This window comes from Enhydra lutris, unplaced genomic scaffold (assembly GCF_002288905.1).
Source record: "Enhydra lutris kenyoni isolate GAN:26980312 unplaced genomic scaffold, ASM228890v2 scaffoldscaffold14, whole genome shotgun sequence".
Taxonomy (NCBI): domain Eukaryota; kingdom Metazoa; phylum Chordata; class Mammalia; order Carnivora; family Mustelidae; genus Enhydra; species Enhydra lutris.
In genome coordinates this window covers 47,177,051-47,249,139 of record NW_019154098.1, presented here as the reverse complement: position 1 = coordinate 47,249,139, position 72,089 = coordinate 47,177,051, and the positions used below count along the sequence as shown (strand labels likewise).

Genomic DNA, 72,089 nt, shown 5'->3' with positions numbered 1-72,089 from the left:
GACATACAAATGGTATCAAACACATGAGAAAATGTTCGTCATCACTAACCATCAGGGAGATTCAAATCAAAACCACATTGAGATACCACCTTATACCAGTTAGAATGGCCAAAATTAGCAAGACAGGAAACAACGTGTATTGGAGAGGATGTGGAGAAAGGGGAACCCTCTTACACCGTTGGTGGAAATGCAAGTTGGTGCAGACACTTTGGAGAATAGTGTGGAGATTCCTTAAGAAATTAAAAATAGAGCTTCCCTATGATCCTGCAATTGTACTACTGGGTATTTTACCCAATGATACAGATATAGTGAAAAGAAGGGCCATCTGTACCCCAATGCTTATAGCAGCAATGGCCATGGCATCCAAACTGGAAAGAACCAAGATGCCCTTCAATGGATGAATGAATAAGGAAGATGTGGTCCATATACACTATGGAGTATTATGCCTCCATCAGAAAGGATGAATACGCAACTTTTGTATCAACATGGACAGGACTGGAAGAGATGATGCTGAGTGAAATAAGTCAAGCAGAGAGAGTCAATTATCATATGGTTTCACTTATTTGCAGAGCATAACAAATAACACAGAGGACATGGGGAGATGGAGAGGAGAAGGGAGTTGAGGGAAATTGAAGGGGGAGATAAACCATGAGAGACCATGGACTCTGAAAAACAACCTGAGGGTTTTGAAGGGGCATGGGGGTGGGAGGTTGGGGAAGCCAGGTGGTGGGTATCATGGAGGGCACGCATTGCATGGAGCACTGGGTGTGGTGCAAATCAATGAATTCTGTTACGCTGAAAAGAAATTGAAAAAAAAAACTATTGGGACTTCATCAAAATAAAAGTCTTCTGCACAGTGAAGGAAACCATCAACAAAACTAAAAGGTAACCTGTGCAGTGGGAGAAGATATTTGCAAATGACGTATCTGATAAAGTGTTATATACATAAAGAACTGATACAACTCAATACTACATAATTGAATAATCCAATAAAAAATGGGCAGAAGACATGAATAGACATTTTTCCAAAGAAGACATCCAGATGCCCAAAGACACATTAAAAGATGCTCAACATCACTGATCATCAGGGAAATGCAAATCAACAGTACAATAAGATATCACCTCACACCTGTCAGAATGACTATAATCAACATAGGAAATAATATATTTTGGTGAGGAGGTGGATAATGGAGAACCCTCTTACACTGTTGGTGCAGCCACACTGGAAAGCAGTCTGGGGATTCCTCAAAAAAAGTGAAAAAAAGAACTATCCATGAGCCAGCAATTGCACTATTGTGTATTTATTCAAAGAATATAAAAATACTGATTCAAAGGGACACATGCACCTAAATGTTTATAACAGCATTATAAACAATAGCCAAATTACAGAAGGCACCCAAATGTCTGTGGACTGATGAATGGGTAAAGATGTGGTACAATAGAATACTACTAAGCCATAGAAAAGAATGAAATCTTGCCATTTGCCATGACATGGATGGAGCTAGAGTATTATGCTAAGTGAAATAAGTCCGAGAAGGAAATACCATATGATTTCACTCACATGTGGAACTTAAGAAACAAAACAAACAAGCAAAGGGGGAAAAAAGGAGAGAGGGAGGCAAACTATGAAACAGACTCTTAACTATAGAGATCAAACTGATGGTTACCAGAGGGGAGGTGGATGTGGGGATGGTTAAAATAGGTGATGAAGTTAAGGAGTGTACTGGTGTTGAGCACCAGATATTGTATGGAATTGTAAAATCACTATATTGTACACCTGAAACTAATATTACACTGTATGTTAACTAACTAGAATTTAAATAACAAAAAATAATAAATGTGGCATATATATACCATGGAATACAATTCAGCAATAAAAAAGGAATGAAGTGTTGATTCATTCTTGAAAACACTAAGTGAAAAAAAAAACAACCACAAAAGGCCATGTATTGGGTAACTTTATTTATGTAATATATCCATATTAGGCAAATCCATAGGGACAAAAATAGATTAGTGGTTGACAAGGGCTAAGGGGAGATGTGAATGAGGGTGTCTGCTAAAATGTATTAGGTTTCTCTTTGGGATAATGAAAATTTCTGAAATTAAATAGTGGTAGTGGTTGTACAACTTTGTGAATATACTAAAAACTATTGATCTATGCACTGCTAAAAAGTGAATTTTATGAAATGTATCTTACCAGAGCTATTATTTAAAAATATTAAATGCTGTCCTTAAATTGGATTAAAAAAAACACATGGAGATGATAAAGCCTATGAGATTTATTTAAACTCATTGATCTTATAATTGAATGAGTTAATTTTCCCAAAGAGAGACTATAGGATAGTCTCAATCTGAAATACTAAAGAGACATATGTACTATAAATTGAAGTTTTTTAGCAATGCATCCAAGGACTAGAAATCAATGAGGTTTTAGTAGATGGAACTAAGTCAGGAAAATAACTCACCTTCACTTTTCAACCGTTCATTGAAATAGACCTTATGCACATATTTTCTCAAGTAGCTCAAAGTGGCAGTTTCTCATCTAACATGTCATATCTAATCTAATGTGTCCACATTTTTTATCTCACTCATCTTATTGCAGCATTTTTTAAGGACCCACTCTTGGATGTCAGTCCACAGTAATAGGTAAATGTACTTCAACTATATAAAATAAGAAATTATACTTCAAAGAGAAATATAAAATACAAAATAATATAATAAAGTAATATAAAATAATACAAAAATGACACAAACCAATCTGTAGCATATCATGCTTCCCCTTTCTTTCATATTTGATTAACATATTTCTGAGCTCAGCCACAACTGTATTTTTTATTAAAATTATTATATCTTCTATTATGGCATTTATTGCTAAATGAAGCTGGTTGTGGGGTTATGCATACAGCCAATTTATTCATTAAATCTATTGTGATAGAACTGAATGAAAGGTTTTATTATCATCTCATTAAATTCAAGATAGGATTTAGTGGAAATCAATATTGGAAAAATGCATAATTGCTAAATCTTCTTAAAATAATAGACTCATTCATTAAGACAGCCTTCTTCCAATAGTTAGGTCTTAAATCGTTGACATTGTCTAATTATTTAGCAAGGAGCAAATCATATCTAGCTCTGCTACTCTTTGGAAATTATATGATAGGATCCTAACTAACATAGGCTTGGACTTGAATTAATTTGGGTATGCATATGAAGTGTTTTAGCAATAAGTTGATTAGAGGAAAGATGGCTACACAAAGAGAAACACGATAGCAACATGCTGACGCTTGGCAAAAATTCTGGTAACTAGCAAGCTGTTTTAACAGGCTCAGAATGGGAAATGTACCAAAAGAGTACTCACTGAAAGATAGCAAGCAATTTAAAATCTTTTGAATTAAAAGATAGTGCAATAGAGCTAAAACTATATACAGTACTGTATATGCATTATCTATGAAAAATGAGACTCTTCATTTGTGCTTTGCTAAGCAGGATTTGGGGGCAAAAAAATCTCTCTCAAATTACAAAATGCAGCAGGCAGAATTATTTTCAAGAGTTATACATTTTACAAACATAGTTTCTTTGGTTTTGAATTTCTCTGGTCTCAGATATTGAAATTTTAGAGGAAAATTTTATAGAAAGACTAAAATGGTGACTACAGATGAATTTCTATTTCTGCATTTGTTGATTTAATTAATCAGTTGTGACACTCCAATGAAATGGACAGCTATTTCTAGACCTGGTATTTCATTGAGTTTTAAACAATAGTCTATGCAGAAGTATCTCTCACTGTATCTCTTCATCCTAAGAAAATCAACGTAAAACTAATTGCTCATTTTAGTATTGACCTGATAAGTAGCTTTCTGCTATTGTCATTTGTGTAGATGGTAATTGAACACAATCATTCAAAATGAGTACATTCATGTACACACATATTACATTATGTATTTTTCCTATTTAGTGATACATATCTTTATATGTAGATAAACAGATATATTTGGCAATATATACATATGATATACATATAACTTGTTAGAAGAGAAAACTAAGATTTTGCATAAGAGAAAGGAATAAATAATTTGATTGTAATGTTTATTAAACTTCAGTTTAATACCTATAGTATTTCCATAGAGGAAAACAAAATTTATCTAGATAAGTTACTATAGGATTCACAAACACTTTGAATCTTATCTCTCCAGCAACATTAATCCTCACACTTAAATGCCATTTTACTTTTTAGAAACCCAGTGATTACTACTAATAAAGCTGCTACATGTTAGAGATGGGCTTGACAATAAAAAGTAAAATATAATCACTGTAGATGTTCTAAACAAGTGTGAGTTTCCTTATTATTTTGTTCTCTAAATTTATTATCTTTAATTTCTCTGATAATTTTAAAAAAAAGCCCACTCTTTACAGGGCATTGCACAAAATTACACCTAGGTAAAGACCATAAATTTAAAAAAAATAATGAAAACTAGCAATGAACATTTGAACAGATGCTCTGATACACATGTGAAAATGATGGTGCAAAAACAGATTTGTGACTCCTGAATTATTCTCTTCATGGATCAATTTTAAAAATAACTCTAATAGTATTAACAGAAAAAGTTGAAATAAAGAAATATAACTTAGTGGTTCCAAGAGAAGTAAAACAAAATTCTATAAAAATATGTTTAGAATGATACAATCATATAATTATTTAAAGCAATGTGTCTTATTCTCATATGATCTCTCTTATATGAGGACTTTTGAGGGGCAGGGAGGGAAAAAAAATGAAACAAGATGGGACCAGGGAGAGAGACAAACCATAAGAGATGCTTAATCTCAGGAAACAAACTGAGGCTTGCTGGGGGGGTTGGGAGGGGAGGAAGAGGTTGGATGTGTTATGGACATTGGCGAGGGTATGTACTATGGTGAGTGCTGTGAATTGTGTAAGTCTGATAATTCACAGACCTGTACCCCTGAAGCAAATAATACATTATATGTTAATTTAAAAAAAAAATAAAAATAAAATAAAGCAATGTGTCTTAATCTGTTCAGGCACTCGGGAGTAAAATCCAGAGTCTCACGTATATCTCAGTGATCTATTAGATAAACATTTGGAGTGTAGACTCCATATGTCACACCCGCAGAACCCCTGCTCCAGCCCACTGTTGTTGGAAGGTAGAAGGTACACACATGCACAGTGGTTAAAAAGTTCAAGCCTGGAGTCAAACCCAGGTTTGATTTTTATTTCACCACTTACTAGCTGTGTGACTCTGGGCACATTATTGTGCTAAACATCCCATGCCTTGGTTTAAATTCTATAACACAGGTAACACTATCTACTGAGTCACACAGGAAGAGTTTGATAAATATTTTGTTATTCTAAGTACTAAATATAATAATACATATATATTTATTCTCCACTAGAGAGAAAACGGTCAGTAAAACAAAACCAAGAGGGACAGGCCCATTTTTTGGTTTTAATTATGTAAAGTAGGGAAATATAAAGTGAAGTTGGCACAAAACTGTCATTAAGAACATGATTAGAACTCGATAAGAAAAAGCTAGAGGAGAGGAGAGAAGCAGTGAGGGGGCAAAGGTGATCAATGGATTATGGAATGACCCTCACTTAAGAGATTGGCGGAGTGTTCAAAAAACTACAGGTCTTAGAAATTCTTTTAAAATTGAAACATAAAATTGAACATAAAATGATTGTAAATATTTATAGAAAATCTAAATACTGTTGATAAATACTGATCATGTATTTCAACAAGAAGTTTCATGTGTATAATTAAAGTCATTAGAAGAGTACTCCCTTCTTCATCACCCTCAAACCAATCTAGTCCTATATCCTGTGTATCTTTTGAATCTGTCCCTTTCTCAACATTCTTTCTGTAATACCCTAATAGGATCTCATTAATTGTCATCTGCACTACAGAATTATTCTCTTTATTCATATCTCACCTACAGCCTTACCAACTTGGAGCCATCCTCCACAAATAAACCCTCATTTATAGAATAAACTTCTAAGTAAACAGAAGTGGTTCATCTTTTGGATACTTAGTATACTTGGTCCATAATTCCATTACTGCAATCTGGCGCAGCAAAGAAAATGCCAAAGAGATTGCTATGCCAAATGAAGTTTGCCATTTACCAGCTGCATGATTTTGGAATAAGGCCTCTGACTCTGGGAGGCTCTCTGTAGTCAACAAAATCTGAATAATACTACTGCCTTTCAGAGAAATGACTTAAGCAACCTATATAAAATACATAGCATAATGCGTATCTTTTTATTAAAGTCTCAAACAATCATGAGGTTTATCTCCTACAACCTTAGCCCCATTCTTTCCTAAGACAATCTTGACAATGACCAGAACCATATTTGAAAATCTTCATTAACTAGAGCATTGGTTCTGGACCGACTTTGCATTCCAGACTAGTGTCATTATAGCAATGTCTCCTGAATACCCATGAGTTCACTCACTATTCCTCAGCCTTCTCCAAACCCCAGAGGTAGCTGCCAAGTCTATGGTTCTTCCTTGCAAACACTTTATTGGCTCAAGCCTTTACAAGCTCTCTGTTACCCTCTCCAAGTTTACCCCACGCCACTGATAAGAACATTAACCTTAACCCCAGTCCCAAAAACATTGGCCGTGATCTGCTTCACACAGCACAAGATCCTTGGACCAAGGTACCAGACTAATATTCTAAGAACTGGCTCTGTGGGGATAAGAGTATCAGGCATGGAAACAGAGTCTAATTTGTAATAGTTACCCATTTCTATACTGTAAATACTCCCACCATGGTTAAAAGCTAAAAATCTAACCTCACCAAACATGCTATTGAAATGCACATCTTCAGTTTTCACAAGTCAGTACTGTCACTCAGCCTACTTACCCTTGACATGGCAAGCATGTAAACACTCACCCAAAACACATTCCAACCAGAGTTGACCTTTCATATCAACTCTCAGTTTTCCCTGAGCTTTAAATGTGCCTTTACGTGATTTCTTAGATTTGTGACATCTTGTTTAGGTATCCATTTTCTTTATTGAGGCCTTTTCTCTCACCTCTACTGCTTCCCAGACTGCTGTGTGCAGAAGTCTGGACTGAACTCTAGCCATACCTTCACTGATTATGGCTGAAGAAGGTAGGATATGCAGTGATTCTCACTCCAGAACAGATTTAAATGCTTACGGCATAATCCAAATTGTGGAAATTTCTCTTGACTAATTAACTGGCTTTTGTTAGAGAGGAATAAACCAATGTAAAATTAATCTTACTAATTATCCTTCCCATATTGCAGACATTATCCAGAATTATGTTTTTAGGCTGTTTTTTTTTTAATTTATGTTCTAATCTTTCAAGATGATATGCTCCATTAGAATGGAAAATTTCTCACAGAAAGTCATTGTTTAAAAAAATTCCAATCTAGGATAATTGCTTCACTCTTATTCTAATCATTTATTTATATTTTCAACAAACAATTAGAGTCCCAAGTGAAATATTAGGAAGTTTCCACATGAATAGTTGAAATTCCTCAGGATTTAAAATATATGGGTTTATAAGACAGTATTACTGATATTTTAATGAAAGTATATAAGGTAAGGAAGAAAGAACAAAGATTAACATCTATAAACCTCAATTTCCTCAACTATCATACACAGTTTTATCTGTCCTCCTATGTTCCTTACATAATTGTTTTGAAGCCCAAAGGAAAAGATCATCTATGGGAGTTCTCAGATGACCTTGAAGAACTATGTAAATGCACAGTATTCGTTTATACCTATTGTATAATATCATGCCTTTCATATAGTAGGGGCTCAATTAATGCTTGTGGAAGCTAATAGTAAAGAGAAATATACAAAGACTAAATTTTTGTTTTAAAATTCTTCTGAAATATCTGAGTGATTAAACATGTATAGTTGTTCTTTTTTTTTTTCTTTTGCCTGATAATAAATTTCCCCCTGAGGAAATTATAGCACCTGCAGAGAAAAAGGCTTATGCTGGTGGGGGAGATAGACTTTATGACAGGTAACTGCAAGTCGCCTGACAGTTCCAGGTGATCAGACATCTTCTCAAAACCTAGATTTACATAATGAAGGGACAGAAACCTGTGTTACTTCTAATTCAATAGTGGCTTTTTGCAATTCTATTCCAATTCAACTGTGGCACAAGACATATTTAATTATAATAGTACTGAGATGACTAATGCCAGTAGCACTAGATTTATAACAAACTGTCTCATTACTTATTAGCAGGGAAGACAACATAATGTTACTTCTTTATAAGTTTAGATTATGGATGTGATGAACTATGTAACAAAAAATTAAAATTATAACACAAATAGTGTACAAAAGGATTATAATTTGAGAATTTCAGGAAGTCAATTTGAGGATTGAAATTTGACATTTAAGGTCCCCAAAAATAATTTACAACATTTTTAGGCATATTTTTACCAGAAAGAGACATTTATGGGTTAACCACTTTATAATTTTCCACAGAGATAAGACATTGGTCTAACTACTTCCATCATTTCTTATCAAAAGTAAGTCTAGTACTTTTTGGCATAAGGACCTTCCATCAAGCATCCAAATATAATTCATTTTTTTCTTAAACTTTTTTTTAAAATTTGAGGGAGAGAGCACGCACACAGGGAGCATAAGCTAGAGAGGGAGAGAGAATCTCAAGCAGACTCTACATTGAGCACAGAGTCCCACGTGGGTCTTGTTTCCAGAACCCCAAGATCATGACCTGAGCTAAAACCAAGAGTCCTTTGCCACCAGGTGCCCCTCACTTTCTTTATGGCAGCATATCACTGTTCCTTTATTTCTCCCCACATATTCCTTTAGGCTCTTCTCTTACTATCTTAATCTCATTCCTGCCCGGGTGTTCTGCACCCTGGCCCACATTCTCCAAGACACTCATTCCCATTCTCCAAGACACTCATTCCCACTACCCTTCTCTTTCAGCATTTTTCCTTTCCTCTCCATCTACTGTCTTTCCTCTTGCAACATTCAACCACTCATAGTTCTTTTATATGTGAATTAAAGAACTACTGTCCTTTGTTCTCATCATTCTCTAGCATTTTAGGGGATTTGACTCCATTGGCTCTATTTGCTTCACCTCCTTCTGTGTCTTCTGTGAATGTGCCAAGCATCTGACCCTTATATGAACATACCATTCTGTTTCTTCATTTTATTTAGGTGGATACCTGCCAGATTTGAACCTTCAGTCCTGAGCTGTCATCTTTATTTCAGTCTTATATTGGCAAGATCTACTTAAGACTAAAGTATCTGATTAAAATAGCCCTCATTAAATCTGTTCCATTACTGCTCATTTCAAACCCAGTATTCCCATATTCATACATCCAGATGCCCCTGTAAAATCACACTTTGGATTTAGTTCCTTCTTGAAAAAAAAAACATTTTTAACAAGCCTCCATCAGGATGAGGAGGAGGATGGACTGAGATGAAATACACACCAGGAAAGAGTACAAGAAATGCACAGCATAGCACCATGGATTACCAGTTTCCTCCACTTCATTCCTCTAACCCAGAAAAGGATTAACTGTCCAGGATGCCAAATATTAAGGGGTATGACAAAGTCAGAGTTATTTTGGGTTTGACTTTTATAGTATCTAAAAAGTCTGAAGAAAAATGTGACATCCTGGAATGAGAGCTCAATCCCAGGTAAAGGGCTAGAGCATGTGGTTCCTAGCCATACTCTCCTTCACCCTCTGCTCAGCCTAACAATGTGGTTAAAGATCTAGGGCTTCACTCAAGTGAGCATACTACTCAGAGGATAAGATAGGCTCCCAGAACCTGGGCAAATCATTACATACTTGGGATTAGATTAGTAGGCAACAGTCTGATGTACTGATCAGCTCCAGGAATAAAGGGAAGCCTAAATCCATCTTCATCTTTCACTAGTTACTAAGCCCAGGATTTGTGGACAAAATCTACTAAGGCGGGGGGCGGGGGGGAACTCCTCTTTAATCTGCCTGTCCAGACTAACTTCTATGGGTATGATTACGTTCAAGCTTAGTCTGCAAATAACCAGAGGAAGGATCTCAGTTCATTCAATCTCCTATAAAATGCATAGATTCCTTACAAAGGAAGGAGTTCCTTACTTCATAAAGTGGTCAGCAGTTTATTTAACCCCTTCCAATAAGAGAACAGTATCTTCCAAGGCAAATCCTTTTTATTCTTGGCAATTTTTTTCTCCTTGATTTTTGACATGTTGCTGATTTAACTTAGGTTAAAAATATCTAATTTTGTATCACAGGCTTGCTTTAACACATTGTTCTCAACTCCAGATGCATGAGACTCTATACGGGCAAACACAGTATCTTCCTTCAAAGACCAGCTCCTTTCTGTATGTGTTTCTTTTGGTATTACTACCATTATGCCACTCTTCCAGGATGGAAAATTTGGATATACATAACTGAAATTGAGGGGGAATAAAAGAGAAGTTATTCAGACAGATCAAGCTCTTTTGCTAATATATATATTAGCAAAAGATACATATATATGTTTATTTATCAACTTTCTCTTTTAGGTTTGCAAATTTCTCTGCCATCTATTCTTACCCATTTTTACCTTTTTTACAATACTAACCAACATAGACCTTAAACTCTCACCAGGAGAGTGGCTTATTTCCCTAGAAAATGTTAGTATCTACTATAAGAATAATGTAGCATCATCAAAGAAAATCATGCCAGTGGCTCCATGGTTTGGGTTCTCTACAGAATTTCTCACCAGTTTCTAAGACTTGAAAGAGGCTATTCTTAATAAATGAAGAGGGAAATAAATATGCCGCCCAGATTCTCAACACATACAGTAGTAATATGGGCCATATCTGTGGCATGAAATTGAAGAAGTTTTACAGTTACATAATAACAAAGGACAACGCAATTTTTGGTTTTCCTGAACTGTCTAAAAACCATACACAGAGATCAGCATAGTGTTGATAGGATAAAACTTAATTATTTGATATTCAGTCTTAGCCTCATCAACAAAGCCAATTTTCAGGAAAAAAGTCAGAGTACTAGGGTGTCATTAAAATGTAAAATCTTCACCAATTATTGTTCAAGAAGTCAGATCACTTTATATTTACCTTTTAATGTAAATTCCAAATAACATTTCAATGAAGTAAAATATCTTTATTGTGTAAACTTGTAACATTCTATGAATTTTTAGTTTTTATATTTTTATACACACAGTGTATATGTTCTAAATGATACTTTGGGTTTCTTCTTTTTATCTTTTTAATGTGGGTCACAGTTTTCAGTTTGAAAGCCATTACTTTATCTCATTAAACGATTACAAAGACATTGCCATAGAGACAGTACTCCAGTTTTGCAGAGGAGGAAACTTAAGCTGAAATAAATTAACTCCCCCTCCTCAAGACTATAGAAATAGAAAAATTAGCATTCAAATTCAGGCAAATCCAAAGTCAATACTAAGTCTACTGTCCCATATGTCCCTGTATTCTACTCCTTTATCCTGGACTCAAATTTTAAATGATATGTGTATGTGTGAAGGTCAAATTATTCTTGACAGATATTATTGTTAATGAATTTATAACACCAGCTGAAATTCTGTCAATAAACCAAAACTACAACACCCAGTGTAAGAAAATCTGTGAATTTAAGAAACAAAACAAATGAACAAAGAAAAAAACAGAGCTAAAATGCCCAGATTCTCAGATCTTATCATGATAAGCACAAAGTAATGTATAGAATTGTTGAATCACTATTGTATTGAAACTAATATGACACTGTATATTATAATGGAATTAAAAAGTAAAAGTAAAAAAAATGGAGTCATAAAAAATGTGATATTATGGAACAAGTGAATTAAGAAGCTATTTCTCTTTAAGTCTATAAAGTTTATATATGATTCCATGGAGGTTCCCTGTGTCATGCCAATATAATTCAAATTAGAAAAAGTGGATTTTGGATACATCTATTTTACCATCAACAATATATGAACTACTACAAAACATTTTAATCTATATTTTTGTCCAAGCTAGAGTTCGTGAAACTGGGTTTAACATCAAGGGCAGAAAAAAGCATGAGACTAGGATAGAAGTAGCAGATTGAAAATTAACACATGGACATATACCCCTTAAAAATTAAAATATAAAGAAATTGATCTTTGGAGCTGTTATTGTATTTGAATTTTTTTGAGAAATGGTCTAGAAAATAAGATTCTTACTGAAAGTGAAAGGTGGTACATCTGGGAATAAAGTCACAGCTCCCTACAACTTTGGTTTCCAGTGCAGTAATTATGGGAAAACCACTTTCAGAGTAGAGAATAATAGAATGGTTATTTATATATGGAATTGTATTTCTGGTATACGCGAATGTAGAACTCTCCAAAGGGCAACTCAAACAGTAGAAAGAAATCTGAGATTTAAACAAACATATAACCTCTTGTCATGCAAATCCAGGTCAATGATGACAAAATAAGAAAAAAAAATGTCATTTAAACATATACTGTAAAGCAGCACAAATTGCTAAATGCAAAGACTGCTGTGATAACCCAAAACCAGCATGTGGTCATAAAATAGTTTACTTTTCAGTAACTAATAACTGTGGCAGACTAGTGTTAAGTCCTCCTTTTGAGGGGCACACAGCTTAATGACACATCCCAGTCTCTCTGGAGTTAGATGGTACTGTGCGATGGAGTACTGGCAAAGAGTATGGAATCAAGTTAGAGATGCAGGACCTGTCCCCTAAACCCTCCTGTGAGATAATCCTCGTTCTTTCTTTTGCTTACCTTGAAGCCAAAGGTAGAAATTGCTTTCCTGTTGACTTGCCCTCAACTGTGATCTACCTGAGAAACAGACCTTTGTTGTGTTAATAATCACTGGGATCTGGAGGTTACATGACTCAGCATACCTTAATACAAATACCAAATTTCAACACTAACAAAAAATGATATAGGGTCAATTAGGGGGCATCTAATATTAAAAACCAATTTCATACTACAATTATTCTACATAAACAGTATTCACATTGCTTTCACTTCCTTGAAGAATCTATAATGAAAACAAAGAGTAAGAGTGATTGTACTATCATTGTGTCACAGCAAAAACACAGAGCTGATCAAGTCGGGTCCAAAGCTTCTGCTTGTTTTTGCCTTTACTCTTCCATTGGGCTTCCTTCCACCATAGCCTCAGTCTTACCTGTAGGTCATCTTTCTTTTCTATACATCTCCCATAACTCTCTTACTCTAGAGAGTGTCCTTGGATACCCTTTAGAATTTGGTGGCTGAGATCACAAGGATGAACATCTCCAGTCGATATACATGGTTTTCACATTAGGAGATCATGTATTCACATTAGGAGATCAGAATGTTTCCAAAATGATGAACTCTTCTATTACGATGAATGAAGCGAAGAGTATCACTGTGTATCTTGTGGTTGATTCCAAATTAGACCATGAAAGCTAAAATCAACAAATAATGAACTGGCTGAGCATTTTTCCCCAAGCTATGTCAATGAGTGAACATTCCCTTTTGTAGTGGCTGAAACAAATATATATTTTTGCAAGGAATTTCAGGTGAGAACAAAAATGTTTTCCTTTCTTTCCTAAGAAGTACCAATAATGGTTCCTCTTTTGGCATAATTTCAGACAGTGTATAAATATTTCCCTTTCTTAGTTTAATTTGTGTCTTAGTCTGGTTATCAGTGGCACAGAGAACAAAATAAAAGCAGCCACAGAATTATCTATCCCTTCCTGTATTGGACATAAAATATCCTTTCTCCTCTACCAGTGCATGTGGGGAGTTGTGGGGGTGTGAACTGTGAAGCATACTAAGGGTGGGGAGGGAAACAATTGCTAGGAGGAAAAACAGGAAGAATATCTATCAGACAACTGCCATAAATTATATTTTGCTACTTCCAGACAACCTACAACAAGTAAACCCTTGGCAAAAAATGTAGACTTCCTGTGCCTAGGTTTTTTGATATTGTACACAGGAGCAATATTATTTTTCTCTTTGCCTTCCAGCTTTTCTATGGGGAACAATCAGTTTTCTGCAAGAGTACTCTGACATTATTTTTTGAAAAATCTCTCAAGAGCATTACTAAAACAGGGCACATAGATCAAGAAGAAAACACCTGGAAATTGCTGGATGCAGTAAGTCATTCATGATATTTTTATTGTATTTTTAAAGGAACAGGAAACCACGACAGCACAGAGTCTGGAGAAGTGGCCCAGCCGTTAAAGAGGTTAGAAGATATAAGAACCCTTGAAATCCTCTTAAGTAATCAGTGTCAGTGGTCTGTTTTCTAATTTTGTAGAAAAAAAGTTAAGATTCCTCTCAACATGTGCCTCATTGGAAGTCAAAATTCAATTCCTGTTAGCTCTAAAGACAAATGGTACAAGTATTTGAAATGTAAAGCAGTCCGTGCTAAGGTTAATATCTTAAGAATAAAGAGCAAGGATTAAGTCCCAGTATACACATGTCTGTCTTTTCACATACTCTGCTCCAGAATGAGGGCACAAACATGGCAGGCAGGAGAAAGTGCTAGGTGTGAACGGCCGCCCAGCCAGCCTACCTGATGGATAGTGAGTGCCAGGAACACCATGTCCAGAAGAATTTTGAGAACTTCTCTGTGCTCAGAGGTCAATGAGGAGAATTATTAATCCCCTCAGGACCAAAAAGTGAGTGGTAGCAGGTAAGCAATGCTCTGTACCTGACATCTCTGATCTACTGGAAAGTTAACAAATGGAAGGTTAACATGGCCATTTTGGTTGTGGTGAGGTGGTGTATAGTCTTGGGTGAAAATACCCCAGTGCTCTGGTTTTCCTTGTTACTCAAAGCCTGAAAGCTACCTCACAGATTAAACTTAGTGTGGGCAGATACCTTGCAGTTAAGAACAGGTCTGTCACAACTCTTTGAGCATGATATGGCCATACTGATCATTTCCCACCTCTCTAAGTTCCTGTAGCATCCTATATAAATAACCAATATCACACAATACATAGTTATTTGCATTTGCATCTATGTGAAAATTCATATAATGCATTTACTTATCTCTTTTAATTTACCATTTTTGTTACTATTATGATAGAGTAGTCATATATCATACAAACCAGAACATTTGGAAACAAAAGGAGCTAATATTATTAATTACATGGGACAATAAGAGATATAAGCCAGAACTTTCCTGGGAAGCTGGACCTACGGTCACCCTAGATATAGTCCAGGTTTACAAATTAAATAAATGGCTCCAATTAGGTAAATTGTTAAAAAAATCTGTAAATACTATGACTTAAAATAGAATAATATATGTAACACAAAAGATACTCATACAAATAAAAAATTAGAATCTTTAAGTATTGAAACATGGGAATTCCTGAGGTCCATGGTTTAACAAAGCAGTGAAAAATGATAAACAGAAAAACCAACCCATTATTATTTGTCAGCTGATCTACTTTATAATATTCTAACTGGATTCCTTGCTTTCTTCCTTGTTATTTTTTTTTTAATGGAACAACCAGAGAGATTATTAGTACTAATCAAACCTATTACTCTTCTGCTTACAAATCTTTCACTTACTTTCTCATTGCACTTAATATAAAATTCAACACCTTACCATGGTCTATAAGCATCAGCCAAACTACACACATCTCTTATATCATCCCCCACTGCCGTCCCATGTATCATTAGCATCCAACAATTTCCAAATTCAGGGCCTTCACCTGTGCTATCTACCTTAACTGGAATGCTCATTTCTGACCCTAGTATATCTTTCAGGTCTTACCTGAGACTTGAATTAAGCTATCAAGTATCCTAAAAGCTTGGCCTCTCTTGTTTAAAGTAGTGCCCTCTCCTAAGTTACTCTATTTGTTCTGTTCTTAAAATTCAATATTTTCTTTACTTCATTTGCTATTTCCAACAATTTGAGCATGTATTATGTGCCTAGAACTCTTAAAATAGATCAAATCTCTGCTTAATAGCATCATACGAGAGGCTCAATGTAGAAATTGCAATTGAACTGGCATCTGAGGAATGACAAAGAGTCAAGTAGGAATATTGAGGGAAGAAAATGCCAAACAGAAAAAGCAAGTGAAAAGGCTGTGAAGTGGAATGAAAAGACCAGTGCATCTATTTTACCATGAATAAAAGACAAATTTATAGGAAATGAGGCCAGATAGGAAATGGTCTATAGAATCTTGAATTCCATTGCAAATTATCTAGATTTAAGTCTAACTATAATGGAAGGTTATGAGAGGGTTAGAAATAGGTAACTGAAATAATCTAAGTTATGCTTTAAAAAGATTACCTTGTTTTTCTATTTGGAGTAGAAAATGGAGGTAAACAAAGCAGCAAAAAGATGAGGAGGTTTTACTACAGTCTAAGTTACCTAAGGTGACAACTGTATAAATGGAGAAAAAAAGTCTGTGTATTTTAGAGAGAACCAAATGGACATGCTGATAAATTGACTACACAGGGAACATTTTTATCTTGTTTATTACTATTGTCTCCTGAGTACCTAGCACAGTGCCTGGACAATACTGCAGGTATTAAAAGTAGAGAAGAGATGGAAACTACAGACTCATCATTCAGACTTCTCATGGCAAAAACAGATGACTCATCATTCAGACTTCTCATGGCAAAAACAGATGACTCACACTGTTGCACAGCAGCATATAAAACAAGTCCAAAACATTTGTCAAATATCATCCATGGAGAGAAACCAGAAGATATGACTGGCAAGTTTCCTCCATCACGTAACAGAGTTAGATGGCTATATAACATTGATGCCACAGAACATGAGAGAACAATAGCTCCTCAAAAGTAAAAGAATGGCTAACATGTCTAGGTGATGAGGTATTGGTATGTGCATAGTTCATGAGGGTGTGAAACACGTCTACTTTTGCCCTCCTTAAGGAACCACATACCAGGTGAGCAGTGGATACTTGATGAACCAATGAACAAAGAATACGAAATGGATGGATGTTTTCTTCCGGTTATTCACTGCAAATGCATGATTCTATACCGTATTTTTGTCAATTCCACACAACATGATAGACTAGAAAAGTAGAACTGGCTCAGTTCTGAGCAAGCATGCATTATGTAGGAGAAAAAAAAGTGTTGATATCTGAATAAGGGAGGTTGCTTCTGTAGGCCAATACACCCACTGATTTATTCACTGTGGTAACAGTTGCTTGTCAACAATGTCCCACATGAGCTGATTCAGTATTGACAGAAATCGTCAAAATGATCTGACCATGCTCACTGTGAATTTCTGTTTCTCTTTCAGCATGCTGAGCAGAGAAATGGCCAATAAGTGCATGACTCCTTTTTTTAAGATCAGACATGCTAGCTGTCAAGGGGAAAGGTAACTCATATGACTTTATGAAATGTGAAATGAGATAAAAACATTTCTTCAAACTCACATCTATGATTTCAAGTGTTTGCTCAAGTGGCATATCTCAGTGATATATTCAGAATCTTAAGTAGCTGGAATCTAATTTTTCAGGGCTAAAATACCACAAGGTTAAATGTTTTGAATAGAATACCAGGATTTTAAAACACGAGCACACCATAGGACAAGTGTCTGAACTGTCAAAAATTTGACTCTCTCATAAATAATTTCTTTCACTTGTTAAAGAAAGAAATCAATGAAGTATTGCTTTAGGGCATATTTTAAAAACATCCCATTAGAATAATAAAACCTGTAGAAATACATAACACCTTGATTGCCATCAAAGAATAGATTAGGAACGTATTCACAACTATATTCTCAGTCGCAAAAGTCAACTTTTCAGCTTTTGAGGGTAATATGCTTGTTGATTTTTATTTGATGAGCTGTTAAATGAAATTCCATGAGATAACCTTCAATGTTTGTTGGCTATTTTTTCCTATCTGCATACCATAGCTACTTAACAAAGTCTTCAAATAATCACTACCTGCCAATCCATAATTGTGAATGGGGATTTTCTAAGCTAGTGAAAACAAAATGTAGGAATAGAAATCAAATGTAAAACTGACCTATAATTCAAATTATTCATCACTGAGAGTGAAATAGACTCTTTGAAGATATATTACAAATAATCTGTCATCACTCACTAATAAAGCTAATTGTAATAATAATTTTATTATATTTCTTATTTTGAAAAATATAACACATCTATATGACCTATTAGGAAGAGACTAAATACCAGTTAAATCCTACAATTATGTGAAAGTATGCAAAAGTCATAGACGGAAAAAAGAGGAACTAGAACAAAAACTTGACTTCAAATTCCAGTTCTGCAATTTACCTGTGACTCTTGTCTTTTTCTGTTCCTTAGTTTTTTCATTCACAAATTATACCAATTATCCTCAAAGGCAAATATAAATATTGAAAATTATCTATGTGTAAATACTTAGCATAGTTTCCAGGCATAACAAATTTAGGAACAGGAAATTATTATCAGAGAATTTCACTTATACCTGTAGGGCAATAGTTGTCTCTTGTTCTAGTTTTCTTTGTATGATTCCCTTCCTTGGAGTTTTAGTGTTCAATGTATATTTGATAAATTGATGAATAAACATGTGGCAGAACTGCACCTACAAGCAGCAATGGTATTGTTCTTGTATTTCTCAAACTTTTTTTATATTCCAGTTGCACCCCAAGGGGAATGTGCCCTTTCTCCAGTCCATGTGAGAATAGAAAATTAAAGCTAAGGAAAAAGCCAATCTGTTCAGTAGAGGAATGGTCTTTTCTTACAAATATGCCTTCAGTGCCCATTAGCTGTTGATTATATTTACCTGCAAGAGACCAGGTAACAGGACCTAAAGAAATGGAAGAGAAGACAACTCATTCATTAATTCAACTGTATTTTTTGAATGCCTACTATGCACCAGGCACATCTTTTAGTCCTGGGGATAAAGCCATGAAGATGACAAATAAAAGTTACTGTCCTATGAAGCTTACAGTCCAAATGCAGGGAAGGAGGAAAAAATAAATGCTCTTTAGTTATTAGAGCAAAACAATCAAATGGAATATTGGTTTTTTTATCACAGTCATTAATACAAGTTGTAAAACTTTTCAAGGATAGGTTAAAATTCTGGGTTTACCAATTACTAACATATCTGAGCAGATAAAATCTTTGAGTACCAATATCTTCTTTTATAAAATACAGTTAATAGTATCTCATAGAGTAGTAAACAGATACTTTTATAAGAGGCTATAACCATAAGTCATACACATAGAAACTGTTAATATGTCAAAGATCTTAAGTTTATTAAGAGAACCAGTTAGATAGTGTATCAAAGAGGAATTCAAAAAGCAGACACACACATGAATATACAAATAGATGAAAAAGAGGTCTACCAAAATTGACTAAATGTGGTTGTATTGCATATCTATAGGCAAGATTAATTTGTATTAACACCACTTTCTTAAGACTTACAGAATTGACAAAGACAATGGAAGGTGTAGACACACCAAATGAATGAGTTTAGTTGATTAACCACTCACCTTATATTACCTGTTTTAAAGTCTCTATAATTTTTCCTGATAAAGCCATTTTGATAATTAAATTAGGTGATATATAAAAAACACTAAACACAATGCCTGGAAGACAGAAAATGCTAAAAATATGTGTTGCCTCTTAAATTACTATGACTTTTTTTTTTTAATTTGTTACTACTTTGAAAAAGTACTAGCTTGAAACATAAAATTGCAGGTAGTAGAGCATTTTCAACCTACAAAAATACCAGCATCATATAGTTGAAATTATATTATATTATATATGTATTATATATATATAATATATTATAATTATAGTCATTTAACAAGAAAACTATATACATATATATTATATATTATATTATAACAATTATAGTCATTTAACAACAAGAAAACTGGTTCTATTATCAAAAAAATTGAAAAACTATAAATCAATTATATTTATATTTGTGAAGAGAACATTTCTAGAACTGAGAAGTTTCAACCTCTGAACTTCTGATGACCTGCTTGCTGCTCTTGCAGGTTCCTGGGGGAGTCAAATATAGCTGACTTTGCTAAGTAGAGGCATACTATTTAATGCTCTAGGGCATTCTTTCCCAAAATGATAAACTACACAAGAGTTCCCAGGTTAAATCATTAGAGAATGCCAAGGTAACAAAGAGATTATTTTACGTTTGGGTGATTTAACCACAACAAAAAAGGATTTTCAACATTTATTCGACCATGACCTCAAGCATTTCCTCTACTGTTATTTGACCATGACCTCAAGCATTTCCTCTACTGTTCCAGGGAACATCATTTGGAAAAAGCAATACAAATTTTAGTTTCACACCTCCAGATGGTGTCTCATCCTAGATAACTAAACTAAGTGCAGTATTTTATTAGGAAACTTCTTACTGCCTAGATGGAATAAGATGTCAATAACCATGCTTTTCTACAGCCTTGAAAATGATAGGCTCTTCTATCAAAGTGTATCCAGAGTTGACTGACATCTATTTCCAAAATTGCCACTCTCCTAAAGCACATCTCTTCCTGGACCCTAACAAGGTTGCAACTCTCCTCTGTGATTTTATTTGTAGCCCTGTATAGTCTATGTTCTCTTTAGCAGCCAGGGTAATCCTTTTTAAAATTTATGTCAAATTATGTCACTTTTCCATTAAAAACTCCCCAGTGGTTCCCATTCAGCTTCAAATAGAACTCAGTATTCCCTTGGAACAGAAGGTCCTACATGGTCTGACTTTAATTCTATCTCTGACTTCAATCCCTACTCTTTCTAATCACATGGACCCTGCATGTTTGTGTCTTAGGGCCTTTGCTCTGTAGTTCTCTCTGACTGATAAACACAGGGTTCATTCTCACTCTAAAAAAAATCTTTACATACCATCTTTAGATAGCGTCCTAAATTAAATAGCTCCTATACTTTCTATCCCTTACCCTCCTTAGTTGTTCTTTACATTTGTCACTTGACATTTCAAGGTCTTCATTCTCCATCTCCCTCACCTAGAATGTATGGTTCGTGGCTACAAGAACTATTTGTTTTGGCCCATGCTATGTTCCCAGCTGGCATAAAACAGGAGCTCAAGAATTATTTTATAATGAATAAGTAGATTAATAAACAGATAAAACGAAAACAAGAATAAAAGAATACCAGAGATTAAAAATACAGGAGCCCAGGAAAAAAAAAAAAAAGAAAGAAATACTAATCATTTGTAAATTTTGTTGTTGTTGTTCTTGTTATTCATGTGCAACTAAAGGATTTGCCTCTTGTAGTTTCATCAGTAGAGACTTTGGCCTTAACTATGTCTGTTGGAATGTGTCAAGACAAGAAGAGCTCTGAAATTCCTAAAAGCAGAGTAACCAATACTCTTCTATGCTTACCAATTTTTTAAACATGATTTATGAATATGGATATATCTTATAAGGAAGTAGGAAAAATACAAATATTGATTTTAGGAGTGGAAGGAAGTGTGAAATTTCTGTTACAAGTAAAATTATATAGGATTTTAGGATAAAAATGATAAAAGTTTAAGTCTACTTATATGCATGAGTTAACTGCAGTGTCAGGTTGTTACAAATAACCAAGATCAAAAATGATAATTGACATTCTTTGTCTATACATATAACCACCAACCCTTCAAAAATTAGAATTGTGCCAAGATTTGTGTCTTTCACAGATAAGCATTGCCAAAGATTGTCATTAATTGATATTTTCTTGATACTGATAGCTGCGACCTTGGTTCATTGTAGCCTTGATGTTATGAATCTTGTAATCAGCAAGATTTTAAGCTTCTTAAATATAAGGGGAAATGGGACTGACCTATTTAGTGAATGTCTCTGTGTTGAGCAGTTTCTATAAATCTCTTCATTTAGAAAATTAATCCACATATCTTCAATTGGAAACCAATTTTAAAATTATTAAATTTATAGCCAATTTGACCAAAAATATGAAAGAGAGAACAAATCACCAGTAGCAGGAATGAATAAAAAATACTACAGACTATGACATAACCATAAACAAATGTCAAGAATTACAGCAATAAATTCAATAACTGGTGAAATTTGAAGTTCATAAGAAACAGACTCAAGATCCAATACAAAATATAAATAGTACACTTAAAAATCATTTTCATAATAAAAAATATCCCAACAAAGTAAATTTTAGGAACAGATACTTTTACTGCTACATTCAATCAGTTATTTCATAAAAAGAGAAAGATTGGATTTATAAAAGATGTCAATAGATCCCAATGCAAAGAGGACAGATGTTAAAATTATCTGACAAGGATTTTAAGGATCAGAGAAAACTTCCAGAAATAACCACAAAACAAGTTATAAAATGGCAATAAATATATATCAATAATTACTTTGAATGTACATGGACTAAATGCTATAATTAAAAGACATAGGGTGGCAGAATGGATTAAAAAATGGATTGGGTTAAAATGGACTAAAAAAAGACCCATCGATATGCTGCCTTCAAGAGGCTCATTTTAGACCTAAAGACACTTGCAGATTAAGTCAGGGGATGGAGAAACATTTAACATGCAAATGGATGTCTAAAGAAAGCCAGAGAAGCAATACTTATGTCAGGCAAAATAGACTTTAAAACACAGACTAACAAAAGACCAAGAAGGACACTATATAATCATGAAAAGGACAATCCAACAAGAAGATATTACAATTGTAAATATGCATCCAACATGGAAGCACACAAGTATATCAAACAATAACATAACATAAAAGAACTCATTGATAAAAATACAATAATAAGGGACTTTGACATCCCACTTATATCAATGGACAGATATTTAAACAGAAAGTCAACAAGGGAACAATGGCTTTGAATCACACACTGGATCAGACGAACTTAACAGATATATTCAGAACATTCCATCCTAAAACAGAATACACATTCTTTTGAAGGGCACCTGGGACATTCTCCAGAACAGATCACATCCTTGTCACAAATCAGGTATCAACTGGTACCAAAAGATTGGGATCATCCCCCGCATGTTTTCAGACCACAGTGCTTTGAAACTAGAACTCAATCATAAGAGGAAAGTTGGAAAGAACTCAATTATATGAAGGCTAAAGAGCATTCTACTAAAGAATGAATGTCTCAACCAGGAAATTAAAGAAGAACAAAGAAAGGACCCAAGTAAATCACAAACAAGAAGAGAAATAAGCAACACCACATAAATATAAACAATTATAAAAGAATATTATGAAAAACCATATGCCAACTAACTGGACAAGCTGGAAGAAATGGATAAATTCCTCAAAACCTAATAACTACCAAAACTGAAATAGGAAGAAACAGAAAACTTGAACAGACCAGTAACATACAAAGAAATTGAATCAGTCATCAAACCCCCAGCAAACAAAAGTCTAGGACCAGATGGCTTCACAGGCAAATTCTACCAAACATTTAAAGAAGAGTTAATATCTATTCTCAGACTATTTTAAAAATAGAAGAGGAAGGAAAACTTCCAAATTCATTTTATGAGGCAAGTATCACCCTGATACCAAAACCAGAAAAAGATACCACTTAAAAAAAAAAAAAAAAAAAGTTAATTTACTCTGATGAACATAGATGCAAATATTTATTATTTTTTTAACTAACATATAATGTATTGTTTGTTTCAGGGGCACAGGTCTAAGATTCATCAGTCTTACACAATTCACAGCACTCACCATAGCACATACCCTCCCCAGTGTCCATCACCCAGCCACCCTATCCCTACCCCCACCATCCCCCAGAAACCCTCAGTTTGTTTCCTAAGATTAAGTGTTTCTTATGGTTCATCTCCCTCTCTGGTTTCATCTTGTTTCATTTTCCCTCCCTTCCCCATATACTCCTCTGTCCTGTTTCTCAAATTCCTCATATCAGTAAGATTGTGTAATAATTGTCTTTCTCTGATTGATTTATTTTGGTTAGCATAATACCCTCTAGTTCCATCCATGTCATTGCAAATGGCAAGATTTTATTTTTTTGGATGGCTGCATAATATTCCATTGTAAATGTATACCATGTCTTCTTTATCCATTTATCTGTTGATGGACATCTAGGCTCTTTTCATAGTTTGGCCAATGTGGACATTCCTGCTATAAATATTCGGGTTCATGTGCCTCTTTGGATCACTACCTTTGTATCTTTGGGGTAAATACCCAGTAGTGCAATTGCTGGGCCCTATGATAGCTCTATTTTCAACTTTTTGAGGAACCTCCATATGTTTTCCAAGTGGCTGCACCAGCTTGCATTCCTACCAACAGACCAACAGTGTAAGAGGGTTTCCCTTTCCCCCACAGATGAAAAAGTTCTTAATAAAATATTAGCAAACTGAATCCAATAAAACATTTAAAAAACCAGTCACCATGGACAAATGGGATTTACTCTCTGGTTGCAAGGGTGGTCCAATATTCACAAATCAGTCAACATGATACATCACATTAATAAAAGAAAGTATAAGAACAATATGAACATTTCAATAGACACAGAAAAAGCATTTGACAAAGTATAACATCCACTCATGATAAAAACCCTGAACAAAGTGCATTTAGAGGGAACATACTTCAACATAATAAAGGCCATATTTGAAAAACTCACAGTTAATATCAACCTAAATGAAGGAAAATAGTTTTTCCTCTACAATCAGGAACAAGACAGGGATGTCCACTCTCACCATTTTTATTCAACATAATACTGGAAGTCCTACCCATAGCAATTAAACAAAACAAAATAAAAGGCATCCAAATCAGGGAGGAACAAATAAAACTTTCTCTATTTGCAGATGACATGATACTAATATAGAAAACCCAAAGGACTCCACCCAAAAACTGCTAGAATTGATTAACAAATCCAGTAAAGTCTCAGGAAGCAATTTCAACATACAGAAATCTGTTCCATTGATCTATGTGTTTATTTTTGTGCCAGTACCATAGTGTTTTGATTAGTACAACTTTGTAATATAACTTGAAGTCTGGAGGTATCACAATTCCAGACTTAAAGTTGCGTTACAAAGCTGAAAATAAAAACTTCCGCACAGTGAAGGAAACAACAAAACTAAAAGGCAACCTATGGAATGGGAGAAGATATTTGCAAATGACATACCTGATAAAGGGTTAGCATCCGAAATATATAAAGAAACAACTCAATACTACATAATCAAATAATCCAATTTAAAATGGGCAGAAGACATGAATAGACATTTTTCCAAAGAAGACATACAGATAGCCAGTGGACACACGAAAAGATGTTCAATATCAAAGATCATCAGGGAAATGCAAATAAAAACTACAATGAGATATCACCTCACACATGTCAGAATGGCTAAAATCAGCAACACAAGAAACAACAGGTGTTGGTAAGAATGTGGAGATAGGGGAATCCTCTTGCACTGTTGGTTGAAATGCAGTATCTGGAAAACAGTATGGAGGTTCCTCAAAAAGTTAAAAAATAGAGGTATCCTATAATCCAGCAATTACGCTAACTAGGTATTTACCCAAAGACTACAAAAACACTAATTCAAAGGGATACATGCACCCCAATATAATTTATAGCAGCTTTACCTACAATAGTGATATTATGGAAGCAGCCCAGTGTCCATCAATAAACAAATGGATAAAGAAGATGTGATATACAAGTAAAATGGAATATAACTCAGCCAGAACAAAGAATGAAATCTTGCCATTTTCAATGACATGGATGGATCTAGAAAGTATTATGCTAAGTGAAGTCAGAGAAAGACAAATACCATACGATTTTACTCATTTATAGAATTTAAGAAAGAAAACAAATGAGCGAATGGATTTAAAAGAGAGGTAAACCAAGAAACAGACTCTTGAGAACAAATTGATGGTTACTGGAAGGGAGGGAAGAGGAGGGGCATGGGGAGAGGGGTTAAAGAGGTGATGGGAATTAAGAAGGGTCCTTGTTGAATGGAAGTGTTGCATCACTATATTGTACACCTGAAACTACGATTATACTGTATGTTAACTAACTGGAATTTAAATAGAAACTTAAAAGAATATAGAGAGACTGAACTAGATGAAAATACAAAATTAATACACTTGAATGATATTTATAACATTGAATGCATAAGTAAGAGAAAAAGTCTCAAAGCAATAAACTAAGCTCCCACTTCAAGAATATTAAAAAAGGACAAAGTCTAAACAAAACCTCAAAACAATCAGAGGGAATGAAATAACAAAAATCAATGAAATTGGAAACAGAAAAACAATAAGAAAAATCAATGATGAGTTCACTCTTTGAAAAGATAAAATCGACAAATGTCTAGAGAGATTGACAAGGAGAATAAGAGAAATACCAATTAGCAATATAAAGAATGAAACAGTATCTCTACAGTCTCCATAGACTTCAGAAAGGTAGTAAAAGAAGCTATAACCAACAACAGTATACACATACACTTGACAACTTACATAAGATAGACCATTTCTTGGGGCAACTGGGTGGCACATTCAGTTAAGCAATGACTCTTTGTTTTGGTCAAGGTTGTGATCCCAGCACCCTGCATTAGTTCTGTGCTCATCAATCTTCTTGGGATTCTCTCTCTCCCTCTGCCCACTCCCCCCACATGCTCATGTCCGCTCTTTAAAATAGATACATCTTTTTCTTTTCTTTTTTTTTTTTTTTTTTAAGATAGACCAATTCTTTGACAAAAACAAACTACTACAAGTCACTCAATTTAAGCAGATAATGGGGCTCTTGGCTGGCTCACTCCATAGAGCATGCAACTCTTGATCTTGGGTTTGTAAGTTTGAGCCCCATGTTGGGTGTAGTGATTACTTTAAAAAAAAGTAAAATCTTAAAAAAACATTTAAGCAGATAATAACTATTAAGGAAACCAAATTCACAATTTAAGAACTTTTCTACCCCCCCTCAACCAAATTCACAGGCTTATTTTTTTTTCACTGGAGAATTATTCCAGTTGTTTAAGAATTATCACCAGTTCTATACAATCCCTTCTAGAAAATAGATGAGGAAACACTTCCCAATTCATCTGATGAAGGCTAATATCCGAAACTAAAATCAGAGAGAGTTCAAAAGAAGATATAGCTAGAGGACAATATCCTTCATGTATATATAAAAATCCTTAACAAAATACTATCAAATATTAGTCTGAAATATATAAAAATAATTCTACATCATATTAAATGGGAGTTATTCCAGGGATTCAATATTAAAAGGCAGTATAATATATCATATAAACATGTTAAAGGAGGAAAATTAAAGAGTAAATTCATCGTATTTGGCAACATGGGCCATTCCCAATTTCAGTACCCCTCCCAAGAAGACCAATTAGCAACTATTCATAGATAAGACACCATTGTGAAAATTCCACAATCTGAAGGTTGAGTTGAAACACCTCCTTGAATCAGAGAAATCAAGAACTGCAGTAGAAGGGGAAGAAGAGTGACTATCATCTGATTTGCATCACCTCTACCCAAGCTAGGACAGTGTCATACCAAGGGCTTCCCCTACAACCTATGATCTCTCCAGTGGAAAAAAGAGGGTCTAAGGTATACATTCAGCTCCCTAACATTTCAGGGCTCTTCTACTTGGGTTGTACCTCATGGGAATCAATGAAGGCATCCTGTGGGGTTTGACTCCTAGAGACCAGAAACTAATGGAGGAGAGGAATGAGATTACAGCAACCAGTGCTCAGAATTTGTCAGACTGCATTCTTGCTTATAGCAGAGCAGATATCACAGCCCATAGATCTGACCATCAGCAATGCTGAGCTGGTGACCTCATTTGCCCAGGGAGTCCAACTGGAAGTTTTGTCTGATAATGGGGTACCAGCTAAAAAGCCTTAGCAATTGTGAAGCCTAAGCTACAGCCCCACCCTGGCAAGATAGCAAATTTATAACCCTCCCTGACTCCTGAGTATAGCCTTTAGTTTTACCTGACCAGGAAACCTAGCCAGAGAATATGAGCAAACACAGAGCATCTTATAGCCACTCTTAGAAAGGGAACCAAGTCAGCAGTGCTGCCCAGCTATTAAGTTTAGCCATTACCCAAGCATTATACAATCATATAAAACTTATAGAAATTATATTACATAGAAATTATACAAAATTATGGAAATTCCATTATGTAAAAATTATGGAAATTATATAGAAATTATATATAAAATTATAGAAATAATATAATTATACAAAGTCATTATATAACAATAAAATCATCAATCTATCAAAAAGATAATAATTGTAAATATTTCTGCATCTAACATCAGAGTACCTAAAAATATTAAAGCATATACTAACAGAACTAAAATGAGAAATAAACATGAACACATTAATAGTTGGGACTATAATACCACACTCTCAACAATGAATAGAACATTCAAACAAAGAATCAATAAGGGAACAGAGAATTTGAAAACACCATAGACTAAATGACCCTAACAGACCTATAGAGGACATTATATCCAGCAACAACAGAATACACACTCTTCTCAAGTGCACATGAAATGTTTAATAGGATAGACCCTAGGTTAGTACACAATACTTAACCAATTAAAGAACATAGAAATAGGAAGTATTGTTTCTCAGAATGGCATACTAGAAATCAGAAACATGGAAACACCAAGAAAATACACAAATACATGAAAATTAAACAACACTCTCTCAAACAACTGATGGATCAAAGAGGTAATCAAAAGGAAAATAAAAATGTATATATAGGAAGAAAAATTGGAAACACAACATATCAAAAATTATGGGATACAATAAGGCAGTCTAAGAGAGAAGTTTATACCAACAAATACATACATCAAGAAAAGGATCTAAAATACACAATCTAATTTTATATCTTAAGGATCTAGAAAAAGAACAAACTAAACACAAATTTAGCAAAAGGGAAATAAAAGATGAGAAATAAATGAAATAAATACAAAAATAAAAGATTTTTAAAAGATTCTGTTCTTTGAAAAGATAAATTGGCAAACATTTAGCTAGATTAACCAAGAAGAGAACACAAATAAATAAAATTTTAAGCAAAAGAGGAGACTTTGTAATTAATACTACAAAAACACAAAGAATCATGAGACTACTCTGAATAATATTCCAACTAACTGAACTACCTAAAAGAAACGGATAAATTCCTAGATACATATAACCAAGTCTGAATCATGAAAAAATTGAAATCTGAGCATACCAGTAGAAAGATTGAATTAGTATTAAAAAAAAAATCCTAACAAAAATGTCCAGGATCAGATGCAGTCACTGGTAAATTCTGCCAAACTTGTTTAAAGAATTAATGCAAATTCTTCTTAAACTCTCAAAAAAAAAAAAAAAATTTGAAGGGAGGGAATACTCCCAATCTCATTTTATAAGGCCAGCATTTCCCTGATACCAAAGCCAGTTAAGGATATTACAAGAGAACTATAGATCAATATTCCTGATTAAAATAGAAATAAAAATTTTCAACAAAATATAGCAAATCAAATTCAAGAGCATCATTGATAAGCACCAAGAGATCCATCCAAGAGGATCATATACCATTATCAAGTAGAATCTATCCTTATGATAAAAGGATTATTAACACATGCAAATCAATTACTGTGAAATCACATAATAGAATGAAAAATAAAAATCATATGATTATTTCCATGGATACAGAAAAGGCATTTGATAAAATTCAACTAACATTTGTGATAAAAACTCAACTAATTAGGTGGAGAGGGACTGTAACTCAACATGATAAAGGCCGATAATAATCCTAAGTCAACAACTAACATCAGCCTCAATGGTGAAAAGCTGAAAGCTTTTCCTCAAAAATCAGGAATCAGACAAGAGTGCTCACTCTCACCACTCCTATTAAACCTAGTGTTAGAAATCCTAGCCAGAACTATCAGGCAAGAAAAATAATTAAAAAGGGATCCAAATTGGGAAGGTATTGTGGATAGTATGATCATTCATATATATATAAATACACATACAGAAACACACACACAGAGAAAATCACAAGGACTCCACTAAAAATTTTTAGAACTGGTTAACTCACTCAGTAAAGTTGTAGGATACAAAAATCAAAAATTAATATACAAATATCAGTTGTGTTTCTGAACAGTAATTATCTGGAAAGAAAATCAAGAAAGGAATCTGGTATATAACAGTATCAAGAACCAAAACAAACAAACAAACAAACAAAAAGTTATGAATAAATTTAACCAAGAAAGAGAAATCCCCATACACTGAAAACTAGAAGACAATGATGAAAGAATTTGAAGACAACACAAATAAATGGAATGATATCCACGTTCATGTACTGGAAGATGACTTAGTATTAAAATGTACATATTACCAAAAGCTGTCATAGATGCTACACAATGCTATGAAGATTCCAAGGTCAATTTTTCACAGAAATATTTTTCAAAAATCCTAATACTCACAATAAATCACAAAATACCCAAATAGCCAAAAAAGCCAAAATAATTGAGAAAGAACAAAGCTGGAGGCACACAATTCCTGATTTCAAACTATATTACAAAGCTACAGTAATCCAAACAGTATGGTACTGATATAAAAACAGCCATCTAGGCAAATGGAACAGAACTGAGAGCACAGAAATAAATACCTGCATATTTTGTCAACTATTAGTTGACAAGGGAGTAAAAATACTCAACAAAGACCATCTCTTCAATAAAGACTATTAAGAAAACTGGATATTGGACACCTGTTTTAAACCATTCACAAAAATTAACTCAAAATGGATTATTAAAGATTTAACAGATCTCAAACTATAAAGTCCCTAGGAAAAATAAACTTTTAAAATTTTATTTATTTTTTATTTTTTTATTGTGTATGTTAGTCACCATACATCATTAGTTTTTGATGTAGTGTTCCAAGATTGATTGTTTACATATGATACCCTGTGCTCCATGCAATACATACCCTCCTTAATATCCACCACCAGGCCCCCCCACCTCTCCACCCCTCTCCCTTCTAAAACCCTCAGTTTGTTTCTTGGAGTCCAGAGTCTCTCATGGTTCATCTCCACTTCCAATTCCCCACCCGCCTTCATTTTCCTTTCCTTCTCCTAATGTCCTTCATGTTATTCTTTATGTTCCATAAGTAAGAGAAACCATATAATTGATTTTCTCTGCTTGACTTATTTCACTCAGCATAATCTCCTCCAGTCCCATCAATGTTGATAGAAAAGTTGGGTATTCATCTTCTCTGATGGCTGAATAATATTCCATTGTATATATGGACTCACATCTTCTTTATCCATTTGTCGTTGAAGGGCATCTTGGCTCTTTCCACAGTTTGGCTATTATGGACATAGCTGCTATGAACATTGGGGTACATATGGCCCTACTTTTCACTACATCTGTATCTTTGGGGTAAATACCCAGTAGTGCAATTGCCAGGTCATGGGGGAGCTCTAGTTTTAATTTTTTGAGGAATCTCCACATTGTTTTCCAAAGTGGCTGCACCAACTTGTATTCCCACCAACAGTGTGAGAGGGTTCCCCTTTCTCCATGTCCTCTCCCACATTTGTTGTTTTTGCCTTATTAATTTTTGCCATTATAACTGGTGTAAGGTGGCATCTCAATGTGGTTTTGATTTGAATGTCCCTGATGGTTAATTATGATGAATATTTTTTCATTTGTCTGCTAGCCATTTTTGTCTTCATTGGAGAAGTGTCTGTTCATGTCTTATTCCCATTTTTTGACTTATCTGTTTTTTGGGTGTTGTGTTTGAGAAGTTCTTTATAGATCCTGGATATCAGCCCTTTGTAGTGTAATTTGTGAATATCTTTTTCCATTCTGCGGGTTCCCTCTTTGTTTTGTTGATTGTTTCCTTTGCTGTGCAGAAGCTTTTGATCTTAATGAAGTCCAAAAGTTCAGTTTTGCTTTTGTTTCCCTTGCATTTGGAGATGGGTCTCGAAAGAAGTTGCTGTGGCCGATGTAGAAAAGGTTACTGCCTATGTTCTCCCTTAGGATTTTGATGGATTCCTGTCTCACATTAAGTTCTTTTATCAATTTTCAGTTTATCTTTGTATGTGGTGTAAGAGAATAGTCAAGTTTCATTCTTCTGTACATAGCTGTCCAATTTTCCCAGCACCACTTATTGAAGACACTGTCTTTTTTCCACAGGATATTTTTTCCTGCTTTGTTGAAGATTATTTGGCCATAGAATTGAGGGTCCATATCTGAGCTCTCTACTCTGTTCCATTGGTCTATGTGTCTGTTTTTGCGCCAGTACCATGCTGCCTTGGTGATCACAGCTTTGTAATAAAGCTTGAGATCAGGCAACGTGATGCCCCCAGTTTTGTCTTTTTCAACATTTCCTTGGTGATTCGGGGTCTTCTCTGGTTCCATACAAATTTTAGGATTGTTTTTTCCAGCATTTAAAAAAATGCTGATGGTATTTTGATCAGGATGGCTTCGAAAGTATAGATTGCTCTAGGCAGCATAGACATTTTAACAATCTTTATTCTTCCGATCCATTAGCATGGACTGTTTTTCCATCTTTTTGTGTCTCCTTCAATTTCTTTTATGAGTGTTCTGTAGTTCCTTAAGTATAGATCCTTTACTTCTTTAGTTAGGTTTTTTCCAAGGTATGTTATGGTTTTTGGTGCTATTGTAAATGGAATCAATTCTCTAATTTCCCTTTCTACAGTTTCATTGTTAGTGTGTAAGAAAGCAACTGATTTCTGTGCATTGATTTTGTATCCTGCCACATTACTGAATTGCTGTATGAGTTCTAGTAATTTGGGGGTGGAGACATTTGGGTTTTCCACATAAAGTATCATGTAAACTGCAAAGAGAGAGTTTGACTTCTTCTTTGCCAATTTGAATACATTTATTTTTGTTGCCTGATTAGAAACTTTCTTGACATTAATATTAGCAATGATTTTATGTATATGGCACCAAAGCAACAGAATAAAAAGCAAGTGAGACTACATCAAACTAAAAACTTCTGCACAATAGAAGAAATGATCAATGAAAAGGTGGCCAGTGCAATGAGAGAAATATATTTGCAAACCACATTTGGTAAGGAGTTAATATCCAAAATACAGAAGAAACTCACACAACCCAGACTTGACACCAAAAGCATGACCCTAAGAGGAAACACTGATTAGGTATATGTCTCAAATTTAGAGTATAATCAAAACTCTTGAGAGGATGAAAATGTAAGCTGCATACTGGAGGATAATATTTGCAAACCATATATCTGACAAAGGGCAAATATGATGTTAATTTTATATGTCAAATTATTTGGGCTATGGTATGCCCAGATACTTGGCCAAACATTATTCTGGGTATTTCTGTGAGAAGGTTTTTGGATGAGATTAGCATTTAAATTAGTAGACTGAGTAAAGCAGATTTTGGGGTCTACTGTGGGTGGATCTCATCCAATCAGTCAAAGTCCTGAATAGAAGTAAAAGCCTGACCCTTCCTAATGTAAGAGAATTTCTCCTGCCTGGCTATCATCAAACTGGGACATTGTGCCTTTTTTTTTTTTTTTTGCTTTGGGACTTAAAGTAAAACTAAATATTTGGTTTTCCCAGTCTGGAGCCTGTTAGACTTGAAAATGGAATTACACCATTGGCTTTCCTGGTCTCCAACATTCCAACTCACCTTGCAGATTTTAGGATTTAGCTTCTATAATCATGTGGGCTAATTCCTTAAAATATACATCTAGATGCTTATATGTATATATATATATACATTATAGTCGTCTATTCTTCTAGAAAACCCTAATACATAGAACATATAAATAGCTCTCAAAACTCAATAAGAAAAAATTTAAAAATGGGCAAAGACACAGCAGTTGTTTTTACCAGAGGATATACAGATTTCAAAGAAGCACATGAAAAGATGTTCAACATCATTAATTACAAATTTTAAAAAATTACAAATTAAAAATCACAATAAGATATTGCTAAACACCTACCAAAATGGCTCACATAAAAAATAGTAATACTAAATGTTAGTGATGATGTGGAGACACTATATCACCCATACATTACTGGTGGAATGGCTACTTTGGAAAATAGTTTGGCTACTTCTTTAAAAGCTAACCTGCAACTACCATACAATTTGGTAGTTGTACTGTTGGAAATGAAATCAGGTTCACACAAAAACCTTTATAAAAACAGACACAGGTACACTGGTGACTCAGTCATTAAGCATCTGTCTTTGGCTCAGGTCATGACTCCCGGGTCCTAAGATCAAGTCCTCCCTTGGGCTTCCCATTTGGTGAGGAGCCCATTTCTCTGTCAAATAAATAAATAAAACCTTTAATACATACATACATACATACATACATACATATATACAGGCAACAACCTGGATCAATCTTTAGAGAATTTTGCTGAGTGAGAAAAGCCAATCCCAAAGTTCACATACTGTACGATTCCATTTATATGACATTCTTTAAATGACCAGTTATAGGAATAGAGAATTGATTAGTGGTTGCCAAGAGTTAGGGGAATGTGGGTGGAGGTAAGAGGGAAGGGTATGTCTATAAAAGGGAAATGAGGGATCCCTGTAGTGTTGGAAATGTTCTATATCCTGCTTGTGATACTGTATTGTAGTTTTGCAAAAAAAAAAAAAAAAATGGTTTAAGGATACACAGAATCTTGTTTCTTATAACTGCATGTGAATCTATAGTTATCTTTTAAAAACAATTATTAAAAGAAAATAATTTTGGTTTTGAATTCCTTAAAAAAGAGAAGTCTCTCCAGGTGGATTTATGGACATAAATGGGAAAATTGAAACAAGAAAACTTCTAGAAGATTAAATAGTAAAATATTTTTATAGATAATTGTTTGAATACAAAGAGCAATAATCATAAAGGAAAAGAGCAAAACAATGGGCTTCTTTAAAGTTGTAGATTTTTGTCAAGCAAAAGAAACCATTAGGAGTGAAAATGAAAACCACACAAGTAGGAGAAAATATTGTAAAACATGTACTTGACAATTTTTTTCAAGAACAGCATTGACTAATAGAAATATAATGTGAGACATCTCAATTCTGATGAGCCACATGATGGCCACATGTGGAGTCTACCAGATTGGACTATAGATCCAGAACTTAAAAACTACTCCTACAATAAGTAAAAATACAGGCAATCCTATTTTAAATATGGGTAAAAGACTAAAATACATGCTCTCAAAAGACCTGTAAAAATTATCAGTACAAAATTTAAGCCACAATGAGGTATAACTAACCATTCATATACCCCAAAGGTAAAATAAGAACTATGAAAAATAATAAGTCTTAGCAAGGCTGTGAAGCAACAAGAACTCTCACATGCTCTGCTGGAAAAAAAAAATATATATATATATACACACACACACACATACACATACATACATATGAAATGTAAAATATATAATTTTGGAACTTTTGTGGGATAATTTCATAAAATAAATGTACATCTAACTTATAAAACAATTCTACTCCTAAAGAATTGAGCTGCCACAGTTATGTATGAAAAGGCTGTACCAATATCTTCTCCCTAAACTGGAAACAACTCATATACCCATTAATTGTAAAATGACTAAATTAGTAGTATAGGCATCTAATTAAATACTACACAGCAATGAAAATGAATAAATCACTATTATGCACAACATCATGTTGAGTGAAAGAAGCCCACAGAAGTTACCTATTAAAGGTTTCTTTTTATAAAAAGCTGAAAAATAGACAAAAAGTAATTTTTTCTGCTTTAAGTATGAATAGTAGCTACATTTAGGTGGGAATGAAGAAAAAAAGAGGTCACAAAAGAGGTTTCCGGGGTATTAGAGGTGATTTATTTCCTGAATCAGCTGGTTACTACATGTAGATGTACTAGGTAAAATTTTATTTCCACATGTATGTTTTGTACACATTTTATGTTTATGCTATATTTCAATGAAATTTGTTTAATACATTTAGAATTTACTTTTATGTGATTTTAATTGGTTTCTACAACGGCTTCTTTGTGATATTTCTTCATTTCCAGTGGGACAATTTTCCAAATCACTCAGTCCATTGCTGCTGGGACTTACTGCCCTGATCTGCAATCAAGCTTGTCAGTATTCAATTAAAACCAACAAAGAGTATAATGGCTAAGCAAAAGCAAAATTGTCAGGACCTTATTATTGCAATAAAATATGCTAAAAATTACGTACTAAATTTCCCAGACTGCATTATTGAAATGTTTGCTAATTTTCAGGACAATTTACCAGGAACTGCTGAAGAAGAACTTAATGAAATTGTGGCTGAAGTTATATCTAAAAGAATCCAATGCACTTCTCAGAGGAAAAGAAGAATTCTCCCCAGCTGGCAAATAGCTTTGACCATATTTGATGCTCAGAATTCTCAAAGCCTAATTTCAATTTATTCTAACAGAGATTTGCCAGAAAAGCATCTCTCTCTCAGACCTCAACAACTTTAAGGAAAATTAAAACATTAGATTTAGGTCAGAGAAAAGATACCTATATGTTTTGATGAGAGAGTTAGTTAGAAAAGAACGTTCTTGAGGAAAAAACAATCAGCTTTCAAATTCGTATTACAAGTAATATTTGCTTGTATTCCATTGTTATTCTGATGCCTTAATATTTTTATGGATCACTGGATTGTTTCAATCAATTTTAATCATGCATTTCTTCATTCAATTTATTTGTGCTTCCTGAGGTACAAATCTATGCTAGATTCTAGGATGTATATCATTCTATACATGCGTACAAATGAGCACAGTTATAAGAATTGGAGAAAAGAAATAAGGTAGAGTGATAGCTACCCTTAGCGCTAGGAAACTACCAAGACTATTAGAGAAGACCTCACAGAGATGAAATTTAAGTCAGGACATGAAGGAAGCTTATGAAGTCATAAATAGAGCTCAATATTTTAAAGTGTATGGAAGATATGTATTGATGTCCCCTCTTTCATTGCTGATACTGGCAATGTGTGCCTGCTTTTCTTGATCTAACTAGAAGTTTATAATTTGGATTGAACTTTTCAAAGAGCCAGCTTTTGAGTTTGCTACTTTTCTCTTTCACCATTTTCAATTTCTTTAATATCTAATCCTACAGGTTTTTTTGTTTGTTTTGTTTTGTTTTGTTTTACAGAGAAAGAGATCACAAGTAGGCAGAGAGGCAGGCAGAGAGAGAGAGGAGGAAGCAGGCTTCCTACTGAGCAGAGAGCCTGATGTGGGGCTCGATCCCAGGATCCTGAGGGCAGAGGTTTAACCCACAGAGCCACCCAGGCACCCCAATCCTAAGGATTTTTTAATTCCTTTCCTTGGCACACTTTGGTAATTTGCTCTTTTTCTGGTTTGAAAAAATTCAGATTGTTTTGAGATCATATCTTTTCTAATAAAACATTTGATGCTACAAATTTCTTTCCAAGCACAATTTTAGCTCAACAAGTTTTGATATGCAGTTTTCATTTTTGAAATTCAAAGTACTTCCTTTGAGATTTATTTTTTCATCCATGTGGTAATTACTTAATTTCTAAATATTTGGAGATTTCCCAGATAACTTTGTTATTAAATTTTTAGCTTCTCTTTTGTTCAGTGAAAATACTTAGTCTATATTTTTAAATTATTTTAAGTATGTTTAGAATTGTATTATGGCTCAGAATATGGTTTATCTTGATAAACACTGCATTTTCACTTGAAGAGTATGTTCATTTTATAGTTGTGTGGACTGCTCTGAACATGGTTGATAGTGCTCAAGTTCTCTACATTCTTACTTTGTTCAATTACAGAGAAAAAATCTCCAGCTATAAGTGTGGTTTATCTATTTTCATTTCTATCACTTTTTTAAGAACTTGGAATTATTGTTAGGTGCATGCACATTTAAGATTGTTTCTTCTCAAATATTGACTGTTTTATCATTATGTAATGTCTATCTTTAATATTCCTGACCCTGATATTTACTTTATGTGATAATATAGTCACTCCAGCCTTTGGATTAATGTTTATGGCATATTTTCCCCAATCTTGTTGTCTGTGTCTTAATATTTACATGAATTTACCATAGAGAGCACCTACTTAGGTATTGTTTTTAATCCAATTGAGGCTGACATTTTCTGCCTTTCAAACGGGTGTTTTCAATCACTTACATTTAATTACCCATATGGATTTAAAACTACTACTTTCTTATTTTCTGATTATTATTTCTTTTTTCTCCCTTGTTCTTTATCCTTATGTTGAATAGAGTATTTAAGGATCCATTTAACACCCAAGATGGGTTTATTAGTTATACCTTTTATTTTTAAACCATTTACTGGTTGAGATAAGGTATATAATATTTACTATGAACATATAATGGCCTACTTTCAAGTAGACTTACAGTATAAACCTTTATTATGTTACTTCCATTTCTACCTACTCATCTTCTTTGTTATTATTTTAAACATTTTTTAAAATTTTACCTATTTTTTAGAAGATCAAATAGCTTGTTAAGCCATTGAAATGGGAAAAAAATGAACTCTTACCTCATTTTTACCATTTCTGACCTCTTCATTTATTTGTGTAGATTTCCATCTGGTATATCCTTCTTTCTGCCTAAAATGGGCAAATCTCTTCTTGTGCTCTTGCTGACATAGTTTTTATTCTTTTCATTTTCAAGGCATTGAGCATTTAAGTTTGAATTGGAAAAGATAATACTTTAAGATATGATACTCAAAGGAAAATCATTAATTTTTCCCCACCAGAGACCTGAGCTTAGTCTGGCCCTTAACAGTTTAAGCTTTTTAAATTAGAAGTAATGTAAAATCTGCAAAAGACATCCTAAGAAGAAAATCTTGTTCATAACCATATAGACAGCGATGATAAAATATGAATCTTTGGCCAGATAGACATTTTGTGCTGACATAACCAGTAATGCTTAGTGACTTAATTAAGACTAGCCCTAATACACAGCATGGGAAAACAGCTCAGGCTTTATTAAAGCATATCAAGACAATTAAACTAGGGATGATATTGCCATCCTGAAATTAAACCACAGTTGTTAGTATTGTATCAGCTTGAACCGGCTGTGTGTGCCTATTTCTCAGGAGAGCCTTTTTGTCCATGTTTCTCTGTAACTATTCATATCAAAGTAAGATCAAATGGAGAACTTGGATGCACACCACACAGTGGTAGGTGATGTCCATTTGGCTCACATTCTAACAACCCAAGCATTTCAGGAAAAATTCTAAGTCAGCTTATGATCACCACCTGCCAGGAATTCAGCCCAGTTCTGACAGAGCTGCAGTAGCTGGCAAGGAGCCACCAAAATTCAGAAAAAGAAAAAAAAATGGGTGTTCAAACTTGTTATATTAAATGCCAAAAACATATAAATGGAACGAATAAGAAAATTTGAGAATTAGGGAAAAATTAGAGATCTAGATTTAGAGATTAGGACTAAATTAAAGTAATTTCATTAACTATGTTTAAGAATGATGCAAAACTACTGTATGGCTCGTGCTTATTGAGGTAACTTATGAAGTAGTGCTTTCAGCAAATAAGCAGTTTACCTGATTACACTGGTAAATAAAATGGGAAGCTGATGTGGTAATTTGGTTAAAATCTTCAGATATTATAGATAAGAGTTATGAAGGGGAGCAGATTGTTTTCCTTCCATGTTCAAATTTTCCTCAGCATTATATTAAAAGAAATGGAAGCTGTTCCTAGAAGTTAACCTTGCAAACTAAGATGGTAGGTAATATATTCTGAATAATTAAGAGGTATCCCCCTTCATCTGGACTGCATACGTACTCCATTGTATATTCTCCTTTGCAATGTGCTATAGATCTTATGTTAAAGACTGCAAATTTCCCAGGGCATCTGGATGGATCAGTTGGTTGAGTATGGTCCAGGTCATGATCTTAGAGTCCCAGGATCGAGTCCCAGGATCGGACTCCCTTCTTAGCAGGGAGTCTGCTTCTCCCTCTGTCCCTCCCCCCACCTCATGCTCTTTCTCTTCCCCTTTCTCATTTTCTCTCTCAAATAAATAAACATCTTAAAAAAAAAAAAGAAAAAAGATTGCAAATTTCTCTAGGACTGGACTTACACTTGCTTGGCATTGATGTTTCCACAATTCCTACATACCTACCAAACACAGTGCTTAGCCTTTTGTAGTATGCTTTCCAAATAATTTAAGCTGTATTGTTCAACGGCGATGCAGTACTGGCCAACTAAAATGCCACTTATAACACTTCTAAATGAATATGGCCAATAGCACCTACAATATTCAAGGAAAAAAATACTATTATTGGCTGGTTAACCATATTTACTGAGTTTACTATATATAGGAAGTAGTCTTAGATTTATTGGTTTGATTCTATCTTATCTCTACCATTAGTAGGCAGGCATTTCAAAGTCTCCTGACAGGTACTTTCTTTCTGTTCAGGTTGAAAAGTGTTGAAATTCAAGTGAATCACATGCAAAAAAAAATAAAATTCACATCACTTCAACTCTCAGGGTAATTTGTTCAATTTCTCTTCTCTATTCAATGACCTCATTATCCAAGACCTGAAGCTGGAATTTCACTTACTATCTCTTCAGAACGTTCCCAGTTTGTATGATATAATGCATAATTTAAATGCATGAAGGTATATTATCCTCCCTGAAAGCTTCTGAAGTTGAATGTACAAATATTGAAGCATCCTTAAACCATTTGCTTTTACTCTATCAACACTCATAAATTGAAGTAGAAAAATTTTGTTAAGTGGCCAGCTATCTATATACTTTAATGATATTTAAAAGTACTTTTCAAATGTGGAAAGATGTCCTTTATCCCATAAAGTGTTTCTCTAATATCAAAGGCTGCTTTTAAGAAAGGATGTATATTTTTCTCCAGAACGCTTTAGAAAAGTCATCATAACTTCAGTTCAGGGTTTAGCTTTACAGTTTTGGAAAGGATTGTGACTGGAAAGTGCAGGTTATATTCATTTGGAGTTATTTTAGTGTTTACAATAAGCCACATTCAACTGTGACAGTCTTTCAATGCTGAAACAACTTTACTATGAAAGCCACTGTCACTACCCAATATGGACAGCTAATTAGCAGCTCAGAAGGAATGATCTACAGAAATGATTGGTTTCAAAGGCCTAATCAGTCCCCATCAGATTTCAGACTGGAGAGTAGTATGTGAGTCCTGTAGACTCAAACTTTACCTTGAATTCTCCATTTACTGTTGTAGTAATACTGCTTTGACAGTGGATTGACATGTGTCATTAGAACACTTTTTTCAGTCTATCTACCTCATCATTTTTTTTCTTTTGATTGCTGTTGTTTTCCTCTGAAAGCAAACACTGCAAAGTCAAACTGATAATTCTGAAGTACATTTTGTATAAGAGTTTGTACTCGATTTGGCATGATTTTTTTTTCCTTTCTGCAGGCTCATCAAAATGGCCAATGTCACCAAAACAGCAAATTTGCCAGGTGCAGCTGTTGTACATAGCAACACACACGAGTCTGGAATACTAATGTCCTCTAAATATTCTGGATAGGGTGACATAGTCCTAAGGAAACATTTTTTATTCTCATAAGAATATGATCTATAAGTTTAGAGCTTTTAAGAAAAACACAATATATTCAGGATACCATCAGTAGTAAAGTGTCAATAGGTGTTTTTCTATTTTCCTAGGACACTTTATTAACCAGGTCAAGCTCTAGTAAGCAAAACACTATATAGAATGCACTATAGTATCTGGGGGACCAGAAGAAGGAAAGGAAATCGTCTCATTTTTTTTAGTCAAGGCAAGTAGACAAGATCAGTATATATACATCAAAAGTAAAACATGTAGTATTCTCAATATAAAGACCATATTAAGTTATTGGTTCAGCAGGAACACACAGATATGATATGAGCTTTATCATTAACTTTGCCAAGTTCTGACACATGGCCCAGTATTGGCACCCATTAATAAAAATGGTTAACTATAAAAAACCATTGCTTGACCTTGTGTACAGGCACAAAGCTAATCGAACATCACTGAAGATTCTTGAAAGTGCAGACTTGGCCGATATGTTCAATAAACATATTTCTTTAATTGCTTTTCCTCCCATCCCTTGGTATAAATGAATACCACTATATGAAACACCACTTTTTAATACTAGAAACTAGTATTAAAAAACTGGAAACACTTAAAATTATTTTAGATGTTCCAGAGTACAGCTTTAACTTTCTAAAGCTCATCATTGGAGGTTTAAGATATTTTCACTAAAGTGTAGTACAGACCTGACAAAAGACTGCAGCTTCTGAGAAGACTCCAGGGGAAGACTGCAAGCTGGGTTTACTGCTGATAGCTGTACACACCCTGGGTATGACGGTCAACACTGTCCAACCAAAGTCTTTACAATTTTTTTAGAGGGTAGAGAAGGTGAGACATAGGCTGTAAGGGATTCTTGGGCATAATTATGCACCTTAAGTGGAGAAGAATCCATATAAATAGCTTGTCTCATAAACAAAAAGGGGGAGATGGGATTCAGAGTCAGGAAGATCCTTTTTACCTAAATCAGTCTCCAGAACTTTGGTTTCTTCTGTTTCAGGAAACTATACAATAACGTGAGGCACAAACTGCTGATTTAAGAAACCTCTACCAAAAGCAGAAGGCAAAACAGAGGGAGCCAATGCTCCAGTCCCATAACACACTACTGTCCAGTGTGACGCACAGAGAGCTCAGCCAGCCATGACCAGCTGGTCTCCTGAGAGGCAAGTGATCCATAGCACATGGGGCAGTATACAGAAGGGCCAGACCTCAGTGACCAGGGCAGCAACCTCCAGTGAACCAACCACCCTGCCCTGCAAAACCTCACAAACGCCTCACAGACAGGCAGGAACAACCCTGGGGACCTCAAAAACGCAAAACTGAAAAACTAGCAGTTAGCAAGTAACAATACTTCCTCAGGAACAGATTCAAGCCACTATGTAAGTTGATTATTACTAATACTACATTTCATTGTCTATTGCCTCCCCCCCCCACAGAGCATTTATATATGTGTGTGTTATTTTATTAAAACAATCTGGAGAGATGAGCATCTCCACCTTCTTCAATTTTACAAATGAGTTCCAAGCAAAGTACACTCATTTAGGAAAGATTAAGTGTGGCATGAGCATGAGGACATTGCCTGGCTTTCTTATTTAAGCCAAGAATCTTGAGGCTTTCGAGTGTCTCTCCAGGATCAGAAATGGATTCTCCTGCTTTACATTTCCCATCTCTGGCATTGCTGCTTATCCTCTATCCCTGCCACTAACCAAGCTCCAGAGATTTGCCCGCCTTTGAAGGAAGGACAACATTCACGGAGATTTAGCTTCAGTGAGTAGGCTATGGGAGACTGATGGAGAACAGCTGCATTCCAAAGTTATTTCTTTATGGTGAGCTAATAAAGGATGGATTGTTCACAGGGTGAAATGAAGTGTGAAAACACATCTGAATCTCTGAAACCCTGCCACAGAGGACAGCAAAACAACTATGCCAATAAGACTTGGAGACATATTGCAAGCTATGCCACTGTGGCTCACTCTATATGAAAACAGAACAAAACAGAACAGGAGCTAAGTAACTTTCATTTAACATTTATTCAAATCTTATTGTGTACTGAGCTCTGTGCTAAACTCTAGAAATGGAAAGTGAATAGAGCATGATCTCGCTCCTTCAGAATAACACATTCAACCAGTAGAGAGGAACAGTGACCATAATGTGAAGTGCTGTAATAAAATCACATACAAAGGGTTACTGAAGGACAGACCTAAAATAGAAAATAGAAAACCCTAAAATAGGTCTTTCTTAAAACCAAGGAAGGTCTACCTTTCAAAGCCTTCCAAAATAAGAATTATGTAAATAAATAAATAAATAAATAAATAAATGCCAATATCGATTGACTGTTCCCTCTGGTCCAGACACAACACTTGGACATCATCTCATGGAGTGCTCACAACCACCCACTGTGTACAGAACAATCACTACGCCCATTTTATAACATAAATAACCATGTTGTAAGTCACCATAGAATCTCCTGAGTTGTCAGTATTCCCACATTTCTTTAGCTCTTTTTTTAATAAGTTATATTTTTTCATACTTTATAACATTTGCTGCAGTCTATCTTCTTATCTTTATTTTTGACACAACTCCCTCATTATAGTTTATACTACTAGAAGGCAATGACCTGTATCTAATTCCACTCTAGAGCAATGCACACAGTAGGCTCTCAATAAATTGTTTTGAATAGAATTATTCTAAAATTATATGAACTAGAGCTATAAAAATAGCTGTTATATAATCTTACTTCTCAAAGGCTGAAGGAAGAGAGAATGATAACTGAAATAACACACCTTAAGCATAAGGTCATTAAGATCCACTAGGACATGGACAGCAGATACTGAAGATGGAGTGTGATAATATAAGGGGCCTAATAAAATCTTCTCTGGTTTCTCAGTACTTCCATTGTGCTCTGGCACACTTCAGTTTCACCCTTGGGTTATGTTCTTCCATTTGTATACTGTGATTCCTAAATTAAAATTTATTTTGTGGTATCTTTTCCAGGCACATAACCCTCAGTTCTGAGATGGATTCTATCTATCGGGATACAGAAGCACTTTCTGGGCTGCTTCTCCTCTCCTACATTTCTATACCCTTGCCTTGTGTTCGCACGTGGTTTTCTCTGATAAACAGGCTAAGAAGCATCTCTGGGTTTCATTCCATGAGACCTCTCAATACTGAAAAACTGCCTGCTTCTGGAAGGAGCCATCCAGGACCTTGAACAACTTCTCCACCTCCACAATCCCTGAATTGTCCAAGAAAGTGGAACATGTAGAAATAGGATTGATACTGTGATACTATTTCACATTCAGCCTTCCCTGGGAGTGGAATAGAGCAATGATAGAAAATCGAGAAAATTGCTACTCTCTCACTGCTCAAATTAGAGTCACAAAAAGCAAGCAGATATTTACAGAGGGCAGTGGTGGCAGAAAGCAGAGGGTGGCAGCAGCAGAATGTTGGCTATTGGAGTGTTTAACCTAATCCTGTGAGCAGTTTCCACCTCAGTGTGTGTAGGAGCACATGGAAGCATCATGAAGAGTGAAGACTATGCTCTCCTGAGTTACGTCAACTGGTGTGACTATCCCCCGCCCGATGTGGTCCACATTAAGATCCTCTCTGCCAGCTGGAAGGCCTTGAAAGAGAAGGAGGCTCCCTGGAGCAGCCTCTCCTTTGATGAAAAAGTTGAACTGTATGGCATGAAGTTCAATGAGAGCTTTGCTGAAATGAACAGGAGCACGAATGAGTGGAAGATGGTTGTGGGCATCGCAATGTTCTTCATCGGCTTTGCTGCTCTCATTCTGATTTAGGAGAAGCACTGTGTGTACGGCTCCTTCCCACACACCTTTGAGGAGGACTGGGTGGCCAAACAGACCAACAGGATGCTCCACATGAAGGTCAGCTCGATTCAGGGTTTCTCAGCCAAGTGGGACTACAAGATTAAGTGGAAGAAAAAGAAGAGCCCATCACTCACCCATTTGAGCCTCATGGTGCTCTCCCACCTCCAAGCAGCTCAGCATCTTCACTGGAAACCATTACGTTGCAACACCAGTGCTAATAAACAAGCAGTCTATGTGGGGAAAAAAAGAAAGAAAAAGAAGAATGAAAGAAAAAGAAAGCTGATATTTTTTTTAAAAATTAGAATTCGTGTAAATTGACCATGCTTAGTTTCAACGGTGCTCAAGTTTTAACTATGAGGCCAAAGCTTTTTAGAACCAAAAAAGATTTCTTACTTCTTACCAACTCTACCATTCATTGGACAGCTGAGGATGATAGGGAAATGGCATAATAATCCTGGAAGAGAAATCTTAGGGCTGAAAGCCTCACAGAAAGCTTCCAGACATGCCAAGGAAGGTTACTTTGAAAAACTGAATCTGAGGGAAAGTGGATGACTTATTCTTGTGCCCTAGAAATTATTTGCTCTAGTTTTGTGCAAAATTCTTAATTTTTATAGCGAATGCTCCAAGTGATACTTTTCTATTTAATACTATCTATTTAATACTAGTCATGCAAGTTATCCTCTAATAAATTTCCTAATTTACTGAAGCAGATGGCATATATTTCTCTATCCTCTAGAACTCCATTACTAGAAAAGGCTGTATCCAGGTTTTAGTCTGTCAGATAATAATGTTAATAGTAAAAGTAGCAGCAGTTCCCAGTTATTAGCTACTTCATTTTAATTATCTTAGAGATTATCTTACTAAATCTTCACAATATTTAATTAAAGTAGGTGCTACTTTATTTTTCTTTCTTTTCATAGTTTAAAACTAATATTTAAATAAGATAGTAACTGGACAAAAATTACAGGTAAGTGGTGGAATGTGTTCTGATAACCTACAGAGTCATCTCCTGTGAATGCTCTTGCTGGCAGAGCCTGCCCTTATCAACTCAGCTTTATGACTATAAAAGATACAAAATAATAAAGTAAAAATATAGTGGATTCAATGAAAAAGAACACAAAGTATTTCTTGTCTAATCACTTTCTAATATTCGTCCTTTACAGATCACTTCAATAAAAAAGAGGTTTCTATGCTTTATTCATTTAATCACCCGTTTATGACAAATTCATTGGGCACATATACTTCAAGTACTGGTGTATATGCTAGAGATAAAAGAGCTGATAAAACAGACAATCTCCACTGTTGTAGATCTTAAGGTGGAAAACAGAAATAAAGATAATAAGACACAGTATATTAGAGAACAGTAAGAGCTGAAAGAAAAAAAATACCATTCCAGTTCAAGATGGCAGCTAGGAGAATCTCAAACTCAGCTCCTCCAAGACATAGCAGAATCTCTAGCTACATCTGCAACAATCTCCCCTGATAAAATCCCCACTAGCTGAGTGACTTTTACATATGGAATAAAGGAAGAAAAAACCCAAACCAAAGGAGAGGCTTGAGACAATCTCACCACAAACCCCACCACCAGCACCACAACACACAGTTGGGAGGGGATTCAAAACCCTGCTGTTCCTTCCCTAGGGAGGTAAGGTTTTGAATTCCACATCTGGCACAGCTTGTAAGACTGCCTCTGAGAGACAAGTCCCCCAAACATCTAGCTTGAAAGCCAACTTCTGGCTTACATCCAAAAGACCCACAAGGCTATAGCAAACTGAGAAACTATTTTCTTGAAGTGTTCACACACATGGAGTCACCTAGTAGAGGCAGCTGACTAAAAAGCACTCAGACTTTTTTTGTAAAAGAAGCTTATTGTAAACTATTAGTTTGAGGAGCAGATATCCTAATTTAACACACATTTAGAAGCCTATGAAATATACTTCAAAATGGAGGCATGTGAATGTCATTTTTACACTCACCCTATGCCTGGCTCCAGCTCACAAGTATCTCCCAGGAAGCAGCTTCTATATTCACCTGGTTCCCTCCCTGAGTTTTGTGGCTGCTATCCATGAGAGAATGCCTCAACTGCCTAGCTCAGATAGCCAGTGGGGCCTGTGCTCATGGGTGACAGAATTGTAACAAACAGAAATTTTTAGCTGATTACTTCCCCTGGGCCATGATAGAAAAGTAACAGGCTGAAATGCCCAGTCTTAAGAACTAGAAAACAAAAGACATGAAGCCCAAATTAATAGAAGGGAGAAAATAGAGATCAGAGCAAAAATAAATAAGATACAGACAAAAAAAATTAGTGAAATTAGGAGCAGTATAATTCAAGATACACTAAATTTATAAATCTTTAGCTGGACTTATCAAGAAAAAAAAAAGAGGACTCAAAAATCAGAAATGAAAGAAAGCTGTTAAAATTGATACCAAGGAATACAAAGAATCGTAAGAGACCACTATGAAGAATCATGTACCATACTGGAAAACTCACAAAAGAAAAATTCCTAGAAACCTATACACTACCAAGACTGAATAATGAAGAAATAAATAAAAATCTGAACAGACTGTTTTCTAGTAAGGAAATTCAATCAGTGAATAAAACTCCCCAACAAACAAAAGTCCAGGCCCACAAGGTTTCACTTGTGAATTCTATCAGTCATTCAAAGAAGAATTAATATTATTCTTTTAAAAAAATTTTCCACAGGAATGGAAGAGGAGCACTTCCAAAATCATGTATGAGGACAGCATTACTGTGATCGTAAAACCTAAAAAGGATGCCACAAGCAAAGTAAGATATAGGCCAAAATTGCTAATGAATATAGATGTAAGAATCCTCAGCAATATATTACCAAAACAACTTAAACAATAAAAAGATGATATACCATGACCCAGTGGGATTTATTCCATGGGTGCAGAAGTGGTTCAACATGCATAAATTAATCAATACGATGAACCACATTAACAAAATGAAGGATAAAAATCCTAGTTGTCTCAATATGTACAGAAAAAGCATGTAATAAAATTCAACATCTTTTTATGATAAAAGCTCAAAATGGACACAAGGGAAACACAACACAATAAAGGCCATAATATGACAAACTCACAGATAACACTATATGCAATGAAGAAAAACTAAAACCTTTTTTTCTTGAAAAAACAGGATTTATTGAATTTTAAACTGAAAATAGTCATTATAATTTTTTTCTTTTCAATAAATTCATACAAAGAAAGAGGAATAGAAAGCAATGGTGGTGACCAGCAAGAGGAATAATTACATTCATTTTAAAGTGTGTGTGCCAGTTGTTTACATTAGCATTGGAAAACCTGGAATCCACAACCTCAGATCTGCAATCAGAATGTCTTGAGATGGGCACATGGGATCAAAATTTTTCTTTTTTTCCCCCCTTCAAGAAGCTACACATTAAAATTGTCTTCCTTTTATAGTCATAAATGTGTATATTCTTAGTCCTAGCTGTGAAAAGGCCTAAGCAAGAGGAAACTCAATTTGCAGTCCAACATAAAGGGAAGAAATATCTAAAATAAATAATCCAACAGTTTCTGCATTTTAATTTTTCATTTTTTTAAATAACTAGAAAAAGTGTAAAGTGACAAAAACTGTCATTGATGAATAATACATTAAATCTGTGGAAAAAAAGAAAGACATCACAAAATTTTAAAATTTATATGAAGACCACAAATTAACATAAAAATAAATTCTATGGATTTAGCTCAATAAATATGAACAAAATTAACATAAAGGCATACTTTTGGCAATCAATAGGTTTTGATAAGTTACATAAGCTTTTTTATATTGCTGTGCAGTGATGGGCAACATTTTTGCTAGTTTTCTCTAAGATTAGAAAAAAGACCAGGATGCCACTATTGCTACTTTTTTCCAACATAGTGTTGAAGACCTGAGCTAGAGCAATTAGTCAAGAAAAAATTTTAAAAATGTCGAAATTGGTGAAACCATATGGTAATTGTCTTTCTCTGCCTGGCTTACTTCATTTAACATAATCCCCTCCAGTTCCATCCATGTTAATGCAAATGGTGGGTATTCATCGTTTCTGATGGCTGAGTAGTATTCCATTGTGTATATATACCACATCTTATCTATTCATCTGTTGAAGGGCATCTCAGCTCCTTCCACAGTTTGGCTGTTGTGAACATTGCTGCTATAGGGGAAGGGAGAGAAATGCAATGGGGGAGAAATCAGAGAGGCAATGAATCATTAGACTATGAACCCTGGAAAAACCATCTGGGAGCTTCAGAGGGGAGGACAGGAGGGGGAGGAGGTAATAGGATGGTGGGTATTGAGGAGGGCATGTGCTGTCGTAAGCACTAGGTGTTATATTAACTAATGAATCATTGAACACTACATCAAAAACTAATTATGTACTATACTGTGGCTAACTGAACATCATAAAACATTTAAAAAATAAAAAATAAAAATAAATAAAAATAAATAAAATAAATAAATAAAATAAAAAATGTTTTTTCTATTACAAAAAAGTGTCCAAATTGGAAAGGAAGTAAAACTGTCACTATTTGCAAATTATATATATATATATATATATATATATATATATCCCTATTTGCAAATTTTATATATATATATATATATATATATATATATCCTTAAGAACCCACTATATATATATCCCTATTTGCAAATTATATATATGTGTATATATATATATATATATCCCAAATAACCCACTGAATACCTGTTAGAATAAATTTAGCAAAATTGCAGGATACAAAAATTAACACACAGATATCTGTTCTGTTTCTGTATACTAATAATAAACTATCAAAAAAGAAATTAAGGAAACAACCCCATTTACAACTGCATCAAAAAATAATAAAATAGAGGAAGAACATTTGGCCAGAAAACCAATGCAAAGGCCCTGACGTGCAAACATGATTGATATTTTGAAGAAGCAGAGAGAAGGTTAATATCCCTGAATTAGAATGGTTGGGAAGAATGTAGGAGGTAAGACCAGATTGGTAATGGAATCCAGGACCTATAGAGCTTCCTTGGTTATGGCAACAAATTTGGAGTTTAATCTGAGTGAAAACAGAAGGCCCTTGACCAATTTTAAGCAAAGGAGCAACAGGACTTGACTCATTTTGACAGGATCACTCCAGCTAGAGAACAAGCTAATGAGGGACAAAGGGCAGAAGCAGAGAGACAAGTTAGGTGGCACCCGCACTAATTTAGGCAAAAGATTATGGTGCCTTGCACCACATAGCAGCTGCGCAAGTGCTGAGAAGTGCTTTATTTTTTAAAGTAAAGCCACTAGAATTTGGTGATGTATTCAAGGAGGATGTGAAAAATAGTCAAAGATAAATAATGTACTTCTTTTCAGTAACTGGAGGGATAGTTTTCATTTACTGAAACAGAGTGGACTGCAGAAGGATCTGTTTGATGTGAAAAAGATTAGGTTCTTATTTTTCACATTAACTTGAGATATGTAATAGAAATCTAACAGGGAATGTGAGTAGGCAAGCATCCATATCAATCAGGAGTAAAAGAGATGAAGTTGGGACTCATTAGTATACAGATGGTATTTTATAGTCAAAAGTTAGAGGAAACCAAAGGGGACATGAAACAAAAGAAATTCAAAAGAGCCCTGGAGGCTCCATGTTTTAGGAGATATGAAGTGGTAAGGAGACTGAACAAGCAAAAGTAACTAAAAATGATCAGAGAAGTAGGAAAGAAAGAACAAAGAGGATTCTGTTAATTCTGTGATCAACAGAAAGAAAATGCTTGAGGAAAAACAAAGTAGTTAAATATGTGAAGTATAGTAAGAACTGAAAACTGATCATTAGATTTGGCAATGATGATAGATTTGGTAAACACTTAGTATGAGTGGTAGAGACAAGTCTGGTTAAGGTGGATTCCAGAGAAAATGGAACAGAAAAATGGGCAGAGTATAGGGAAATATTTGGCAAAAAAGAGAAAAGGGTCAATAGTTGGAGGAATTAGCTAGAAAGGAGAAAGGTTTTTTTGCTTTCTGGAGGGAGAAATAATGTTCTTACGGTGATAGGAATAATCTTGTATAGAGAGGAGAATCCATAATTTAGGAGAGAGAAGGGACAGTTCCTAAAGTACGAACAGGAATGCGACCAAGTACATTATCAGAAGGGGGTTGTCTTGCCAAGAAAATAGAAATAGCAGTAGATAATAGTATATGAGGGCACAGCAATAGGGAGGTGTAATCATCACATTTCAGTACCAAAAGCTAATAGATGGAACATACAATTCAAGAATGAGAGATAAAATCCAATAGTAAGGCAACTGAGTTCCCCAAGTTTATTTGATCACAGTATCCTTTGTTGTAGTGTACTTTCACTGTCTCCCAAAACATTGTGCCATATGGCTAACTCATGTGTTATCTAGTAGTTTCTATAGTATGTGCCACTTTCACCCCCAACAGGTCAAGCTGAACACCCAGTTATTTTTTTTAAATGTATACACACAAAGACGCACATATATCATGATCTTAGGTTATGATAATTCAAAATAATCTACCTAATTTAGTAATAAAGTCAGTAATTTCAAAGTTTGAGTTCACTGACTTCACAGAAACAGGAAAGAGGGTTTGGGTTGGGTCAGGGCAAGATGAGGGTCAAAAGTGACGAACTCCCATATGCACTCAATGTCCTAGAAGACCTGTATTCTTGTTGAAAGTAGAGGAGAGAATGAAGTTGGGGGAAATTGGAGGGGGAGAGGAACCATGAGAGACTATGGACTCTGAAAAACAATCTGAGGGTTTTGGAGGGGTGGGGGTGGGAGGTTGGGTGAGCCTGGTGGTGTGTATAATGAAGGGCATGTATTGCATGGAACACTGGGTGTGGTACATAAACAATGAATTCTGGAACACTGAAAAGAAATTTGAAAAAATAAATAAAAACAGAAAAAAAGAAGGCTGCAGTAAAAGACTCAAAAAAAAAAAGTATGAGTTGGGAAATCTGTCAACTATTAAGAATAACGAAAAGCTTGCTTTTCTCAGTTTTGGCTTAAGGTTGAGGTAAAGAAGTCTTCCTTAATAAACTATAATCCCAAATTTACTCTACAACACACATTTGCATTTAAATTTCTATTGCCGTACATAGCCCATACCACTGGAGCACTTGAGAAAACTTCAAGAAAAAGCTAAGTGGCTTAAATCATGTTCCTTAGCAGAAGACCTTGAGATGAGGATCTGTAAGCAAAAGCAAGTACTCTCCAAGAGAAACAAGTTAAACAAGTTGGGGAAATAGGACAGGAAAGAGAAAAAAGACCCCTAAGCCTACAACTCTGGCATAGACCTAGCTTCAGCCTTTTCTTATGTTCCTACACTTGAGGGTATAAATTATGCTTTTGAATTGGTGATGCCTCAAAGCAAGTGAGCAGAGCTTTTCTACTTCTGCACCAGTCAGTCATGGGCTACAATCCACCTAGTTGGGGACATAGACACTTTGACTCTCCATCTATGAAAAAATAAATAGAATAGCTCTGTTAGCCCAAAGGATGCCATCCAAAGGAGCATACAGATGTGGACCATAAGAGGCAAAGCACACAGAAATTAGGAGATGGATATACATTAACTGTAAAAAATGATCAGGGGAAATTTAGGTGAAACACCAGCAAGTTTTAGTACCCAAGCCCTTCTGGAGAGTTTTTCTCCCAAACCAATTTGCATTTGAACTTAAAAAACCAAAAACAAAAACTGAAGTTGTGCTCAAATCCGTTACAAATATATGAGAGTAAACAACTTACTATGAGTGAAAGTCACCAGACACATCCTAAGAATTTCTTAAGCTAGAAGTATTCATTAGAGATATTAACAATTAGTCATACTAAAGCACTTATAGGAAAGAAAAATAATGGTGTATCTAGAAATGAAAACAAAGGATTATACTTGGGAAAAATTCTGTGAGTTAAAGGCAGATGAGACACATCTAGAGACAAGTTGTAGATCAGAAGTAGGAGGAACTCACTACAAGTAACTCAGAGATAAGAGCATCAGAGGCTTCTTGGGCAAAATAACAAAGCCACCTATGTTTAGGCATTCCTGAAGGAGATGGCAGAGGGAGTGACAGGAGAACAATAGCTGAGAGTTATTCAGAATTGATCAACTACTTAGATTTTCAGATATAGCATAACTCCTTAAAAATAACAAGAATAACAAAACCAAACCTGTACATTTCATAAGGAAACAAAGAACAAAGAATCTTGAAAAAAGGAACCACCAGTGGACTGAGAACAGATTTTTGAACAATAAAACAGAAGCCAGAGTCTAGTATATTATGATGATAAGAGCTCACATGGGCATGTTTTGCTGTTATGCATGCACACGAGCATGTGTGCACAGATACACAAACGCTGAATCCACAACTGTTCATGGGTTAAAGGTATTCAGAATTTAGTTGTACCCAGTGTACACATTCCATAACTTGAGAATTTTCTTAAAAATAAACATTTAACTCACAAAAAGTTAAAAATAGGGATCATTTTGTAATAAGGTCTCATAATAAATACCTAGCTTCTGAACAAACATGGCCAAAGAGGGGAATTTATCATTTTTAATATATTAATTATGAAAAATTCTACCCATCTGTTCCGAAGTAGAAGCCTATCCAGAATTAATGCATGAACTTAAGTCATAAAAGTGCATGTAATTGACTTTTAGAAGCCAAAAACAAGTTAATCTCCTCTTTAAATTATAGAAGTTTTCTTTTCAAAGACAAAATTTTACATTTCTATGAAAAATTTCATGTTTAATTATTAGAGAGACATTTGAAGTACTAAGTTACTTTGCTAGAGCTGAATTTTAAAATTAAATCATAATACCAGTTTAACAGGTGCTTCTTATACATGGACAAAACCTATTTAATAGTTGTGTGTGGAAAAGGAGAGAATTGGTACACATCAAGTAGCTATATATAATGTGTACCTATACACACATAAAATATTATACATGTTTACTTTGATATGTAAATATAAAATTATACATGCATTTTAAGTTTTTATTTAAATTTGTTAGTTAACACACAGTATTATATGTATATATATATAAATACATAAAAATATATAATATATTAGCAGTAATTATTTGGAATTTTTAATAAATTTCCCTTCATCCAATAGCATTTCAATTTCCTTTATTATCCAGAGTAACAGTAAAATTATATATGGAGAGAATAATTTGTCAATCTGAAAAATGTAATAAACTTTTCAAAGTATACTGTAGAGAATGACTTACAGCAGGAAAATTAGAACTTCATGGTTTCTTCCTTATCCTGAACACTTTCAGGTTGATAAGGGACCAAACTGAAGACACTAGTATCAAATTTATCTGATTCAATTCTGCATTCATCCCTTTTTTCTCTAGCAGAAATTGGTTACTTCATTTTTATGGCTAATCCTGCTTTCTGGCCCCCAAAACAACCTTAGTCTGAGACAGTCTGAGACAGTCAATACTGTACATGGATAGTTATAACTCTATATACACAGGCTCAACTTCCAGTCCTGGCTCATCCAGAATCTGATCTTCTCCTCAGACTGTGGTAATTAGTCCCCTTCTTCATCACCAAACCTTGTTCTTAGACTTGAGTTTCAGACCTGTTTTTCCCACTATTAGGACTGTGGACTGACAGTCATACTTTTCCCCTCTCAAGATCCTGAAGAGAAGTCCTAAACTGATCAATGATACATGCCTCCCAACATGAATATATCAAACATTCTGTAGGAACATCTTGAATAGTACTTGGAATGGTCTGTTACATTCGTTTATACAGAGAGCAATCCTCACACTACTCTATAAGCCTCCATAGAGAGAAATGATACCTTACTACTCTCTGTATTCCAAGTACCTAGCAGTATCTGACTCATGGTAGTCTCTCCAGTATTTTTTGAATAACTGTTATAAGTGTTATGACATGGAAAATTATTAAGTAGTAATTTTATATTACTTCAAAGTTGAAAAGTTTGCTGCTTGACTTCCCTTGGATACTCTTATTTCAAGTTTCAGGCACTAGATCTTAGATTTAGTTGTAACACGGTGCCCCTTCCTTAAACATCTGTGTTGACTGAAGTTGAAAGAGGCCACCTGATAGTGCACTCAAAGACTACAACTGCTAAGGATGAACTATTATTACTTTTCAGCAGCTAGTTCATCTCCACACACCTGAGGAATTGTCGAGGGAAAATCCTGAAACAGAGTTTCTTCAATTATGCTTCCCACTGAAGAAAATAGAGATTTGAGATTCTGGGGAATATGTTGGGATCCTTTAGGTTGAGGAAAGTGTGATCTACCTGCTATTTGTAAGGTGACTGTTCAATTTATAGTTTTAAAGGTAAAATAAACATTAAGCTGTTGAAAATGCAAGTATGGTATTGATTATAATGTTAATTAGCATTCAGTAGGAACTTAACTGGCACAGTTCCAGACATTCTCTGTGGATTAACTCAAACATTATAGAAACCCTCGGGAGGTAGGTCCCTATATAATTCTCATTGTATAATGAGGAAATAGACACAGATAGGTAATTTGCTTCAATTTACTCACTTAGCAAGTGGCAGAATTGGGATTCCAGGTCAAGTGGTGGGTTAAATTGTAACAAAGGGTATATACCAAATAAGAACTGAGCAACTAAACCAGAGTGACTTCCTGGGGAAAGAGACTGCTGTGATGTAAAAAATTTGAGGCAAACATCTTAAGAGTTGAATTTCATAGGCCTATACCTTTACTTTATTTTTTTTTTTAATTGAAGGAGCTGACATAAGACTGCAAGCCTTAAGTTAAAAAAAAAAAAAAAGCCTACCATGTATAACTATCTTCTCTTTTTAATTAAAGAAAAGAGTAGCAACAAAAATAGGAAGCATGTGATTTCAAGATAAAAAAAAGTTTAGATTTATTAAATTTAGCAGTATGGAAAAATATCATATTGCTCTTAATTATTATTCCCATTTTCTTTGTCCTCTGTCCAGCAGTGTTACACGTTCTGGCACTGAAAAACAAAAAGGGGAGAAGGTTTGGAAAGACTATGTGGTTGGCAAAGAAACCAAGCTTACTCTCATTCTTCCACTCTTCTCTAGTCTCCCCCATGAACACTCATCCTTCATAATTCAACTTAAAGTGTTGTTTATTTAACTCTCGACTTCGTCTAAAGCTCAGTTCTGTAAGAGAAAGACTGGGACCTGAAACAGCTTGCCACTGTACCATGTAAGTCCTAACAGTGCACCTGAGTGAGCAGTACTTAATTAATCTCTATTTTAAAAATGCTTAAGTGTATACATAACATTGCTGCTTCCATTACAGAGATATTAAAAAAATCACACCTATAATTATACCAAATCAAAACTCATAAGTCATGACAGTTATAAAGTTTCCTGTTTGATTTCAACCAAAAGAAAGTATTTTATATACAAATGTGGGTGACAGCATGTCTAAGGATAAAGCATGAAATCATTTTTGAAATGATTCTTTTAATAATCAAAGTTTCAAAGAATCTTTACATATAGACATGTGTTATTTCTCCTTGCAATATATCCACTAAGGATATATTGGCTAGGGACCAGTTAATATATCTAATATCTGGTTATGTCCTTAAAAGCCTATTCTTTCTATATTTCAGGACTTCATTTTTTTTTTGGTTACCATTAATCAGGATCTACATTGACCTAAGAATGCCACCTCTCCTATTAACTAATTTTCATTTCTTTTGTGTATTTAATCCTAGAATATACCATTTTCTCTAATTGTGCTTTCTAAAAATAAGTATGAACTAGAAATCAGGATCCCTGATGATCTGATACATTTTCCTTGGCTTCTCTAATCTTGTTCTGTGAGTGCTCTAAGTTGCCTAGCCAGCTTTTGCAGAATTAGTACTGAAAAACTGACTCTTTAGAGAGAAGGTCCAACTTAGAATTTCTCACCATGTTCAAAGTGCCATTGATTAAAACAAACCTTAACACTTGTCCGTCTTTGAGTTTAGAAATAAAAGTGGTTAGAAAAAGACCATTAGGGGGCCTGGGTAGCTCAGTTAAGTGACTGCCTTTGGCTCAGGTCATGATCCTGGAGTCCCAGGATGGAGTCCCACATCAGGCTCCCTGCTCAGCAGGGAGTTTGTTTCTCCCTCTGACCTCTCCCCTCTCACGCTCTCTCTCTCTCAAATAAATAAATCTTAAAAAAAAAAAAAAGGCATTATTTTGAAAAAAGTTCAACCTAAGTGGCAGAGGAATGAGTATAATACAGAAAACTTAAAACTACCAAGCTTTTTGTAAGTGGGTGTTACTCCATGGTGAGAAGTGGTCAAAAAACAAGGTCTTATTATCATTGAATTTTGATAAAAGAAATCTGATACATGGATTCTCTTTTATATTTGAAAAGTTACATTACAATTCAGAAGCAGCCAAGATTTTCTTGGTAATATAAACCAATTGTTTAGAGAGAATTAAATTATTAGTAGCAATCCTTACTGTAGAAAGGTAGCTAATGATAATTGTAGGGTTAAGTCTATTTGATTCTTTGTCAATAGCTTATCAATTATTATAACATGAACAAAATATGGCTGGTCTAGTGTTTATATAACTCATATTCTCAGACTGTAAATTATGAAAAATTAGTTTTTCTTTACCCTCTACCTAATCCTATAATCATGTCAGTTTCTTTCTACTTTTCCTACAAACCTTAGTCCATGTGACAGGAGTATGAAGGTAAAATTTACACATAAAGAGAAGCTTGAAAAAAAATCAAGTAAAAAACTTTGGAATATGAATAAATAATCTAAAGCTGAAACACAAGAAGAATAATCTCTCAAAACAAATTTATCAACATATTTCAGCCCTGGAAAACACTAACAAAAATAGGAAAGGAGCTGGATAATATCAGAGTTCAAACTGGAGAAGAGAAAATGGCATCATCGATCAAAGGACAAATAATCATGGTGAAAATGCAAATATAGTTACAGGCATGCCTGACACAACAGAGGGGAATGAACAACACTCATTCTAATATTCCAGGGTGAATTATTTGACACAAGGCAAGAACGTATTATGATAAGCCTTATATTAAAGTTAAGCATTTTAGGCAATTCTAAGTTTCTGATGGGAAAGGTGAAACCCCAAATATTCCATGAAGTTATAATCCAAAATAGAATTTCTATTTATTGAATTCCTATTATAAGTCAATTGTAGTTATTTACCAATGCAGTTTTATCTAATCTGATCAAAAATCCCATGAAGTGGGAATATGTTTTCCCTGTTTACAAATGGAGGGAATTGATACTCACACACTATTTGTAAGGAGTGTCAAAAAAATTTTAGTATTTAATGACCTACCTATGGTAGGTCATTCACTCAGATAGAGAAGACTGAGAGACCAGTTTCAGGGGGCAAGATCACCAAAAGTGAGTAAACTATAATTTACAATTGAATCACTGATCTCAATGAATAGGTATGCTTCACAGATTGTCTGTAAATGTACCTTCATCATCTATAGGTACAAGTATCATCTACGGGTACAGTCATTAAAATAGATGTCAACTTCTGACCAATATTGGATACTTTTGTGAATTTTTGTATCATTTTTATGACTATACTGATAATTACGGATGGTAAAGTAAATGCAATGGCACATTCAGCATCAAATTTCTTAAGAAATCAAAATTAATACTTTAAAATGAACTTCTGAACTCAGTGCCAAGGTTACTGCAAAACAAACAAGTATTACTAAAAAAATACTTACTGATTTATATCATGTAATAAGTAAACAGTAAAGGCATTAAGACTATGTCTGTAAGCTCTGGCATGAAGTATTTCCTGCACAACGTTCACATGTACCTAATCTGTAAATTTACAGTATTTCAGATGTACCTCTGTAGGAGAGCTGACAACATTGACTCCATCTTTGCTCTCCACCCTGTTTTTTCCTCTTATACACAGATGACGCCACATTAGATAACTAGGAGAGATCCCTCCTGGCATACCACCACTTTAGATAACGAGTAGAGATGACCGGTGCACATGTGGTGCCACTTTAGAGAATTATTCTGTGATGCCACCACCATACCCCTCACTCTATAAAAGCTACAGGTTGAGATCTAGACTTGGTGGACAACAGTTGCAGAGAATAGGGGCAGAGAACAGCTATGTAGGGTTCTGGTTCATCTATCCACCTGCCTGCCTACCCTGTCAGTAAGTTACCCTGAATAAAAACTCTGTAAATGGTATGGAGTGACTTGCTTCAGTTTTCAGTTATTAACAGTTCTTCTCAGTCTGAAGGATACATTACTGATCCTCCTCCACCTTCTAACAACCTCACTGACTGGTGTGCCATGTTGGTTTTCACAACTTAAAGAGTTATGACACAACTGATACACTAAGAGGCCTTTCTTAGAAATGGTTTTCATTCTTTTCTTACCAAGATTACATCGTCCTTTGATTTATCAGAGGCGACCAGTATCCTTTTATTGAAGGCAAATGTTCAATTCTTACACCAGAAGCAATGGAGGAAGACAGATCATTGCTTATCATTTTGTAAAGATACACACATATCAAAGTGAAAATTTTCTGTTCACTGTACATGTGTCCATACACTATTCAGGGAGACTGTGGCAGAAGAACAAAGTACAGTTATGCCAACACAACCTTACTTATTACAACTATCAATACCTCTATTTTAAGAAAGTAAAAAAAGATAAATGCTAAATCAAATGGATAACAGGAAATATTGACATAAACTGGGACACTTCTCATATTTACTACTAATATTTGCTATATATACATCACACACACACACATTGATGTATTAATATCCTGATATAAGTATCATGGAAAAATATAAGACAGGAGCTCTTAATATGTGATCCACAGAAATCTAATTGCTATATATTGGTTTCCATAAATCCTCTAAAAGTTTTATGCACGATTGTGTTGTAAATGTGTAGTCACATGAACATCTTCCTGGAGATGAGTGCCCTGAACATGGATCAGATTCTCAGAGGTCTAAGACTTCAAAAAGATACATAACCACTGTTCAAAGAGACCATTAAAAAGTTAAAGAGCCTATTTTGTCAGTAGTGAAATATTAAGTTACTAAAAAGGAAAAAAAATGTTCAAGAAATGAAATTTGATGGTCTTTGCCATAGTATGGGAAAGTAGAGTTAATCTCCACTGAACACTTCATTTTTAAAAGACATTTATATGAATTTGTAAAGGTAAAAACACCTGGATTTAAAACAGAAATTCCTTACAAACGCCAGTGTTAAGTCTCACTGATACATTCTCTCTCTTGCCAGTCTGATTGTAAGCTATTTGAACAAGAGCTGTATCTTCTGGATCTCCCGTACCACTTTTGACAGATTTGTCCTCAATCTGTTAACTTGAAATAATTTTACTTAAGAAGATCTAATTTGTACCCATTTAGTTAGGTTGCCTAAATAAGAGCATTTAAGGCAACTTACTAACAAAACTGTCACATCATATACAATTAATTGAAATAAAGCTTCAAATATGTAAGTATATTATTATAAGAACTAAGAACTAAATTCATTTAAAACAAGAAAGCTCAAACTAGAGGAAACCCTTTTAGTGAAGGACGTGTCCTTGATTTATTGAGCTTGCTGATGACAGTAATAAAATATGGCTCTGCTTCAACAAGAAATAAAGGACAGTTTTGAGGTAAAACTTTACTTACAATAAATTAAAAACCCAAAGTTTTCTTAGTAGTCAAAAATTTATGCAGAATTTCATTTTTTCTAACTTTAACTATCTTAAAGTTTTATGATTGTTGCTTTATTCTGCATGCTGTTATAATTATGTCCTTTAATGTTAACTTACTTTCTTCCCTTCTGCCCTAATTTCTAGTTTATCCAGCATCTTGAATTAGGAAGAGGTTGAGTCCTGCCTCATTCGTGTAGTGAGCAAATTTTATGAGTACAAAGATGGCAAAGAAAAAAAAATTAAGTAAAATGAATTCAACAGAAAAACTACCTTTCAAACTTGATAGTCATGGAAGTAGAGAAAAAAGTAAATGATTAAATGAAATAAAAAATCCTCAGGGGTATAACTGAGGTAAACTACAGAATGTAAACTATAGTTTCAAATAATACAGATGGCATGAGACAAAACAAAGTCATCATCCATAAAAACACTTACCTTTCTAAAGCAAGCAGTGTGATGCTAAAAGAAGTGAATAGAGGATATCCTAGCATAGCACCACAAAAACCTAAACTGAAGAAATGAGAGGAAGCAGGCACAAACCAGGACAGATGAGGAACCTACCTGTCAGGTTGTATTAACCGAGACAGAAGAACAAGCATTTGATAACAATAAATGGATATTCTAAGGGTATTATTTCTTCTTCGAATCAAGCTTCTCAAAATAATGTGGCTTATTCTACATAATAATATATAATATATACTAGACACACACCCATTTTTAGATAAATAAACAGTTTAGAACCCCAGGAAAGCTACTGAGCAGGTAAAAACCTCCATGATCTTCATTGCAGGGCTTGGGGATGGGTAGACAAGCAGAACAAGTTCCCATTCAACACTTCCAAAGGCCACGAGTGGGGACTTCTGCTTAATTGTGAGAAAAGAGAAATAACACCCTCTCCACCCAAATCAGGGAACATTAAAAGATTCCACAGCTTAAATGAAAGAGAGAAATGCAAGCAAAAAGATATTTGAAGCATGTTTGTTTGTGATAAGGTACTAAAATCCCTGCTATGTATACTGGACCACAGCAGCAACATAATAAAATCAACCGCACACCAATCTCGCTTATGAATGTTGACTCTACAGTGTAAGTTTTGAAGTTTCTGTATAGTAAGATCAAATTAGGTGGAAGCATGGAAGAAATAGATTTCCTTTGAATTGGGAGATTAAAGTGCACAATAAAGAGAAGTTGACAAGAAAGAACGCATAGTTAAGAATGGTAAAGGATACAAACAGGTTGCAAGCAGAAAATACATACAGAGCAAAAAAAATAGGAAAAAAAATGCTCAACTTCATTAATAATCAGTCAATATATAAAATAATGCATTATCATGTTTGCTCAGTTATTAATCTAGTTTTAACAATAGTGTCAACAATGATCAGAAAGTATAAACTATCATTTAGCTATAGTGATCAATTTTGCACCATATCTTTAAGCCAATGATTATTTTTCTAAAAACCTATTTTAGAAAGATTAAGATTTGCATAAATACACTTGTATTCAGAGGTTTATATTTTCATTTTCAGAAATAAAAAAAGGAAAAACTATACATCTATATCTATGGTCCAACAGAATAGCTTAATTATGATAAATCCTTAAGTCAGAAAGGTATCCAGTGACTAAAAATGGAGGGAAGCCAGATGAATTGTTATGAAACTATCTCCAAAATGTGCTTTTAACGAAAACAAATTCCAGAATATAGTATAATCCTACTTATGTTAAAAATACTAACAAAGAGTAACACGGGACCTACACACATGAGTCTATCTTGAAATATGCACAGAAGGGTTATTGTTATCTGCATTGAGTTATTCACACAGACCTTCACTTTGTTTCATATGTTTGTATTGTTTGATTTACAGTGACCATGAGCTCATATATTACCGAATAACCGATGAAAGGTTTAAAACATTAACATAATTGTGAAATGACTAAGGACAAATTTTACAAGACATTTGGAGGAACTTTATGAGGAAAATTTGACTGAGAGACATAAAAGAAAGTGTGAATTAATGAAGAGACATATGATGTTCCTGGACAGGAACACTTGAGGCTGTAAAGCTATCCATTTTCTCTTAAATTGATCTATAAATTCAATGCAATTTGAATTAAGGTCCCAGTGGAATTTTTTGGAACTGACAAAGTAATTTTAAAGTTTCCTCCAAAAGAGAAAAAAAAAACATATGAAAGAGAAAATTTTCAAGGGTAATGAGACAAGACTATACTAGATATTAAAAGGTGGTTATCCTGGTGGCAAAATAAACAAAAGATTTGTATAAAAGGACAGAAAATCCAAATGAAACCATATGTGTTATATAGACAGCATTTCCAAGCAAAGGATTTTCTTTCTGTAGTAATGTGTTTGATCATCAGCCTGCACATTTGATAAAAACAAGTATAGCTCCCTTCCTTTTTCATTGAGACAAATATGTGAAGAATAATTATTTAAATATAAATATAAATGATTTAAATATAAAAATTAGCTTATATAGATAGGAGGTGAAATACATGTAATAACCTGTAGACGGTCTAGGGAAGGTCTTCTGCAATCTAAAAGGAAAAAAATCATAAAGGCAATCTTGCTGCGTAAAACATTAAAATGTAAAAAGTTATATCCACTACTATCAACTCTAAAAGACAACAGCAATGTTCAGAATTAGCTATCCTAGAGTGAAAAAGATTCTTAAAGAGCTCTTACAAGTTGATAAGGTAAAGAAATATACCCCTTGGTTGTCTGCTTCCAGAGGAGTAGGAATCTTATAAAGGACTCTCACTCAATACCTGCTACACCCATCATCCATGCCTCACAGTTTGAGGTATCGTTGGTCTCACAGAAAAGAGAAGCCTCCAAGATAACAACCAACAACTAAACTGAGCCCAAGGTAACCTGAGGCCTGGGCTTCACTTCCAGGGACACAGAGCAGGCACACCAGTGGGGTCAGAGCTGGGAAAAAAAAATGAGCTTCGAGGAACAACCATGAAAAACATGGGCATCCCTGAAATAACGGAGTTGCCTCAAGACCAGACTTCCTAAGAACACTGAACCCTGGAGCACATGACATTAAGGAGAACAAAAGATAACTGGAGACATTTTTAACTTGGGATAGGAAAGGGTTTCCTCAGCAAGACACAGAAATGTCAAAAATATATATCAATTCAACTACTTTTCAGTTAATTTTTCTTCATTAAAAAACACATTTAAGAAGTAAACTAAGAGAAGCCCCAAAGTGGCAGAAAATACTTGTCATACACATAAATCAAAACTTTGGAATCATATTCACATGAAAAAGGAAAAGAGAACACAGTAGAAAACTGGTTACAGGATATGAACAGACATTTCACAAAACAAAAGTATGCATGACTAATGATGTAAATGCAATGTAAATGAAGATCACAAATATATTTTTCATGTCTGGTTGGCAAATACTAAGGAGTGTGGCAATACCATGAATTGTAGAAAATAAAGATCTTCTATATTGCTACTAGGAATGTAAATTAGTATACCACTTTGAAAAACAATTTGGTACTATTTTATGAAGTTAAACAGTAAGTATCTTATGATCAAGATTGCTTTTGTGTATATACTTTTAGAAAATCTCTTACACAATTACATACATGAAGATATTCACATAAGGACTCATAATAAGCCCAAAGTGAAAACCACCTAAACACACAAAGAAGACATCTAGTAACAAATTGTGGTATATTTACACAATGAAATATTATGCAATATTGAACATTAACATATTGCTTGGAAAAAAAATGAAATTTTAGAAAACCATTGGGTAATATCCTTTTTCTAAAGATCTAACAACGACAAATTAATACCATGCTGTTTTGGCATACAATTAAACAGTGTACAACTTCCTATTTAAAATGGCATTGGAGGGGCGCCTGGGTGGCTCAGTGGGTTAAAGCCGCTGCCTTCAGCTCGGGTCATGATCCCAGGGTCCTGGGATCGAGCCCCGCATCAGGCTCTCTGCTTGGCAGGGAACCTGCTTCCCTTCCTCTCTCTCTCTGCCTGCCTCTCTGCCTACTTGTGATCTCTGTCTGTCAAATAAATAAATAAATAAATAAATAAAAATCTTTTTAAATAAATAAATAAATAAATTCTAAAATGGCATTGGAATATCACTGCAAAATCAGAATAGTATTTAACTCTGGAGGCGGCAAGGGGATATGTCCACAGAGAGATCAACACTTGGATAAATTTCAGTTACTAAGTTATGTAGTGGGTACTTTGATGTTTATTATTAAAAATATACACATAAAAGTAGAGAAAAAAGAATGGGCCAAAGATTAAGAGCATTATGATTAATCAAGTCCATTGTAAGGAGAACAGTAAGAAGGAAAACAGAGTTGAAACATATTTCAAAAAAAATAAAAATTATGAAACACCAAATACATTTTGATTCACTATTTAAAGATTTGGATGTTAAAACAAAATCATTTGCCTTTTGGATAATTTAAAATAAATGTTGCTAAGATGCAGAGTTGGCAAGAATGTAAATTAAGATGCAGATTTGGCAGGAATGTAAATTTATGGAGATTTCTGGAAATTGTAAATTGTAAATCTGTAAATTGTAAATTGCATATCTAAGAATTTACCAGAAAAAAATATTTAAGAAATTTAAAAGGAATACAGATTTTGTATTCTAGAATATTCCTTTCAGATTTTTAATAATGAATGTAACAAAAATATCTACCTTATTTGGATTGATTCAATATTGACTTATCCATAGAACAAAATAATATTACAATGTTTGCACATGCAAGCAATTTCAGAATTTTTATTTACATAAGTGAGTATATGCAAATTTTAAATTAGCTTTTTATTATTATCTCAGTGGTGGAATCGGGGGTAACATTTTTAACATTTTACTTACCTATATTTTTTCTCTAATAATTATGCTGTTACTTGTTCTTACAAAATATAAACATGCTTTTTAACATATTTCTGTTCTTAAAAATGAAATTCTGGATCAAAACCAGCTCATAAACATCATGCCTCTCTCCAGTGATTAAGCAAGTTTCACATGATAAATTTAAGATAGAAAAAAATCAAGACCTGACTGAAATTCTGATTTCTCATTTATCTGAAAAATCTTTTCTTTTCAAGAAGGAGAAATGAAGCAAATTATTTCCCCTAAGTGTTATTAGAGTAGGAAAAAATAGAAATGTTCAGGAGTCTGAACTACTTTCAATATCAGTGGGAGTATGGAATGGTGTATCTATAAGTGACCTAGCAGTGTGAAACCTTGGTAATCTTTTTACTACTTCACATCAGTAAAGTCCCACCAGTATCTAAAAGAGCTTTCCATTGTCTTGTGATCTGGGGATACAGATTCTATTTCTTCTGCTGCACTCTTCTCTTCTGCATGAAAGCAGCTCATGAAATCTTCCTTCCCTGTCATTCACTGAATATATCATCTGCAATAATCACAAAACTACTCAATATGCGATGACAAATGAATCTTTCAAAATAGGCAAAAGTTAATAAATATATTCTCAGATCAAACCAAACTGGTAGAGTCACATTTTTCCCTAAAACATTTGAAGGATTACGTTTTTAAAGGTCTACTTTCACACAGAAAATGATTAATGTTGCTTTTCATGACATTTCATACTACCAGGTTTTACTATATTACAACTGCCTACTTTCAAAATGGTCCCAATGATCCCTATCATGTGGTATCGATACACTTGTGGAGCCACTGTCACACCATACCAAGGTTGCTTTGTGTGATCACCAGAATATGGTAGAGGGATTGTATGTCACTTTCAGTAGTTAAGTCAGACACTGTACTCCATTTTTGTTGCACTCACTGTTTCATGCCTTTTTTCTTTGATCACTCTAGGAGACCAACTGCTCATGTCATGAACTCTACAGAGAGATCTATGAGATACCTCCAGTTAACTGCCAAGTGAGTAGGTCCTCTTGGAAGCACATCTGGTAGCTCAAGTTAATCCCTTAAAGGACTATAGTCCTGTCCAGTAGCTTAACTGCAATTTCTGGTGATGGGCCAGAACTACCCAGCTAAACCATTCATCTGCAGGAACTAAGTGAAATTGTTTATGTTTGTTGTCTTGTGTTGAGATACTTTGTTATAAAACAATAAATACACTTTCCCATGTAAGATTGAAACTGTTTTGAAATAATTTCTCTACAAAAAAATTCCCTTTATTGGCACTAGTATGTAGAAGACAGTTGAAAACAAAGAGTGTAGGATTACATAAAAGTTGTCAATTTTTGCAGTGTCTGCTTCTCTACAAGTTTTATTTCCTAGAGGTAAAAGATACAAAAGCATCTAGGCTAAATGATCTTTTATAATTCTAAAATTTAAAACTAATTTCTATAGATTTAGTGAGCCCTTTTATTACTGGAAATGGACTATTATTCCCATAGGAATAAAGCAGTAAAGAAATACAAAAACAGTTCATCTTTAACATAGATTAAGCAGAAATATTAATAAAACTTTAAATTAGTAAATTATTTTAAGGTCTGGATATATTTAACTTATCTACCCAATCTGATGATTTAAAAAATTATCTTATACAGGGATAGCACTAGTCTCTCTTCCATTAAGATAAAAACACAGTCATCTTTTCATTTGACTTTTACTAAGTGCAATACCAGATTATAACATTAAAAAAAAAAAAAAGGCTTCTTTGATAACAAAGAAGCTAAGAAAATCTGTTGGGGGAGGGAGGGGAAGTTTAGTAAGATCACAGAAAACTGGCCAACATGCCAAAAAAAAAAAAAAAAATGAATTATATTCCCATATACTAGCAACAAATAGTTGTAAATTGGCATAAAAATTAAGTATCAAACAATAAAAGAAAAAGAAAAAAACCTTAGGTATAAATTCTCCAAAATATGTTTAGAATCTCTAGATGGTAAATTATTAAACATGGGTGAAAGAAATTGAAGAAAAGCTAAATTAATGAAAAGATATATTGTGTTTATGGATTAGAAGATTCAATATTGTTGGGGCACCTGGGTGGCTCAGTGGGTTAAAGCCTCTGTCTTTGGCTCAGGTCATGATCCAAGGGTCCTGGGATCCAGCCCCGCATAGGGCTCTCTGCTCAGCGGGGAGCCTGCTTCCTCCTCTCTCTCTGCCTGCCTCTCTGCCTACTTGTGATCTCTGTCAAATAAATAAATAAAATCTTAAAAAAAAAAAAGAAGATTCAATATTGTTAAGATGCCATTTCTCTCCAATTTGTTCTACATATTCAAGGCAATCCCATTCAAAATGTCAGATTTTTTTTTTTTTTTTTTGTAGATAACCATGAGTACATTCTAAAACTTGCATAAAGGGCACACTAACTTTGGAAAAACTAAATTTGGAGTACTCACACTACCCAATTCCATGACTTACCATAAAATCAAAGCAATCATAAAAAAAAAATGTTAAGACAATCAAGAAATGAAGTATTGATTTGGGGGTTGGGGAAGGCACTTGCTGTGATAAGCGCAAGGTAATATGTACAATGTAGTGATTCAACAGTTCCACACCTAATAGAACAGTGTAAGTTAACTACCAAAAGAAAAAAAAAATGGTATCAGTAAGGGGAAAAAAAGGGAACAAAGAAAAATGGAACAGAATTGAATACAGAAAGAGAATCACACAAATAGTCCAATACTTGACAAACATGCAAATGCAACTGAATAGAGAAAGATAAACAAATGTTAAAAAAATGTTGCAGGAATAATTGGATGTCCACATGCAAGAAAATGACCCTAACATTATAGAAAAATTAACTGAAAATTGATCATCAATATATATGTAAAAATGAAGAAAGGGACTTCTGGCAGGAAAAAAAAAGCACAGGAGAAAATATTTGACTCCTTGGATTAAGCAAAACATTTCAAAATATGACACCAACAGCACCAAAGAAATTACAAAATTGGACTACATTTAAAATTTTCCTATTAAAGACACTGAAGAGAGTAAGACAAGCAGCAGACCAACAGATGTTTGTCAATTGCATTTGTGACAAAGGTATCACACAACTCAATACAAAGTCAGTGCAATAAATACAACTAAGCTGAATATGTGAACAGATACTGTCCCCAAATAATTTATGTGGATGATAAGCAAGTATATGAAAAGATACTACGCACCCTAGTCATTAGGATAATGAAAATTAAATCAAAATGAGATAGCAAAACGTTTTAGAATAGTTTTAGTTGTTACTGTTTTGTTTGGGTTTTATTGTTGTTGTTTTTAAATACTGACAATAGTAAGAGTTAGCAAGAGGTAAATACCTGGTAGTTTGTTCTCTATATTTAAAAGTGTTTCTGCTTTTTGTTTGTTCATTTGTTTTTTGGATTCCACATATAAGTGGAATCATATGGTATTTGTCTTTCTCTTATTTCACTTACCATAGAACTCTAGGTTCATCTGTGTTGTTGTAAATGGCAAGATCTCATTCTTTTTTCTGGCTAGGTATTATTTAATTGTGTGAATATATATATACACAAACCACATTTTCTGTATTCATTCATCCATCAATGGACACTTACACTGCTTCCATATCTTTATTGTATATAATGCTACAATAAACAGGGATTCATAAATATTTAAAAAAAAAAGTTGGCAAGTAAGTGGAACTGGAGCTGTCATACATCGTTAGTGAGAATACAGGATAATAAAGGCAACTTTGGAAATTCAGCAGTTTCTTATAAAATTAGACTTCCATTTATCATATGGCTCAATACACCCTCTCCTAGGTATTAACCAAAGAGAAGATTTAGGTTCATGCAAAGATCTGTACATGACTATTACAGGAGCTTTATCCACCATTGTCCTATACTGGAAATATGTCAGATGACCTTTAGATGTTCCAAGGATAAACTGTGGTATATCCACACAATGGAATACTAATCTATAAAGGGATCAAATTATTGATTCACACAATGACATGGATGAATCTTGAATCCATCTGGTTAAGTCAGACACAAAATGCTATTTTGTGATTCCATTTATATAAAATTATGTAAAAAGCAAAACTGTGAAACAAATCAGTAGTTGTCCAGAACGGGACATGGGGATGGAATAAAGAGATAGCACAAGGGAGTTTTGGGGGTGCTGGAGCAGTTTTGTATCATTACTAGAGTGGTAGATTCATGACTTTGCATATATCAAAATCTATAGAACACTACAAATAAGTGTAAATCAAGACATCAGTGAGGATGTATGAGAACACAGAGGGTAGCAGAAATGTAATACAAACTACAAGTCGGAAAACATGCTAGGACTTAAAACTCCACGGAAATTGACATATTCTTTCTCACCAATCATTAAGTTATAACACACCACCTCTGTTTTGAAGTGAAACAGAATGAGACACATTGGTGATGTGAATTTATCTTCAAGAATCGTCTCTCTTCAAGGCATGAATTATTCTACATGTGGGATGCCTACCTAATTGGGGACTCATTTACCAAGTTTATGATTCTTCACATAAACAGCCATTATTACTTTGAGTAGCTCATACAAATCTGTTGAGATTTTCCTTCTTGACGTTTAAGAGAAAAATTAAAATCTGGAAGAGATATTAGCAGACTAGAGGTTTAAGCATATCTGAGTTTCTATAAGCATGAAAGATTCCTTAGATTAATAGTTGATTGCTCCACTGTGCACCACAGTCTTGGCTAAATATACCAGTAGGGTATTAACGAAGGGATGTGTGGATAGGGAGGAGTGGATATGGAACAGACTGCATATTCAGAAAGCACTGAAGAATTTCCATGAGCCATGGAGCAGAAATCTAATGATGTTCTTTCATATACATCATGCAGATTTGTAAAATGAAATTGGCACAGTAACACCATCAGTACTTCAAAATAATTTACCACCACCACACAGCTTTTCATATAGTGACAATATTGCTGTGTCTTGTGATGGCTCAAGAAATCTGTTTTGAAAAGGAAATTGAATTATGTATCTTCTTTGGTATGCCAAACATTTGATGAATCTATTATAATCTAAAAGCTAGGCATGTCATAGCATTAGTATTGATGTTTAATAGCATAGGCCAGTCCCAGAAAACTGCTTATATAAAACTTGTTTAATATAAATGGTTTCATTTTTCAAGTTTTTATTCACTTTATGCAGAATTTTATAGATTTTCCCCCTTTTAAGTACCAAGCACTAGAGAAAAATATTTTCACATTTGAAATAAAGACTATTTACTTTTAAGAAACATATGTGTGAAAGTGTGCACATGTATGTGCCTGTGATAAGTAGCAAAAGCAAAAATAAAGTTAGGAATTAAAAACTGTAAAAAAATATTATAACCATCTAAACTGGTACAAAGCTTTTCAGTCCACTATAGAAGTCATCTCTCAATTCCACACATCAGTATACATGATCAACCCAAGCATCTTAAGTTCACATATGTTTTCTTTTATTTGGGATGGTTAGTTTAATGTGTCAACTTTACTGAGTTACAAGGTACTCAGACATTTGGTTCAACATTGTATCTGGGTTTTTCAATGACAGGGTTTATGGACGAGATTAGTGTTTCAGACAGATTGAGTAAAACAGATTGTCCACCATGACGTGGAAGGGCATCATCCAATTCATTGAAAGTCTGAATAGAAAACACAGACAAATGGAGAATTCTATCTGTTTGACCATTTATCTGGACATGGGCTTACTGCCCTGAGACTGGCACTTTTACTATCTACCTCCTGGTTCTTAGGCCTTTACACTTGGGCTGGAACTATATTATCTCAGCCACAATTTATAGTGAGCTGATCATGAGACTTTTCAACCTCCATAATCACATGAGACAATGCCTTTAAATAAATCTATTTATCTATATTCTGTTGGACCTGTTCCTCTGGAGGAGCTTGACTTAAAGATTTCCTATACCTTGATTTAACTATTCAAAAGGAATAAAATGTCCACACTGTAGACATGAAGGAAAGATCAATATATGTCAAAGAAATTAAGTCCTCCACACATAACCAATAGTCCTTCACTCCAAAGACCCAAATGTGAACCTGGATATAACATCAAAAGTTTTTAATTTGTTTTGATTTTTTTTTTATTTTGTTAGACTTAGTGTA

At 34.4% G+C, this 72,089-nt stretch overlaps 1 pseudogene; it reads left to right on the top strand.

Moving 5' to 3' along the window:
* The first annotated feature begins 44,910 nt into the window (after positions 1–44,910).
* Positions 44,911–54,983, top strand: LOC111146499 (annotated as a pseudogene).
* The last annotated feature ends 17,106 nt before the right edge of the window (positions 54,984–72,089 follow it).